This window comes from Cupressus sempervirens, chromosome 9, assembly GCF_028749045.1.
Source record: "Cupressus sempervirens isolate cs-2001-9-10 chromosome 9, ASM2874904v1, whole genome shotgun sequence".
In the NCBI taxonomy this organism is placed as follows: domain Eukaryota; kingdom Viridiplantae; phylum Streptophyta; class Pinopsida; order Cupressales; family Cupressaceae; genus Cupressus; species Cupressus sempervirens.
The window spans coordinates 831256752-831328840 of record NC_143126.1 but is presented as its reverse complement, the minus strand read 5'-3'; the positions used below and the strand labels follow the sequence as shown (position 1 = coordinate 831328840).

Sequence of the window (72089 nt, the reverse complement as noted above, 5' to 3'; positions counted from 1 at the left end):
ATTTCCTTCTGTGGGTAAGGTGAAATGGAATCCAGACAAAACAATTGTTGAACAAATCAATGGATATATTGAATAGATGGGTGATAATTTTGATGCCCAAATGACTAGCTACTTTGAGGACTTCAAACAATCCATGAAACAAAGAATGAGGATTCCAGTCTCATTGACTGAGAAATATGAAAAAGACATTTGCTTTCTTGTAGATATTGAGTATACCTATATACAAGCAATCATACCTAGAGTGAGATGGCTTAGGCCACTAGGTTATGAACTCGATATTGATCAAGCCTCTGTAGCACTAATTGCCCTCCTTCTAGAAGAAGTTGATAAGAATGCAAAAGCCTTTGGAACCTATGATATTGTAAAATCAAGGGTGATAACGGATTTGAAGACTGCCTCAGCAGTAAAGAAGAAAGAAAAATTGGTAAGGCAAATCAAGAGAAAATTTGGTGTTGAAGGAGAAGGAACAACAGAAGAGGAAGAAGAAGACATTGAAGATGAGGAAGATGAACATCAAGGTCTGACTCAAGGGTTAGGAGAAGATAAAGAAGAAACTGTTGAGGAAGAAGAAGCCGAGGAAGCACAAGTTAAAACCAAGGTCACAAAAAGAAAGGCCACAACTCCTCTTGCTCCTCAACCCAAGGCAAAGAAAGTAGTTGCTCCTGCATCAAAGAGACCTACTACATGGGTTGTAGCACAAAAAGCCCAAGAAGAGGCAAAAGAGAAGAATAAAACTTCAAAAAAGATTGCTGCCGACACAAAGAAGAAAAGAAAATTTGTTGCCCAGCCTCAAACAGATGAAGAGAAGACTGAGTCAGAGGACAACAACCAATTTCAAGTGGTAAGGCACAAACCTCATACTACTATTGATAAATTATGCAAAAATATTAAGAATGATGATTTGAAAGGTTTAAAGAACCTAAATTTTTCTAAGCTCACCAAGGAAGAACAAAATAAATTAGAGGAATCAGTGTATGCTATGATGGCTGAGTATAAGCACACACCTCTAGAGTTAGATGAATCAATACCTAAAGAATTGTACAAAATTGTAGAGGATAAATGGCATTTTTGTTTACAAATGGAGAGGGAGATAAGGGAATCAACATTAGCAAGATTGTTGCCTGATTTGACTAAGGATCAAGTAACAAATGCAGTTAAGAGGCATAACAATAGATTCACTCCCAAACATAGAGCTTTCAGCATTTTGCAGAACAAAATTGAGGATGTAGTTACAAAATCCACAAGATTGTGGAAGATAGTTTACAAGAAAATAGAAGATGTATACAATGAATATTATAAGGCTGAGGCAAGTGCCAAGAAAAAGGAGATGAAGGTATCAGGAAACAAGGAAAAAGAAAAAGAACAAGTGGAGAAGAAGGTTGAAGAAGAAAAGGAAGAAAAGGCACATATAGAGGAGAAAGAGGAAGAGAAAGATACAGCTATACCACAAGATCAAAGTGTGCAAGACACACAGGTATCCCCTCCTAGTCCTCCTCATGCCATCATCACACCTGTAGAGACTCTTAAAATCAAGGATATTACAGACACTTCTGATCCAAACATCAATCCATTAACTGCAGAAGATTTAGAAATCCTTGACCAATCAACACTAGTAGCAAAATTATGTTCAAATCCTGTATTGGTCAGTGTTGATGAATTGTAGAATCCAGTAGTTAAGACAAAGGCAGTCAAGCTGAAAACACAAGAACCACCTTCGAACATACAACCTACTAGTATTCTATTCCTTCCTCCACTACCTCCACCAAGTGTAGTCACTGATACACTTCAGATGCCAAGTACAGTAGCAGGGGAAGTTAAAGAAACATATGAACAACCAACAAGTTCAACCCCACCTAGTGATCACCAAAAGGATAAACTAGCTAAAGAAAAAGATGAGACAAGTAAGAAGGAGGAGTCTACAATACAAACATTGGTTGCATTACCCAAATTTGGTACTCCAACACAAACTCTTCAGCAACCGAGCACTGATAGGTTACCATTGTAAATCAGGACACCAAGCTCGAGCTCATCAAAGGCAGTCAGGAAACTTCACTATGGAGTTCCTGAGCTTGATGAAGAAATAAAGATTCCATATTATGAATCCAACACTCACACTGAAGAGAAGATTAATGAAATTCAGAGTGTTTTGGATAGAAGAAGGAGACAAGAAGCATTAAGAAGAGAACACAAGCACAAGCATACCTTAAATGAAATCAAAGACATATTCACAGAAGCTTTCTGCTTATAGTCTCTAGATGAGTCAAGGCCAATTATAGAGCAACTATCTGATATAGTTGACTAGGTGACTAGTGAAGACAAAGAAACAAATGCCAAATTACTGGAATGGTCAGGAAGAAAATTCCAAAGCAAGGTAAATAAGAAAATATCTGGTGATATAGCACTATCACAAATGTAGCTGGCTAAGAAAATTGAAATAGTCAAAACTATACTTGGAAACATATTTTCCCTGTACAACAAGTTGTGTGATTTTTTCACATTCACATAGGACACTAGCCAAAAAATACTGAGCTTGGAGAGAAATCTAAAGATTTCTAGCATGCAACTCCCTACAAATCTAGCTCAGAGTGAGAAGCATTTTGCCCAATCGCTTCACACACAAAGAGATTTAGTTGTCTTAGCAGCAGAGGAGGTAACTACCAAAGCCAAATTGATGCAAATTCAATCCTCTATCACTCCTCATTTGGAAATACTTCACAAGGAGTAGATGAATGCAGAGACAGTTCTCAAGAAAGACCCCAATCTTTCTACATTTGATGGACTTGTACATCTAGCAGCAGAGATTACCATCCAATATAAGTCATTAGATGCACTAGCAAATTGGGATGCAGATCTAAAGGTACTCCTTGAAGTAAATAGTACATTTTTGGCCGAGTATGGCATTTCCCTATATAATCCTTGACATAAGTGTCAAAAATGGGGAGAATAAGTATGGGGGAGTTAAGTAGTTAAGTAGAAATTAAGTATGGGGGAGTTCAGTACAGAATGAAATGGTAAGTATGATGAAAGGGGGAGATAGAGAATTTTGACAAATTTTGATATAACATATTGGTCAGAATGTAGAAACAGGACAGAAGTCACTGAGTGTACAAGGCATAATCAACTCATAGGGAGTCATAAGGTATATTGTTATTTGTTCCTAAAATTTTTGAAGCAAATAAGAAGATGCACGAAATAATGTCAAGATCATAGGATCTTAGTTAAGTTTTTTTGTCACTCATGTCAAAGGGGAAGATTGTTGGTTTAAAGAATAATTTTGATAGCTAAGTGCCAATACACTTAACCATTTTTCACTATACATGCCGAGCAAAGAGTAGGAGCCAAGTCATAGTCATATGCCGAGCAATCCAGTTTCATCAAGTGCCGAGTGATATCAAGTGCCGAGTGATATCAAGTGCCAAGTAATATCAAGTGCCAAGTAACATAAGGTGCCGAGTGATACAGTTTTGTTTAGGTGTCAAGCAATCCAAGAAACAACATGTGCCGAGCATCAGTAATGCTTCATGAGTCGAGTAACTTAGAATATTAGCATAAGAGTTTGTAATTGCACAAACTATGATGTAAATCATATTTGTAGCTGACACAAGGTAAATCTCAAAAGATCTAGAGATAAGAATGAATGTTTTACACTTTCTATGCAATCTGCATGCAGCCAATTATAAAATTGGAAAGGCATGCAACCAATCAGCAAAAAGGGAAGTATTGAGTGAGAAATTGAGATTCAATATGGATCATAGATCCATATCTAACCCTAAGTCTTCAAAGTCTTTTTAAGGAAGATGAAAGTTTCATTTTAATGATGATGAGAGAAGGAGAATAGTGTTAAAAGGAAAAACATAATGGAATTCAGTGAAAGAAGACATAGAGAGTAAGAGTAGCAATTTAGTATTCAGTTGATCAGAACAAAGCAAAGGAGAAGAACATAAATCAGATCTTAGAGGATCAAAATCAGAGAGAGAGCCAGAACAAGTGCTTGCATTTAGCAATCAAGGATTGCAAACAATCAGGTTTATAATACCTGATACTCTTTTACCATTGTATTAGAAAGGAAATCCTATGTAGATAGGTTGTCTTAATAGCTATTTGTAGATCCTTATCAAAAGGTGATTAAATCCTTTAACAGGGTGACACTTCATGTTAAGTGTTTGTAAATCCTTTAACTAGGTCACTATTTACATAGTGTAAAGCCTTTAACAGGGCAGACCATTAGAAGTGGTTGAACAATATTACTGCAGTGATTTTTTTGGGTATCATCCCCACCCTAGTTTTACCTTCTTATTTCTGGAGGGTTTTTGGGTTACCAAATTCCAGTGTATGTGTTGTTGATGCATGTATTAGTTTCATGTTTATTTGATGTGTTTACATGCATGCAATTCACTTTTAGTTAAAAGTTTTTAGTGGGATACTTCTAATTCACCCCCTCCCCCCCCCTCTCATAAGTATTCTTTCCATATTTGAATATTCCAACACATCATCACTATCACCATAATCATCCTTGATCTCAACTGGATGTTGGAAATATTCAGGTCTAACAATGTTACTAAGAGGGGAGGGGTGAATCAGTAAGCTTTAAAATTTAAACCAATTCAGCATAATAACAAATTCACCATTCATTCATCTACTTTATTGAACGCATGAAAATATTAACACACTGATTTGGTGACCCAGAAACCTTTCAAATTGAAAGTAAAACTGGGGTGGGGATGATGCCCACAAAACTTCAATACTACAGTATAAAGTTGGCCGGTTAAGGCTTACAATGATCACTTCTGGTGATCTGCCCTGTTAGGAGCAAGTAGGACTGCTAGATCCACCTTGTTAGAGGATTTACAAACATACAATGAAGTATGCACTCTGTTAGGAGATTTACATAAGACTGTTAAGTCTACCCTGTTAAAGGATTTACAAAATTGATTCACCTGTTAGGATGAAGCAGTAGATCTGCTTGTAACTGATTTGTTGATTAGATCTTATGTACTGATCACTTGATGTGATGGATATATCTTTGCTGCTCCTTGATAACCTTGCTGAATACTTCGCTGCTGATTCTTTTTCAATTCGCTCAATTACATTCTTACTTCGCTCTTGCTTGACTGTTACTCTTCTTCATTATTTATTTTGTAAATGGTACAATACATTACATGTATACCATTCCAATATTTACAACAACAAGGTCAGCCAAATACAAGTGGACAAAATATTACTGAGTCGGCCAGATAGTAGAAAACTCAGGTTCCTCAAACTTACTCGGTGACCTTTTGACACTCGGTATCCACTACATTACACGGCATCATCATGCACTCGGTAGAGGTAGGGGCTCGGTCCGTACTAATCACTCTGAGTAGCTTGGAACTTGGTAACCACTGGTGACTTGGTAAACATTGTGTCACTCGGTAGAAACTAACTCTTTCAATTCACTTGGTAAGCACTGGATACTTCTTTTTCCTTTCTGTCTTGGTAATCACTGAAACCTTCATTTACCTTCCTGACTTGGTAAACACTAAATCCTTCATTTACCTTTCTGACTCGGTAAATACTAAATCCTTCATTTACCTACCTGACTCGGTAAACACTGCTAGACATACTTGGTAACCAACGAATGCTCGGTATGAACTGTAAACTGAGTGATGAACTCGGTAAGCATTCAAAATCAAATAAGTGTTGTAACTAATGAAAAATGTATCATTATTCCAACACTAGATCATCACTAGGCTTAAGTAGATGATAGATATTCTTCCACATGTTTGTTGAATCTCTTATAACATGCTCAATGTCCTTAATTAGAATCAAACATATGTGAAATCTAATCATCATTTTACCTTCATTATTCTTGATGGCTGCCTTTACTTATTCCTCAGTGAGATTTGGCAATAGTTTCTTCAAGGATTGTTCATAGATGTCCTTGGTTGTCTGTGTGGCTGACTCCCACCTTAGTTGAAGACTTACTAATAATTCTTTTGAGATCTGAGGAGCAATCTGGTCTAGGGAATACTTCCACTTTCCCATTTTGGTGAGTACCAGCTCCTTAATCTACATCTTCTCATCATCAATTCTAGTTTCAAACTTTAAAGCCTTGAATTTTGTGATGCCAACTCCTTCTTCCATCTATTTTAGCCTTTCTTCGAAGGTAGGTTGGGCCTATATACACTAATATGTTAGCAAGAAAACACTAATCTATTTAAAGAAACAAAGCATTAACTAACAAGATCAATATAACATATATGAGAGACTAAAGAGGAACCCCTAATTAGGAATGTGAGTCAAATGAATGGACTCTCCCAATAGAAATTAGCTCTTTGCTTGGTAGATGAGTCTAAGTAAAGGATTGGTATGTATGCTTAAAAAGCTTCAAATTTTCTTCAATGGATGTTGGGATTTGGATGTGGATGTATGTAAAAAGTATGGATTTTGGCTTCTCAAAATAACATTATAACTCTAGCTTAAGGATTGTGATAAAATGGCTTGGGAGGGGATCCAATTTATAGGCTAAGGGCTTGAGGTTTTGAGGGCTAAGATGCAAGGATGGGGAAAAGCGCATGGAGGGCTCAGATTGCATGAGAGGAGAGCACATGGATTGTGCTTCCTTACAACCAATCAGGGAGTGACACATGTCACAGGGTGAGTGGATGGAGGAAAGGGCAAGGATGAGTCAACAAAGGAGGCTCAAGGGATAATATCTTCATAAAGACCCTTCATAATGGTTTGTAAGAGAAATGAATGGGTTTGTAAGAGTCTTTATGGCCTTGTAAGAGCATTCATGGCTGATGTAGGGCCCATTTGCCGTTGCACCAAAAGCCATGACTGTTAGTGAACACGAAACACCACATAATTAACCACCTGTGAGCAGGGGAGCGCGTCGCATCACCCAACAATCTCCCCCTCGATGCGCATACCAAGTGCTTACGCAGGTCGGGAAGGCACCGGGGAGATTTGAACCCATGACCAGGCCAAAACCAAGCTCTGATACCAATTGTTGGGCCCATTTACCATTGCACCAAAAGCCATGACTGTTAGTGAACACGGAACACCACATAATTAACCACCTGTGGGCAGGGGAGCGCGTCGCATCACCCAACAGTGATGACACTCCCTAGTATGTAGCACGAGTCTCCTCTGTAGATTTTACATTTTCCTCTAGTGGTGTACTTGTTGGATGTTTTTATTACATATTGGTTGGAGGTATTATATTATTAATGGTTGACTTTTATTGACAAATTTTGAATATTAATTGGTGGTGTACTTGTGGATGTTCCTTTTGGTGGTTAATTTATTGTGAGTTAATCTTATCATTGGAGTTGTTATTGGTGATTTTCTCTCATTTATAATAGTTGTTTACCTATTGGTTATTATACTTTTTCCATTTGGCATTGATTTAGAAGTTAGTATACCTTCAATGATTGTATCTCTTTAGTTTTGATTATTTATGGTATTTGGTACTTGGATGTTGACTTGCTATGTGATGTTGGTATTGGATGTGTTCTATCAACCTGGTTATCTTTTCTTCTTGAGTAGTTGTGTTACCCTTGAGGTAGTTTTGGCTATTAGGATTCTTTTCCTAGGAATGTTTTATGATTGATTAGTTTTTTGTGGATCATTCATTATCTTTCTTGCACGATGGGAGTGGAAACCTGAATAGGTGACCACATGGTCACGAGGCAGTGACTTCTTACCATTTGGGTTCCCCTCAGTTTGACATATGTTAGATGTTCATGGATGCAATCATACCATTATTATTCTTATTCTTATCTTAGAGACTTCTATTTAGTTGATGTATGTATGTTATCATGTATCTTGTATTTTGATGTACTTGTATCTATCCTCGCATACCCAGTGACATGTGCAATGCTTGTAAGATAATGTATATGTTATTTCCCTATGATTTATGAACATGTACTAAAAACTTAAACTACTTATTATAAACTTCTTAAATGCAACTCAACATGAAGGAACCCTTGAAGAATGGAAAACTGTATTTGTAATTGGTTATGTGTACTTGATGTGTATGTGTATATTTCTTCCACATTGTTATCTTATGTTGTTTAAACTTAAGAAAAAATAGTTCAGTAAACATTGAATCATGTTAGGTTATTTCTCTTGGGTTCCTGAGCGGTGTGTTATAGGACGTATCCCAAGATTGGGTGAACCATGTTTAATCTGTGTGTGTTCTATTATACTTTAGTGTGATTTATTCCTTTGCATTATTTATTATATTTAATTACCATATTTCTATCACCTAAACTTGAAATATCCCACGGTAGTAAAGTGAAACTTGATCAAAGCTTGACCTTTTTTAGAACCTCTAAAGTCTTTGAAACTGAGATTAAAGTTTTTGTACCACCTTGACAAAATAGAAATTTCAATATCTTCAAAACTAGATTTGATCTTGCAATAAAACTTTACTAGAAGTCTTATATAACCAAAGTGACATTATAATCAAGAAATTGGAAAAATATGCATTGAAATAAAAAACTTACTAAAAATAGTAAATTCACCAAAAATAATAACTCTAAACAAAGATAGTCATTATTGAAAATTAGACAATATTTTTGCGTGATTCAAGATTGCTCTTAAACCCTAAATACTCTTGCATCTGCCACTCAAAATTTGGAGATAACGGTAATTATACATACACTAGTGCATTGGAAGCATTATATTTTGGGTTATAGGCTTGAGTTACATAGTAATCATCATAACTTGTAGTATATCATTTCTCAACCAAACCTAGATGCATGAAAACATTATTGGATGGATTTTATTTGTGAGTAACATTTTTATGTTTATTATATAAAGGGGGATGATAAAATTTTATGGATATGATGAAGTGTAGTGCCCTCATTAACACAAACACACACGATATAATATAAAAATAACAACAAATTGCTAGAACAAAAAATGAGCTTCTTATTATCTCTAATAAAATGGAATTACAATATTTAGAAATAGAACATGCAAAGACACATAGGCATTTCTTTATAATATTTTGTAGGCTAGACCCACCATATAATCTTTAGAACTATCTTAGATAACCATACAAGACTTATTTATATAGGCAAATTTTCACTGCCTGAGAAGGTTCTAAAAAATTTAGCCCTAAACATTGAGGTTGACCAAACCTAAGATATTATTATTCATATTTTATTATGTGAGAGTAGACCCCAACAACTTTTGGAACTCAAAATACATCTTGAAGGAATTTCTATTTCTTTTTCTTTATGTCAAGTAGCACAACTTCCAGAGATCGTAACTCATTGCCAATTGCTTCGATTAGCTATTATGACCCATTTCAGAGATGCCACAAATTGTTCTACAGTACTCAATTTGAACAAACTCTAGTTATCTAAGTTTTGACCCCTTTTCATAGCCTTTAAAGCCTTCAAAATTGAGCTCAAAGTTTTTATACCCTATTGCTAATATTGATTTTTTTAATAGCTTCACAAATAGTCTTGATCTTGAAATCAAACTTTACTAGTAGGCTAATATATTTGAAATGAACCTTCAGGAAAGAAATGAGAACATTCTAAGCTTGAACGACCAACTTACTAAAAATAGCAAGCTTCTAGAAATAGAAACTCTACACTAAGACAACCCTTATTAGCAAAGACAAAAGAAAAAAGTTTTTGGGCGATGCAAGGTTTCCCTTAGACCTATGACGATACTACATCAAACACTTGAGGTAATTTAATAAGTGACCCTATCACATATTAAGTTTTTACAGGAAATCCAAGATGATTAATCTCCTCCCTTATTAGCTACAATGAATCTTTAACACATCTTCCTTTCTATTTGACCAAATATTCTTCACATGTCTTGTTTCTTGTGCTTCTACCAAAATGACTGTCCAAAATATCTTCAATCTCTTTTGTAGCTAAAGTAGTTGTTGGAACACTCCACTACACTTCCCTGACCTCATCTTCAAAACCTCATTTGTGATACTCTACCAAATTTGAAATGTTAAGTACAAGTGAAATATTTAGTTCACTAGGCAAATCTACTTCATATGCATTTCCCAAATTATACTTCTTTGGTATTTTTCATGGTACAAACTTCTTTAGCTTTAACTTATTATATGTAACCACTACAAATTGCTCCTTTCTCAAATGAACCATGACTTCATCTCCAATTTGAAACTCCTTGTGCCTCATTTTATCATATGCCTTAGCCTCGTATGTGTATTCATTTGAGTATTGTGCTTACTCACTTCCTCATGCAAAGTCTTCAACTTTGGCACTACTTGTCTCCCCTTTGTCCAACTTCCTTAATTCAAAAGCATTTATGAGACTACTATATACTATTTGGAATGGTGATTTACTAGTGCTCATATTGACAAAATTACTATATGCAAACTCTTCCAATGATACAATCTAATCCCTTCGATTTGGTTTATCTCCAATTAAACATCTCAATAGATTCCCCAAACTCCTATTTACCACTTTTGTTTGTCCATTAGTTTGTGAATAATGTGTTGAGCTCAATTTTAAATCTCTCTTTATCTTCTTCCGCATTAATATTCTCTAAAAGTACCCCACAAACTTGGTGTCTCAATCTAAAACTATGTTCTTCAGTAGACCATGTAGTCTCATCACTTGTTTGAAAAATAATTTGGCCATATGAACAACATCATTAGCCTTCTTGTAGTGAATGAAATGTGTTATCTTTAAAAATCGGACAACCACCACAAAAATAGAATTATGCCCTCTTTAAGCCCTTGGTAATCTAAGAACAAAGTCCATATTGATATCCTCCCATAGTTTCTCTGGTACAAGTAATGGTTGATATGACCCTGTATTTTTGTTTGCTCTTTTTGCCAACTAAAATGCATTGTAACTCTACACAAATTTCTTGACATCTTGCTCCAATTATGGCTAGTAGTAATTTTCACTAACTAGAAAAATGGTTTTATCTCAACCAAAATTTCAAGCCAACCCTCCACTATGCTTCTCTTTGATCAGATTCTCCCTGATATAACTCCTTGGGATGCATAATTGATTGCCTTTGAGCAAATTACTATCTTGAATGGTGAAATCCAACCACCTGGTTTTGTTTAGAGTAACAGGTTATGTATGAACTTTCCAAGCTTCACTAAAATCAGGATCCTTTAGATACAAACTATTGAGTTCCCTGAGCCTAAAAACCTCAAATTCTCTATCAACAAAATCTATCTTCTGCTAAGAGCATTTGTGACCCTATTAGACTTCCCACTCTAGTGTTTCAAAACAAATGTGTAACTCTATCAAAACTCGAGCCATTTCAAATGCCTTTGATTCAATTTTCTTGGACTATTCAAATATTGCAAACCTTGATGATCAATATATAAAACAAACACCTTAGGCAAAAGATAATGTCTCCACTGCTTCAATGCTTAAACTATAGCATAAAAATCCTGATCATAATTTTTTTCTTTCTTTTGGCATCATATAACTTCTCACTTAAATAAGAAGTGAGTCTACCTTCTTGACTCAAAATAGCTCCATTTGCATTACCACTAGCATCATAATCTACTTGAAACACCTTATTAAAATCTAAAAGTGCTAAAATAGGTTGTTCTATAACTGTCTATTTTAATATTTCAAAAATCCTATTTGCTCTTGTAGTCCACTTAAACACTTTTCTATCCCCTCTCATCGTTTCTGCCAAGGGTCCACAAACACTGCTAAAACTTTTGACCAATTTTTGTAAAAACTTACCAAACCATGAAAAGATGTTACCTTACTAGCACTCATTGGAGTAGGTCACTCAAGAATAACCTTCACCTTCTCTATGTTCATTTTAAGACCTTATACTAAAACTAAAAATCTCAAATACACTAACTCCTTCATAAAATTTTATTACTTTAGTTTAATCAACAATTTCTCTTCCCTTAACCTCTCAATGATTAGGAACTATGGTACCAAATGACTAACTTCTAATCTCAAATGACCTTCACTCAAGTAAAACCTTCACCTTCTCTATATTCATTTTAAGACCTTATACTAAAACTAAAAATCTCAAATACACTAACTCCTTCAGAAAATTTTACTGCTTCAGTTTAATCAACAATTTCTCTTCCCCTAACCTCTCAATGATTAGGAACTATAGTACCAGATGACTAACTTCTAATCTCAAATGAAAAACTTATTAAAAATAGTAAGATTCCATAAATAACAACTTTGTAGTGAGATAACCATTATTGAAAAAGTCAAAACAAAAATATTTTTGAGTGATGCAAGATTACCTTTACACCCAAGTTTCTCCTGGATCAATTAAAAATTTTGTTGATTGAAGCTTTGCACCCACTATCTACATTTTCTTGACTATTTCAAGAGGTAGTTCTAGGTTTCTTGAAAAATAAATCTCATAACCAAAATTGTTAAAATTCAAACCCACAACTAGAGAGAGTTAAGGTTGAGGTTAGGATAAAGAAGTTAATGTTTTGACCAAAATTGTGCAAAATTTTTGGGTTTTGACCAAGAAGATGCAAAAGTTAGTGTTTGGTAAGATTGTTTATGAAAAGTTGGGGGCTCGGGCAAATGTTTTGCAAAAAGTTAGAGTTTGGACAGTTTTTTGGGCAAAAGTTGGAATTTGGGAAAAATAAATCATGCAACGTTCATGAAGAAAGTTAAGGTTTGGAAGTTAAATGAATCAAAATTATTAATTTTTAACCTTTTAAAAAGTCAAGTGACACACACACACACACACACACACACACACACATATGACAAATACTTATTAATTTTTAACCTTTTAAAAACACACACACACACACACACACACACACACACACACACACACACACACACACACACACACACAGATGACAAATAGTCTAATTTTAACCATTTAAAAAGTCAAGCGACACGCGCGCGCGCACACACACACATATGACAAATAGTCCCTTCTCTATTAATAAAATATTTAAGTTACATATCCACAAAAAAAGGGGCCAAGGGTTACAAGATCACCCCGTGTAAGTTCAAATGGCCTGAGGTAAAAAACTAATCTACTCATAAAAAATAAAATACAAAGCCCGAAGGCTGAAGTCCAAACATCAAAAGATAACACAACAAAATAAAATCCCTCGGGCTATAAGGGTAGTGCCAGCTGAGGGAGGATCTCTATCGTCAAAACCTCATACATCAATGAGGTTATGAGGTGGCTTAGGAGGAGCCCACCCATCATCATTAGTAGCAACAGTATCAAGAGCCTTCCAATCAGGGAGGAGAAATAACTAAATCTAGCTAAGGGAAGGACCATTTAGGGTCTCGACTAGAGGAAGGGCACCCAAAATTAGGAGTAATTGGAGGAGCCACCGAGGACCAACTTGAGTTTGATCTCAAAGGAGGCAAGGCTGAGTGACGATGACCACCGAATCTGCCACTAGTGGAGTAGTATAGAGGCTGCATCCTTAGGGTGTGTGAGCAGTGAGCAAAACTACTATGACCGCGTTGGCTGTGATGAGGTGACATATAATCTCTAGAGAGAGTGTTAGGTGACACCTTGGCCACCGTGCATAGAGCAATACTCGAGTGAGAAAGAAGCTCCTTAAGGTGGGCCACCTCCAAAGCCACTTTATCAATTTGTACTTAAACCTAAAGCATTGCATTATTACAAATACATGCTTTAGTGTACATAGAAATATTTATATCAAGAAAGTTGTGAGAGAATAAAACAACATTTCAATCTTTCTTGATAGTAAACAAAATTTTCATTTGAAAAGCATGCTAGATTTGGGAGTACTTAAAAGGGATCATACACAAATCTCCTAGCACAACCATATACCAAGAAAAAGCCTCTGGGAAAAATGACTTGAAAAAGTCATGAATCCAGTGCCAATAATGTTGGGCACACTTGCAGAACCAAAAAATAAGAAGAAAACTTTTTGGCTGCCCATAGAAAGGACATTTGGGCTTAGAAATACCCAAATGTCAGAGTCAAGGGCCCAAAGGTAGCCCCTGGAAGAGGATGCACCAAGAAAAATGCACAATCTTCGGCTCAACCATAGGCAATTGGGAGGTCAACCATCAATAACCCAAATTGGGTTTGTAGCTAGTCATTAGAGTAGTAGGATACCACTTCTAATCCTTTCACCATAGGTAGGATGATTGAATGCTAAGCTTGTGTAACATATGAGGAGGCACCGCAAAAACTAGAAGATCAAATGTTTGTTAATCTAGATGATTAAGCATGAACTGAAGTTATGTGCCCTCCCATTAGCTAAGGCTCATAATAACTCTAGAAACAAGATCTTTAGGAGTCTTGTTGCCGCGTTTGTAAAAATGTAGAGCACTAGCACCTTGAATTTTGGCCAACCTCACGCCTTGAACGAAAAATAAGGGCAACCACCATATGTTGTGTTGGTTCATGAAGAGACCATCTCTAAACCCATCACCAGCCCATTGAAGCAACTACTTGACAACTTCTCAGGCTTTCCAAATGCTTTTAGCAACAAAAGTCCCTCAAATTTGCATGGGCTCATAGGTGATAAGAAGGGTTTGGAAACCTATCCCCTTCCAGGCAGGCTAGTTAACTAGGAAGCCTGAAGAAATGTAATGTCCCAAAATATTTTTCTAGGCCTCATTGCCAATGAGAGCCCAAATGACCCATTTCACACAAAGGGCAATGCCTTTCTTTTGGGTAGAAAGTAGCCCAAGGCTACCACAATCTTTGGGTAGACTAAAAAAACTCCCACACCACCCTATGGAAGCCATGATGAGAAGCATCTAAGGCCTAAAGAAAATTCCTTAATAACCGCTTGAGCTTGAGGTATGAAGCCTTTGAGGGAGTCCGATAGGAAGAGTAGTAAACATGTGTGGTGACCAACACCTTAGAGAAAATCTAAAAATTTTCAGCTAAGGAAAGGGGCTTAGTGATCTAATACTCCAATTTTTCCTCAATCTTGGCCAACATCGCATTCCAAAGCTCCATGGAAGAGGCTTGAAATGCAAAGAGGATGCTAAGAAATCAGAAGATTTCTCCATGTTGAACCCATTTCCATTGGTAGCGAGCAAGCCATGCCAGGCTAGGTAGAAAGGATTGCCTGTAGCATAGGGTCTTGTGCCATTGAATAGTAGAGTTAGAGGCAAGAAAAAAGGTGTCTAGGCATTGGCAACATTTTCATCATCCTTGATGAGAGTGAGGAAGGAGTCATCCGCAAAGTGGCCATTAACCAGTTGGGTTATTGCATCAGGGAGGGAGATGTTGTGCACTAGACCCCCAAAAATGGCATTGGCAAGCAAGTAACCAAAATCTTCAGTGGCCAGAATATAAAAAGAAGGTGCAAGAGGGCACCCTTGGTGAATAGACCTGAAAATCCTAAAGGCCTCTGATTTTTCACCCATTGATGGTAATACCCAAAAAGCATTTGCACGGACTGAAGGAAAACATGACCAAACCTTAGAGCTTGTGACATGGCCATGATGAAGGGGCACTCAATTCTGTCATAAGCTTTAGTAAAGTCAATTTTGAGAAACAAAGCATGTTGTTTGGATTGACGCACACATTCCATACCTTCCCAAACAACAATGACGTTATCTAGAATATACCTAGACTTTATAAAGCTAGTTTGTTCAAGGTACACAATCTGAGGCATGAGATGTTAGATCCTAAGGGAAAGAGCCTTAGCAATGATCTTGTAAGAGACATTCAAAAGTATTATGGTCCTCTAGTTATAGATATCCTTGGGTTCACCGATTTTAGGTATGAATTTAATGTTACCCTTGTCAATTATGTTCCCTAGGGATTGAGAGTTAAAGGCTTCAAGATAAACTTTGTGTATATTAGGCTCAATGTCAACCTAGAAGGTTTTATAAAATTCACATGGGAAGCCATCACAACCTGGGGCTTTATCATCTGGCATGGAAAAAATAGCCTCTTTGAGATCAACAAGCATAAGCTTCTGTTCACAAAAGGCATATTGCTCAAGAGCAAGTCTAGTGGGGGGTGGCGACGATGCAAGCTTATAGAGTCTGATCTCACACAATTGAAGCACCTTGCATAGTGAAACTTTTCTCATAGAGGCGCACAAAATCCCAAAGAATAACAGGAAGGTCACACAGAGTATGTTGACCTTCCTTGATCTATATGATGCCCACAACAAAATCACGAGCCCTGAGGGCTTGAAAAAACTCTTTAGAAGTTTGATCGCCAACCTCCAACTATTGGAGGCAACCTTTATCTATGCTCTTCAAGTGGCATAATTATCTACAACTTGACTCTGGTGATGAAGGTTGGCAAGTCAAGTTTGCAAATTCGTATCAAACAGATTCATGGTGAGTGCTTCTGAGGCTGTACGTAGATCTTTAGTAGTGGCTTCATAAGATCTTATGAGGTATTTAGCCAACTATCTACCATAAATGTGAAGAAATCTCACAACATGAATGATAGCATCCTTCCACCATTTAATCCACCCAACATGGTGGGGTCGCAGATCAATATTCCAAATGCATAAGATATAAGCAACAATGAGTGTATGAGACAACAATGAAGTATTAAGATAAAACTGCATTTTACACGTACGGGGCTAAGTTGTGTGCTGGAGGATAGAAAAAAGAGCGGGAAAGTGATTTGACAAGGTCAAATCCGCTAAGGGAGTGATAGGTAAGTCCCTCTCTTGAGAGAAGGAAAAGAAGGATTGAGCTATAAGCATAACACAGTCAAGTCTCTTGAGAACCTTGTCAACACCAACTCAAAAATTGGACTAAGTGTGCCAAACCCCACCAAACCGACAATGGTGAGTGTTGGGATAAAAAAGGCCTAGCTTAAACATGTAAAACTAGGATTCTCTTTCCTTAGCTGACCATTGAAAAGGCACGATTCCTTCTTTATCAATAACCAACTCAACCATATTGAAATCTCCACAAAAGGACCTAGGTGGTAGGGGCAAATGATTTGTCATCCAACGCCACAGGTGTGAACCATCCACACCATCATTGAGAGCATAAGCATTAGCAATACCAAAGAATGATTTTGAAAAGACAATGAAGTCCACACAATTCTCCACATGGGATCAGAGTCGTGCAAAATAACTGAAGAAAGTAAATGAGGTGAGAGAAGAGTAACAACGCCACCTCTGCTAGCCTCATCTTGGGAAGAAAACATGGCACTATCCAACCATAAAACATGATAGGCTGAGTTAAAAAGAAACCCAACAACTTTGACCTCTTGAAGGCAAAAAACATCAATATTACCAAGCCTACACTTGGTATCAAGAACAAAATATTTTCTAGGGAGGTCAGTTAGCCTCCACACATTCAGTGAGAGAAAATTCATCACAAACCAGCTTGCATGCCATCCTTGTCCCCAAGAGAGGAGAAACTGTTATGCAAGAACGTAGATGAATCAAATGAGGGATCACCTATGGAGATGAACCTCTCTATTTCTCCCCACTGTCAAAAAGCTCTTCTCGGCCTTTTGGGCTGCAGGAATGATGAAGAGACTAGGTAGAGACCATGGAGACTGCTTGCAACACTTAATCCCATGTGGGTTGAGGTTCTCAATCCGTAGTACCCACCATCCCTTAAGCATTAGGGTTTGAAAGAGCCAAAGGCATTAGCAAGGGAACTAGAGAGACAGGTGATGCCAAACTTGACCTGGGTCATCCAGTGTCTTGGGACGAGGAACATGCTTTAGCAACAACATTGCCCTGCCCTTTTTCACAACAATGGTCCATTCATCTTTTTTAGCAATCGACATCGGTTCAGCTTCCGAAGCTGGCTGACAGTTATGCTCCAACAAGGGACAATCCCTAATCTTGTATTCCATGGACTGACACTGATAACAGGTGTTTAGAAGATTTAGGTAAAGCACCTTCTAGGTGAAGGTAGTTTAAATTATATATTAATATTACATCATCGATCAATTTTTAACGAAAATAATAATAATTTATTTCAAAAATAAAATAAAGAACACTCTAATTGATTTGTGATATTGCTATGAAGATTCAACTGTGTGTAGTTTCTTGAGTCCAGCTAATTCACTCTAATTGATATTTTTATTGTTGCAACGATGAACACTTATGAAACAAATATCACTCGAATCATTTTTAACTTTCCCCAAGGAGAGCTTTATAACATTTCTCACTAGTATATTTAGACCTAAGTTATAGTTTAATTTCTCATTAGTATATTTAGACCTAAGTTATAGTTTATCTTACAATTTTACTTGGGGCGCTATCAAAATTAGGTATGTAGATGCAACCATGATTTAACACGAAACAAAATGAAAACAAACAAATAATCGACGTAGTCTAATTTATTTTCCTCTCTTTTTAAATAAAAGCCTAAAACCGCAACACAATGGGGTTTTAGCAAGGTTTTAGTCCTTGCACTGGTATCTACTTTTGCACTGTGATCTTCTCTTATACAATTGATTCCAACTTTGCAGCGTGTCTCTTCATCGGATAATCTCATCTATTTTCTCCTCTTGTTGTAGATTTCAGGTAAATATGTGCACAAATTTTAATATTATCTTCCCAGTTTGTTTTCATTACTTGTCTTTGTAGGGTATCCGATTCTAAAATGGACTCTGATGTTATCTGGTCAAGCCGTCACAATCGATTTTCAGGTAGCTGAAACATTTCTCGCTCCACGCCATTTTAAAATTCTACTGCTTTCATCCTTAGGGTTTGAGTTCGGTCCCCATTTTTATAATACCTTGCCGGTACACTACATTTTATATCATAGACCAAGCCTAAGTATTGCACTCAAAATATGGATTTATTTCTGGCAAAAATGAGTGAGTACTGCCATGGTTGACAATCCAGGCTCTACCCCCGCCAAAATTTGCACATGAAGCAAGTGAATACATGCCTTTTGTATGTATTCCATAAAACCAAATTCTCGTCAAAGAAAATCTTTAAAAGTCCTTGAAGCATTCTCAAGAATTTCATCTTGTTAAGTTCGTTCAACCTCTAGCCCATAACGGCACAGTTGATGATGCATTTGGTCAAAATGAGTTAGGTGCATTTTGTGTATTTCTCTATTTTGTATGCGTGTTCCTATCACGAGAGAATAATAGAAATTGTGAATTTAACAGGTTGACCACATGTATGCTGCATGCAATGGGACAGTGTTAATACCTCTAGATGAAGCCTCTGTGTGGTATTTGGTGGAATAGTCAACACATTATAAAGAATTGCACGCTGTTACAACTCTCCCTTTTAGATCAATTCAAGATTCAACTTTGAACAATGACTCAAATTTGATTTCAAGTTTGATTAGAAGTATTTCGAGAGGATTGGACTTAAGTATGAAACATTAAGAAAAAATATTATTTTCTTCATACTTTCCTTCTGGGATGCTGGAAATTTTCCTTCAGAGAGCAGTAGGATCATACTGAAGTGATATGTTCATGTTTTCAGAAGAACCTTGAGAGCAGGCATACCTAAATGTTACATACGAAAAATTAGTGACTATTGGTGGCTTTGAAAAGATTTAACTTGTCTTTGCTTCTCCACCCATGGATTAATAGCTGTAAAAATCCTTGCTCTAGACTTGGAATCATGTTTTACTTCAAACTCTGAAATTTTGTTTTTATTTCCTGATGGCTTCTGTGAGAAGCACTTTGTTTCAGAGCATGAGAGGGTGATGAGAGGTAATTTTCTAAATGTTTTGTAGTGGCCAAAGTCTGAGATTGCAGAAAAAAGGCTTTGAACTTTTCTGAATTTGGCATTATGTGTTATCATTTAGAGAAGGGCAGACTAATCTGAAAGTTAAGAAAATTAGGGTCTGAAGCTCCTTTGACACACCTCAGTGCAGGGAGTATTTAATGGATGATTTTGCCCTTTGGCAACTGTATGCTTTTTCCTTCAATGAACACAATCAATTACCTCCAGGACAATAAATGAATGATTTCCTTTAATCTCAAATAGCAGCATATTTGTTGTACTTTATGGCCTACATTTTGGAGATTAAAAGTTTGAAACCAACAATAGAATTTGAGCTACAGTGTAAATCAGTATTTTTCTGTTCCAGTCTGTTTTGTGGATATGTATATTGCATGGTAGAACCAAAGAGAACATATGACAGGAATTGTCAGCAGATTTATCTAATCTGTGGTTATAAAATACAGTGGATATCAGCATATCCACTACTCAGGACAGTAAGATATACGATTTTTTTTTTTCCAAGATTGATACTTATTTTCGTTAGCAATTGGATCAAGCCATATCATTAATATCATTGTGATTCCAATCAGTGTTGACACGAGATAAAGCCACTTGTTTCCCTACATATTAAGAAGATTATTCAATACATTCTTGGCAATGTTTATCATAAATATTAAATACCAATCAACGTGAAGATCATGACTGATGTTAATGAAGGCACCTGCAGTACTAACTGTTTAATCAATTCTATGAACAACTAAAGGATTGACACCATCAACCATAGATGGAAAACCTCACTTGACTTGCCAAGACCAAAAACTCGGGAACTTAAAAAATTACTTAAATTTAATTAAAAGTACTTTCTTTTTAAATAATTCAATAAGAAGATGCATCCAATGAGTTAATTAATGAAAGCACGAAAGAAACACGCAAAGTTTAGATATAGATAAATGCAAAGTGGGTACAGAATTGGTTTTCTCATGTGGAATGTTGATGGCGGGAAGTAAAATAGTAAATAGTTTCTATAAAACTAGAAGTAAATACATCATTGGAGTTAGTTTCTATAAAACTAGAAGTAAATACATTATAGCAAATAGTTTTTATAAAACTAGAAGTAAATACATCATAGCAAAATAGTCCGAGAGTGAGTTTGAGCAATTTTGGCTTGCTCGAAAGCTAAGATATCGATTTGTCCCCAGATTAGGTGGATTCGGAGGTGGATATGTTTGGATTCTTGATGCGTCCGAATTCCTTGTGGATTCTGGCCAAAAGCCAGCCACAGGCCTTTGGATGCATCTGGCTTATCTAGAGGCTTGTCACTAATTTCCGGCCAAAATCCATAGGGAATCCAAACGCATCTAGAGGAATCCATAGACCCAATGCCCAAAAAACTAATAAAAAATGCCCAAACTTAAGTTAATTTTATTTGCATGTGTTCTAATTATCTTTCAGCAGTTGGAGATGATGACGAGAATGTGGATTTGCTTGCCAATCCTTATGATTCAAACTTTGTTGCATATTAGTTGATTGAATCTTCAATCATGAACTAAGTTTTTATTTTGTTGGAATCTTGAACATGACCTATTGGAACTTATTGTCTAAGACTAAACTCTAATGTTGAACAAACACATATTGATATATCATTTGAATTTTGAAATATCTTCAATTTTGATAAAGGGTGAAGTATCATAGTCATACTCTTAAATGATTTGTTTTTGTATATTTTTTGCATTTATTTGCATATATATACACACATACACACACACATATATACATGCTTCCTCCTGCATCCGCGCCAAATATTTTTTTCCCTCGCATCCCATATCTGCATCCAGAATCCACTCTTGAATCAGCATCCGAATTGGTAACTTAGCTAGAAAGTAATGTTTGTGTTGGATGTGAGCAAGTGGTTGAGCTAAGTCTGTCAGGACTCAAGAATATAGAATTGAAACCAAGTGATTCGTGAGAAAATGAGTTAGAATCATTAGAAAATCATTGTTCCAACTTCAATTTGACTTCAAACAGCTAAGACAAGTTGAGGGAGATAACACTACTGAAGGCATGCTGAATCCTGAAATTTGGCTAAGCCTGAATTTTTTTGAAAACCCCCCAAATCTAGAATCTGCATTTTAACTCCTATAAAGCTAAAACCTATCTCAAGCATCTAGATAGTATTTATACAAATATAACTTTTAAGCATAAGTTAAATGTAATTTGTACGTAATGTTATATTTGTTTAAATTTTGCTGCTCCTGAGCTGCAAAAAAGACTAAACAATGCTGCAAATGCAAAATGGTATAAAAGACATTTTTGGGCATTTCATCTCCGATTTCACTGCACGGGTGAGTGTTTTCGCAAAACTCAGCGAGTTTTGCCCTTGCCTAGTTGCGAGTTGCCAAGCAGAAAAACTTGGCTTGTTTTCCATCTATGTCATCAACAAGGGTGGTAAAAACGATACGTTCTATAGACCATATAAAACTAATCATATGGTAATGTGTAGCAGTGATTAGTCAAGACAAACAATAACCAGTGCCAGGTAAAATAATATTAACTTTGATTATGGTGAAGGCAGATATCAATCAGTCAACAATACTTACGGTTAGCCACAGATAAATATACAGATCAATATATAATAATCTAAGTTACTAGATTCTTTCCAGCAACCCTCAAAGTCTAGTTTGATTTTGTACAAAGCTTGGTCCTTGTCAAATTCTCCCCAAATTTGTCTATCAAGCCACAGATTTGCTGCAAATTTTGTTGAGGAACCTAGACAAAATATGGAGTGAATTTTGAAGAGCTTGCTGCCCAATGGCCGAACCCAGACCGAATTTGGTCTCAAAATAATTTTTTGTATTTTTTTGAAGTGTTTTTTTTGGCCTAATTTGTTCTAGTCGATCCTCCCAACCCTAAAAGTGACCACTAAAAAGGCCAAAAATGAAGGTTTATCAATCTTTCGGTACAACCTTATATGTCGTTAATGCTTTTGTGAATGAAAACGAAAACTTGCTTATATGGGAAATCCAAATTGTTGATTATAGAGGAATTTCTATTGAAAAGCAATGATATCTTTGAATCCAACACTTAAAATTTAAATACCAACTTTTGATCTAGCCTGGTTAGAAATCCTCTAACCAATACAAAATAAAATATTTGATAACTGCAATTGTCTTTTGACGATTTCTTTCATTCTCAAATTGTTGCTTTGGTATGGAAATATGTCCCATGCATGGGACCAAGCGAGTGTATCATGTTGTATGCATGGTTAAATGATGCAATTAACATCCTATTGAACTGGAAGATAGATATGGTAGTGTATTTTGCTATGTTGTTTTTGTTACAAGCTAGAGTTGCCGTTGCACCAAAAGATCGACCTGTTAATGCCCAATACAACCACTAGACTTATAGAACACAGGAGGCGGTTAAGCCCTTGTCACAAATCCCGAAGGGGAACATTGGCGGTTAGTCCAACAATCCCCCTCTCAGCATTACCCGAGGAGATTTGAACCTGTGACCAAGCTCTGATACCACTTGTTACAAGCTAGGGTTGCCGTTGCACCAAAAGATCGACCTGTTAATGCTCGATACAACCACTAGACTTATAGAACATAGGAGGCGGTTACGCCCTTGTCACGAATCCCGAAGGGGAACTTTGGCAGTTAGTCCAACACCTTTACTATTAGTAGAGTGGTGTATGGACTTATTTTTTATTGCATATACACACACACACATATTTTTAAATAAACGTATGTTTTTGTATGGACGAACGCATTATGCATCCGAACCTAGCCCCCCCAAAAAAAAGACGAATTTAGAACCCGAATCTCAAACCTGCATTTGTACGGGCAACTTAGATAATAATTAGTTAAGAAATGTCTTGGTAAACAGATTTGTCCTTCTCTTGTTTCTTGTGAAGATATGACTCTTAATGCCTGAATGATAAACAATATCTATTTACAACAGTTGAAAAGCCATTCTTTGATTACTGGCTTCTCTCTGAATTGGTAGGTACAGCTCCTTGTGTGAATGATGTTCAAGGAATTGTGTTTTATTCCTAAAACCAATATAGGGTGTGCTCTTAACCCGAGAGCAGAAGAGGCAAACCAAGTTAAGCCTAACTAGAACTTAATTCAGGCAAGAAAGACTTCCAAACATTGAAACAAATTCACGTATCCACACCTCTTATGAATCCATAAATCTATTCGCATAAGACTAGAATAAGTTGAAATTCAAATCTAAACTAAATCTGATAAATCGGGAGAAACTAACAGGATCCTTTCGTCCAATGAATTATAACAATACTTATTACATTCATTTGTATTCTGGAAAACAAGGGAAATGAAACTCTGTTCTTAATTAGTTCTTTGTAAAACAGAAAGGAAATACTAACTAATCACAACATGTACTGGAGCGGAAAATGATTGAAATAAAATACCATTCAGTTGGCTCTGCAACAAATAGTACTTCACACCAAAATTTTGCCGACCTTTGATTAATCATTGAATTTCATACATATAGGATTTGAGAGATGACCGTTACAATAGGAATATTAATCGGTTCATCTTCTCTAGATGACAAATGGCAAGATGCCAATTTATCATATTAAAACATCAACAAAGATTTCAAAATTTACAACAGAAATTGAAAAGGGGGTAATTTGAATCACTTGGACTTCTTCCCCTTTTCAGTTTTCGTCCTATATGTTTTAGTAGCCACCATGATGGGAATCAATTCTTCATGATTGGGTACTTGTACGTTGGTGAATCTCAAAAGCCACCTTGAATGTTCTAGAGCTAGTTCTTTTATTTTATTCAGCTGCCTTGTCACTTCTTCAGCAGCCATGTGCACGCATCCCCAAGTGTTTGCAGTTTTGTCACTCTGTTTTGACTACTTGAAGCTATCCCAAACAGATTACTCAAATACGTAGAGAAATTATTCTTCATCACTTCTACATTAATAAAGGATTTCCCTTGCCCACTAGTTTGTGACTCAGTGTGCAATCCTCGCATGAGCTCAAATGCTCTGTCCTGGGTCTTCTTTGCTTTGTCCCCTATTTCTCTGAGTCCCTTCTCAGCTTCTTGAATCATTTCCAGCTTGAATTGCATACTCTGGAGCCATTCATTCAGGGGTTCATTTCCTTTCTTCAGAATCTTTGCTTCAACTGCATCCTTTGCTTTCATCTGAATAACCATCTCCAGGAGAGAAATGCAATCTATACAGCTCGTCCTTTCTCCAGCAAAGATATTATTGTTAGATGTAATATTATTCTTTTCAGTTTCTAGTCGAAGGATACTATTTCCAATTTGGTCGATTAGGGAAACTCCATCTACATTGAGTTTCTCGATCCATTCCTTTCCAATTTGACCAAAATGTCTATCTTTCTGGAGGAGCTGCGATATGAAAGCTTGTATGTCTTCTGCTGAAGGATTTTCAGTAGCAGGCACACCGGTGATAGTTGCCAATGGAAAACCTAATTGCCTGATAAACCTTCTTACTCTTCTATTTCAGCTTTCATTCTGATCTTTGACAATTTGAGGTTCTCCAGTTGCTCTTCTATCACCTCATTACCCGATTTCCATAGGCCTACTTTTGTATCATGTCTAGCCTCTCTAAAATCAATTGAATGCAGAGTGAAGTCCTCTGGTGTCATATCTTCAATTCTCCCTGCCTTGTTTGGTTTTGCTACCTCAATAGTTAAGTGCCATTTTTCTGGGTCTTGTCCCAATATTGACAAGGTCTTCTGCTTTTTAGCTTTCACTATGGCAGATCCTAAGTGCACCGCTTGAGATACAACATCCTTTGAGGAAACACTTTCATCTTTTCTTTTCCTCTTCTTCTCCAAAGTATCCTCGAGCCAAGACTCTGTACTAATCACTTTGGAGGCTGTTCCAAGTGATTCAATGCTGAACATTTTCTTCTTTACTGGAGTCGTTGCCTTTGTAGTTGTAGAAAAGAGGTTCTTTGGATCTCGAGAAAGAAGCCGAGATGAACCTGGAGCTTTCTCTTCTTCTTGAGTTTTCTTTGCAACTTCATCAGACTCAGTGGATTCACTACTACTACTTTTATCATCTCCAATCTCTACTATTTGAATAGGAGAACCAGCGGGCTTTAGAATAGGAGCACTTACAGATGGAGTAGGGCTATGATGAGGGGATAAGACAGGGGTACCATGAGGAGATGGGGTTGGAGAAGGCTGAGGAGACGGGGGTAGAGTGGCATGTGGAGATGAGATTGGAGCAGGAGCTCCATCTTTCTGCTCTTCCGTTCCTTTTTCAGCTTCAGCTTGAGCTCCGATGACTGGTAGTGATCCACCTTGACAGGTTGGGGCTATTGGAACATTCTTCTGTGGGGGTTGATCACCTCCTCTTGCGGATTGGGCTGGTCCTTGAGCAGCTGTGGTAGTAGCACTAGGTGTGGCACTTTGAGATGAAGCAGGAGTAGCTGCAGGTGGAGAGGCTTGAGTAGTTTTGCTCTTGCTCCGGCCTTTCTTAGCTGTCCACTCAACCCACTTCCCAGTCCTTTTGATAATTCTTGCCATCATGACATCGAAGTCTTCTTCTATGTCAACATATGGTTTGGAACTAATGGGAGTATTCCTCAACTTAGTCAAATATGTATTACTGTACATATTTTGACCATCATCTTCCAACCCTTCCACATCTAAATTTATACCATATGTCTTTACCTGATCAATTGTAAATTTGGCAAAGGCACAATCTCGACTCTCCAATTCATTCTTACAATCTGCCCAATAATCCTTTATGGTTGTCACATGTTTGATTATGCTTCCAATTTGAAGCACATCTCTGGCATATCCATTTGGATCAAACATGGGCCTTACTACTTCACACTCTTCCAATTTGTATTTGCTCTCGAATGCTTTGAGTATATTCTTTGCATCCAATCTGGTCTCACAACTGTATGCTCCAACTTTTATAGGAAATTCATAACCTTTCTTCTTCAGGTTGGCGCTCAGCACGTTCACTAGGATTGCTTGCCTCACGATCTCCACGAGCACGATCATATCATCTAGATACCTGGGCAACTTCAGTGGAAATCCATCAAATGCTGCAAGACGCAAATAAGAAAATGATGAGAACTGAATGAAATAGCTGCCAAATTGGCTGATGGTTGCCATCGCTTCTGGACTGAACCTCCACTCCGGACACCCTTGGAGCTCTCTGCAAATCCTCATGGTGAATGCATCATTTACCCGGATATATTCTGCATAACTATTCTGTAATTGCAAGCATGGATAAAACTCGTAACTTTTTACATTATCAGGAAAATTCTCAATTCTAGGGAGTCCCGGCCACAATTGAAGAGAAGCCAACATGTATATCAAGAAAGAGGACTTATCACTAGAGTCGCCCAATTAGCATATATCTGATAAGGAGATAGTGCAATGATTATGTAATTGTTTGAGCAGCGATAGTACTTATAAAAGAGTAGGGGTTAATTGAAGAGCATTGATATTTCAAGATAACTAATAGACTAACATTAGTATATTGTTTAGTTTCTTCACCAAAGGTTGCAAACTCCCTAAGACATGAGACATGTCTCATGTAAGATGACTCTTCGATCATCAAGGAGGGTATATATAGTTATTCAAATCAATCACTCAAGGCATCAACGAGATTATTCTTATTTGTTTATCCTCAACAGATTTGCTCTGCTTAGAGCAATCAGCCAATTCAGCATACCTGGTGTACGCATACAGAGTATTGATCAGAGGCAGCATCATCTGTTGCATGAATCAATTGTTAGATCAGACGCAGCATCAATATTATTGCAAGAACATATCTACATAATCAGAGGTGGCAACTCTTGCTGTACACAATACTATTTTCAGCCTTTGCATGTATTAAGTGTTTGTTACAGAAGCAGTAAACTATATTGCTTGAAGCAATATAGAAATGGAAAAATAATAAAATCATTTTTGACTTCTTTGTTACAGCAGAAGTTTGTCGATTCACTTTAGCATATCTTTCACTGTATAGTAGTATACATTTGAGACAGCAAGTGGTATTGATGATTAAAAATCAATATCTATTTGTTCCTGTGTTGTCAATCACACAAGTTATAATTAAATCAGTAGTAGAAGGAAATAAGGTATTTGTCCCATGATTTCCAGTTATGCCAAAAAGGGGACACTAGACATTGGGGATACTCTACTACAGAGCTAGGGTCCAATGTTTGGGGGTTATTCCAAAATGCATTACATGAAGTTTGAATTAACAGAGAGAATAGCCTCATGGTAATACTGGTAGCCTTAGTGTGTTGTTTGCATCTTCATTGTTCTTGCATTAATGAGTTGAAAGGATACTGTGGTCACACCAACTTTATGTACATCGATTATCTTGGTATCTGAGGCCTTGATTTCGAAATTCGCTTTCTTTGTCTTTGTTATTATATACTCCCTTTGAATATTTGTGTTAGTTCTATGTAGAATGAATGTTACCATTGTATTGTTTTACTAGATAGTCTTCTATTTATTGGAGTATTGGTTATTTGAAAGGTTTTTAGAAAGCAGTCATGGATGGAAGTTTTTGAACATTTCATGTCAATGAATTTTTTTGTGATTCTGATAATTGTTGATTTCTTATTTAAAAAAAAAACGTTCAATAAGAGCTTCTGGATGACAGCACTATTCATTTAGCAACAAAATCTGTTGACATTTTGAGAGATGTGCATCTTCTCTCTTTGATAAGTTGAAATTTATGCATTATGCAGGAGAGCACACAATGAATTTTAATAATGTAAGGGTTCCAAAGATGTTAGGAGGGGGTCCTACTGGGTCATTGGCAAAAGCTGCAGTGATAGGCGGTCTTGGTATTTATGCCGCTCTCAATAGTCTTTACAATGTGGATGGTGGTCATCGAGCAATTGTGTTTAATCGAATAGTTGGTGTCAAGGACAAGGTATCCTCTTTCCATATTTATCTAGACATTTATGTTAAAGTGATTTCATCTGATTTAACATATGCTACTGTGCCTGCTTCTAAACATTCTTTATAATTGTTATTGCCATCTTTGTTTGCATTGTCAATTGTAATGTTCATGCTGCAACAAAAAGCATGTTCTGGGGCTCTTGTCAAGCTTACTTGGTTGAAATATTTGTAATAGAATAGTTTTCTAATGTTGTCTAGCTGATTTTTTCTATTTGTTTGTTTGGTTATAAATAGCATAGTTTAAAATAACTGCGAAATATTGCAAAAACCGCGATATATCACGAGCTACACTGCCAAATGAAATTAATGCACCATATATCGATGTCGGTAAATTGGAAAAACTCGCTGCATTTTTTGGGGTTTAAACCGTGCTAAAAACAAAATAACGACAAAACATTTCGTTGACTGTGTGGTCAACATGAAAATGCGTTAGGTTAAAATTTTAGGTATTCTAATATGATACTTTCGTTTAAACTTTTTGCCTTCATTCCAACTGTGACGGCTACGTTTTTTGGTCTTGCCTTCATTCCAACTGCGATGACAACGTTTTTTTTGTCTTGCCTTCATTCCAACTACGGCGGCGACAACTACTGGACAACAACGACTGCATTTTGCAAATTCCCTTCGCATTCTAAGTCCTGATGAGGAGGGTACAAGGAGGGTAAGAGTATTCTTGCAACGCCGAGTCTTTGCATCTGCAGGCCGCATTTGGGTTTCAATTTGAAGATGGAATAGTGGGCTCTCTGCAAGCGACGACTTCCACAAGCGACGAGTTCTAGTAAGTTTTCTTTTATACTTTATAAAAGTTAGCATATTTAAATATGATTCAATTTAATAATTTTAATTAATACATTTTTGCATTTGCTCAAATTAATTTATTTTGTTTTAGGAAAAAATAACAAATAAACTTTAAAATACTATAATACAATATAGTAATACTAATTTTTTTTTTTAAAAATTAAATTTAAAATATATAAATTATTTTAAATGTAAAATTGTTAAGAGTTTTAAGTTTTAAAATTTAGATATAATAAATATAAACTTAAAGTATTTAATGTAAATTTAAAATATAGTAAATTTAAAGTAATTTTTATTTTAATTATACTTATTTTAAATACACAATAATACTGTTTTATTATCATTTTTAATTTTTTACAAACTGTTAGCTTGTAATAAGTTAATAATAGTATTTTTATAGATTTATAATTATTAATTATTAATTAATAGATTTTTAATACATATTAGTAGATTTATTATACGAAATAGATTTTAATAGATTAATAATAGTATTTCAACAAATCTATAAAATATTAGATTGTTACTCATTAGACGCTTTCTAATTTATAAATAGTTTTTTTTTGTTAGGTACTGAAAGTCTACTTGTTTCTTGACAAAATGGTTGGTGGCAGAGGTAAGGAACCTTTATGGAAACATGGGATCCCAGGGTTAATTGATGGACACGTCAAATGTATGCATTGCAATTGATGGACACGTCGAATGTATCCATTGCCATAAGCATATGACTTCAGGCATAAGTTGATTTAAATACCATCTTGCGAAGATTGTAGGCAATGATATTACACTATGTTCGGAAGAGGTTACAAGAGCTTTGACAAGTCTACAAAAATATGCACAAAGATAGAAAAAAAGAGGATATTCGAGGCCATGGCAGCCCTAATGGGGACTTCTAGTTATACAGGATCTGGAACAGGTGGAGAGGATTCTTTTATTGGGCCTCGGATATGAGGATCGGGAAGTACGAGTGGGTCTCTAGCAGACTTTTGGGTTCCATGTAACACTCCTATTGCTCAACCTAGCTTGCTAGGCACTGCATGGAACAAAGAGATGCATGAGAAGACAAAGGTGGCAATTATAAGATTTTGGATCCGCAATGATATGCCCTTCAATGCTTTATGTAGTCTATATTGGGATCAAGTGGTAACTTCCATTTCTTTGTTTGGTAAGGGGTTCAAGCCCCCAACTCCCTATGAGGTGACTGGGCCGTTGTTAAATGATGAGGTAAGAAATATTCATCAGCTTGTGGAAGAGCAAAGAAAAGTTTGGGATAGAAAGGTTGCACTATTATATCTGATGGATGGACAGATGGCAAGAATGGGATGCTCATCAACTTTATAATTGCTTCAGGGGGTAGTTGGTATTTCTAAAATCAGTTGGTGCCTTTGATCAAGTTAAAAATGCAGAAAATTTGTTTAACATGTTGGATGAGGTGGTAATAGAAGTGGGAGTGGCTAATGTCATCCAGATTGTGACTGATAATGCAGTTGCATATGTGGCAGCCAGTAGACTTCTAACAAAGAGACATTCCACATTGTTTTGGACCCCTTGTGCTGCCCATTGTCTTGATTTGCTTCTTGAGGATCTAGGGAAATTGAGTTGGGTGGAGAAGGTGGTTGAAGATGGAAGGAATATTGCGAAGTACATCTACAATCATACATGGGTGTAACAAATAGTTTTCTTGGGTCTTAATTAACAACTAACATACTCAAAGAAATACAGTTATTTCTTCATTTTTCATAGGAAGACAGTTAAATCAGTTCTCTTCATTTGAAAGAGATTGATGGTTAAAATCAGTTAGACAATTTTTTTTTAACTAAGAACTTAAAACACCATCAAGGAATTTACTATAGAAATTTAAAACTACGTACCATGGAATTGGAATCGAGAAATCATTGTAGGGATGTTTCTGCAATCACCCAGATTAGTCCACAAATACTACTATAGTAATATCAAAACTCCACTATAACAATATCAAATAACAACTACCATCCAATACCTGCTATATCAAAATCAAATGACGAATATTATTAAATACCACTATATAAAATTAGGGCATCACATGCCATTGTATCAATTAGGGCATCAATTACCATTAGAGCATTTAGGGTTTTAGATACCACCGTAACACTTAGGGCTTTAGTTACCACTGGATCATTTAGGGCATCAGATACCACTTTATCAATTCGGGCTTCAGATACCACTGGATCAATTAGGGCTTCAGATACCACTGTAACATATAGGGCTTCATATACCACTGTATCACTTAGGGCTTTAGATACCACTGATTCAATCAGGGCTTTAGATACCATTGTATCACTTAGGGCTTCATATACCACGGATTCAATTAGGGCTCCAGATACCACTGTATCATTCCTTTTCTTGTGGCAATAACATAAGATTAGAAGATATGCTTACATTTATTATTCATATAAATGAAAGATTGATATAACATTCCATTAGATAAATCTCTCTCGCAACTAAATATAAAATAATTGTAATGATGAGAAAACTTAATTAATCTTACCTTAGTCTTGCATATACATCATAAAAGTAAAATACCTGTTTTTGGTAACCAATTGAATGTATAACTTATTTTTGTCTGTTGTACGTCTGACAACTTGGGGAGAGGTGAAACATTGTCAGGGGCTTAACCACCCAACCTCGGACCTTAACTTATTCCCCACACAATCTCCAACAAGGAAGGCCCTCCCTACTCGAAATTGGACTTGGAACATCTGTCATCTACTGAGTATCCTGGTATTTAGACACACCATTCGACTTGACAATAGGAGATTACAATAACAAGATTATACATGAGCTATTAAATGATATTATTCTAGATTTAATGTATCATATTTGACTTTTATCTTCTAAGTCATTGCAAACTCCATCTCACCTCTTCACCCTTTTCCATGGCTATACAGCCGGTGATTCCTAGGTGTTCGGATCTCAGAGCAGTCGACTCTGCCTTTTGATTCCCAACAAATTCATGAATAACATATATGTTCTAGCTTATCACAATCTGTGATTTGAAAAAGATATTCTTAAAAATTACAAAATTTATTATTTAATTAATTAATTTAATCATATCTGATTTCTCTTCTGTGTTCTTGCAGATTCATTCCATCTTTTCACCTTACATGGCTATACAGTTGGTGAATCCCAGGTGTTTGGAAATTCTGATCATTCTGCTTTTTGCATAAGTTCTAAAAAGATTCATTGATTAGTATATCTTATCATGATCTGTGACTAAAAGAAATATGTTCTTGAGACTAATTGAAAATGTTATTGAATTTTGATTTCCGAACAGAATAATTCATCCAGGTTTTATTGCACTTAGAAAGCTCTCTCTTAAGAGATACTATTTGACTTTTTCTATGATGATTTTGGATGTTATGATAGTTAAGAAGAAAAGTCAATAACAATGTCATGGAATATTTGGCAAGCTTATAACTTATTCTTGGAAAGGAAAGAAGTCTCTAAGCCTAGCCGGCTGCTAGGGGAAATCGAATTAAAAATATTGGAATATCACAATCTGAAATGATTACACATGACCTGATATAAATTTTGGATTTGTCTGAAGTTAGTAAATTGATTTGAATCAGCCTTCCCCCAATTGCTTGAAACATCGCTTCAATGCATATGATCTTTGATTCTCAACCAGAACACTTTTACGGCAAGGTGCAGAAAACGTATTGCTTGAACAAAGCTTTAAAAATGTTATCTCAGGGAATTCGTCACAAAAGAAATATGAAATCGGAAATAATAAGGGCGGAGGAAGATGCTAGTAAGATGTAAGTCGTTGCATACAGGAGTTTGGGTGTTAATATATGATCCTCTCTCTCCTCACAAATTCCATTTTAAATAATAATTTCTGGTTTCTTGGCTCCCCGCCGGTTAAAAGATTATTTCCGAGACTAATAAGAGGAAGTTGGGTTCTTAAAAATGAATACTCTCAACTCCCTTTCTCGATTTCTTATAATATAATAAGGTGGCTCTTTGGCTATCGTAACATAAGAATTATCTTTGCAATTAAAAATGCTAAGTGTTAAAATCGATTGCAAAAGAAAGGAAAATAAAAAGGTTGGAAGAAAGAGTTGGAAAGATTATAATTTAATTTTGCCAATTTATCATGCCAAGTGTTAATTGGTTAAAAGCAAAGAATATTAAAATGGAAAGAATAGAGTTGGAAGATTACAGTTCGAATATATCATTATATCTTAAATATTATTAGAATTTATATATATATATATATATATATATATATATATATATCTACATGTGAATATATTAATGAGGCGACATCATTTTATTAAATTATTATAATATAATGGTGTCATTTCATTTTTATATCTATATGTACTTATACAGATATATCTATTATAATAATATGGTAAAAGATCATATTAAATCCTTTGAGGTACGTTTTATATTTTAACCCAATTATTTGTGTTTCTCAAATTATTTATTTAAATAGCTCATGCGGGTCCCAGAAATGTATCTTGTTTCAAGTTGCTAGGTCCTCAACCCATCTGCCCAGTGATGGTGATGCTCTTGTGCCTAATTCTTTTTTGACAATGCTTCCACCCCTTCGGTGTGTTTGCTGCAAGGAAATTCTCTGTAATTAAACAAGTTATAAATAATCATAATGGCTAACCGCCTATTCAATTTCATGAATTCATGATAAATAATTATAACGACTAATCATCTTATCATTTCACAGGATAATAACCAATTTAACTGTCAACTGATTTCATGTGAACCTCAACAGCTATATTTTAAATTAGGTCAAAAATTGGGATGTAACATATTATTTCCCTTGTGTTTCATTGTCCTCGATGAAATTGAAATTGTAATGAACATTATAAAGGAGTATTTAAAAATTTGGAATGTAACGTACCATTCCCCTTTGTGTTTCATCGTCCTCGATGATCTTTGCAATTTAGACACTGAAAGAATATTCCAAGTACAAGATGTATATATAGCATCGTGATATCATTTATTTTCAAAATTGGATCAAAATTTAAATCATACTCAAAACTCAAGGTCCATTTTTACTTCAATGTTTCTAGAAAGATACTTGCATGATATCATAAAATTAAACACATACCTAAGTTCACTTTACCGTACTTGTGGTCATCTCAACATCAATTGAGTTGATTCTATTTCATATTCTTGTCATACTCATGTAGACACTCACCATATCATTAGTTCGATTCCATATTGATATCTTTATCTAAGAGAATTTTCAAGGTACAATAATTGAGAGTAAGATAAGTATTCAAAATTGGAATTCTTCAACTAGCAAGTTCTAGATCTTGATCATAATTTAAATCACTAATACATACCATTTGGTATATGGCACTTATTAATGGTAGATCATTCTTGCAAACTTTCAGATCACTTGAAAAAGATTAGTGAATCCATGTTTTTTCATTTATGTAACCTCTGCCTTCTTGCCCATCTTATCACCATAACATTTCATTAGAATATTCATCTCATGATAGAATATACACTTCATCTCCAAAATAGTATACAACAACTCAGTATGTAAAGTCAACATCGCATGTGTATTATACATGTATAACAGTGTGTCAAAGGGTAAAAACATGATATACTATGCAAGATCATCATACATCTATTCAAGATCATAAGCATCTAAACAATTCATAAGATTCTTATCGAGTAGCTCATCATTCATCTGTAAATATTTGGAAGTTTATCTTTTTCCATTTGTATGACCTAGGCTTTCATGCCCATCACAATTCATAAGATTCTTATTGAGTAGCTCATCATTCATCTGTAAATATCTAAAAGTTTATCTTTTTGCATTTGTATGACCTAGGCTTTCATGCCCATCTCGTCAGTGTAATGTTTCAAGGAAAACTCAAGTCAAACAAAAGTTTACATCTGTAAATAAGCATTAATAGTTTCAATTATGCTAGTGTGTTTACTCCATATTGGAGCACAAAATGATCTTGTTGTTTAATCAACATTAGAAAGGATCATGGTTCACGATTTTGTTTTCCTTCAATTCAAGTTCAAAAATAGATAAAATTTTATTACTACCATTTCATATAAACAGGAATATAATTGCATAAAGTAAATGCCGGGAACATTCAATTGAAATGAAATATTTAGCCATCAATAGGGTTTTGATAACATTTTATCAAGATTATAGAAGCTGTTTTGGATTGTGCAAGCTTTGGCCTCAGACCATACTTATTCCACACATTCTAACATATTAGAATGACCCTCCCTACCGTGGAATTGGGCTTGGGATGTTCTTCAGTCCAGCCATCTGAGCTACCGGGTGTTTTGAGTGCCCAATCAGTTCTACCTATATAACTGATGTTTACGGACATTAAGTGATCATAGAATGACACGTATGCCTATAAGCTACTTTGGCCAAGGATTCCTGATGGGTGCATGGACCCGATCACCACCACTCGACTTGCCAATCATTTCATCTTCTTAATTCTGTTTCATCTTTATGATTTTGCAGTTTATACATTTGTCCATTTTATATCATCTCAGCGTTTCCTGGCTGTTTTGGATGATTTTCCGGTGTGATTTTCAATTTTTGATTGCAATATGGTACATTTTATGTCTTTACTCAATTATTTATGTTTCTCAAATTATTTATTTAAATAGCTCATGTGGGTCCCATAGATGTATCCTATTTCAAGTCGCTAGGTCCTCAACCCATCTACCCAGTGATGGTGATGCTCCTGTGCTTAATTCTTTTCTGACAATGCTTCCACCCCTTCGATGTGTTTGCTGCAAGGAAATTCTCCGCAGTTAAATTATGAATTATTTAATCATAAGTAATCATAACGGTTAACCATCTTCTCAATTCCATGAATTCGTAATAAATGATCAACTAGCTTGTTATCCTTACTTGAAATTATAATGACTATCCATCTTACCATTTCGTAAGATTATAACAAATTAAATTGCCAACTGACTTCATGTGAACCTCAACATCGATATTTTAAATTAGGTCAAAAATTGGGATGTAACAATGGGTCTCGAGTCTTATGAGAGAGCACACTAGTGGTAAGGATCTTGTACGAGCAGGGGTCGCACGCTTTGCTACTAATTTTCTAAACTTGCAAAGCATATCTAAGACATTGATAGACCTCAGGTGCATGTTCTTGATAAAAAATGCTTAGAGAGTCCTTATGCCAAGAAGCCTGAAGCAGAGAAGATTGTGAGGATTGTGTTTGATGCTAGCTTTGAAAAACTAAGGGAGGAGACCCTCAAAGTAAGTTTTCGAGTCTTCATTGATGATTTAGTAATTAATTTTGAAATGTTTTCATTGGCCGATTTTTGTATGTTTTATTATGTCTAGGTGTCAGAACCGTTGGTGAAGGTTCTACGAATTGTGGATGGGGATAAAAAACCTCATGGGGTTTTTATATGAGGCCATGGATAGGGCAAAAGAGGCCATTCAACACCTATATAGGTCAAATGAGACCAAATATAGACCTATATGGAACATCATCGATCGTAGGTGGAACTGACAACTCCACCAACAAATTCATGCAATTGGCTACTTCTTGAACCCCAAGTATTATTTCTCCAACACTTCTAAAGCAGATGTAGAGGTGTAAATTGGCATGGACACATGTATTCGAAGATTGGTTGCTGATACGGACCTCCGAGACGTCATATTTGATGAGTTGCAGAGCTACAAGAGGGAAGAGGGGCCGTTGTTTTCTTCTCCTGATTGCAAACGTAGGAGATACATCTTGCAGCCAGGTAAAAAATAACATGTGTTTAGTTCTATCATACCATTTATTTCGCTCATGAAGTTTTGTTGGTGTAAATAATTATTCACTATTTAAACAAACTTAAGTTTACTTAGGTTAATGCATTATTTTAATATTTATTTATTAGTCACCTAGGAGTATGTGCACTCTTGTGAGGAGTTGTTACATCCCAAATTTTTGCCCTAAAAATTTAAGTTGTTTCTAGCCGTTGATATATTATGTTAGTTCTAGAGGTTATTTAGTTTTCATGTTCATGTGAAATTGAATCAATTAATTTTAGCCGTTGTATTAGTTTGATCATGTTCATGTGAAATTGAATTAGTTAATTATAGCCGTTGCATCAATTTGATTATTAAATGAAACTAGTCAGTTAAATCTATACGTTGTGCTCATGTGAAGTGGAATTAGTTAATTTTAATCGTTATGTAATGAGATTTCCTAACGATCATTTGATGATTTTGCTTAACAAATTATGAATCTCGAATTGATATTTTGGTAAGAATATTGTTGAAAATGTTTGCAGGATAAAGACCAGAGAAGGAGGGGAAGCATTACGAAACGACGTCATCCGGAAATGGGATAATCATATGACCTAGTTATCAAGAATATTAGGTCTGATCTAAAAAAGTTGCCATGGCAAGATTGTTAGGGCTTGACAATAAATTTCTAAGTGGAAAATTGCATGAGCTAAAATATATATATATATATATATATATAAAATTATTAAAATAAAATAAAATTCTTACCTCTATTTATTAAATAATAATATCATTTAATATTATATCACTCTCTTGATTAAAATCACAAATAAATATTTGCAAAGTGGCACTATTATATTAGGATTTATAAGGATTTATAATACAATAATGTCACCTTGAAAATACTTAATTATAATCTAACCAAGACAATAGTATAACATTAAATAATATTAATAAAACTTTATCACCTTTGTTCCAACGATTCATTTTTCCAATTGATGGAATTCAAAGCGCATATGAGTCTTGTAACAGCAGAAGCTGAAAAGCCATTTCAATATCTTTTAATATGTTTGCCTCGTCGTTTTCGGACACACACCAAAAGATTTCCGTTTGTTCCTTGCTCTGCCATAGTCTCAGAACTCTTACTATTCTGCAACCCGAGTTCATACATCAGAGGAAGTTTATCTGCCTTGTTTCCTGAGCCATACATCTCTAATTCGCAAGTCATTGTTCCCGTGGAAGCAGCAAGAGGCGTTAGCCAGTACTAATAACCTATCTGCAGGGCAGAAAGTCACGTAAGGAGATACTGTTTTCCTTTTAAAATTTTTGCTTATTTTCTTTCTATTTTGTGAACTTGTAAGTAGAGAGTCGAATTTCCTTAGACTTAACCTTGAAATACTAGTTGTTTGGAAGCAAGTAATCATGTCCACAATTCTGTAAGCATTGAATCATGTAAGTAAACATTTTTACATTTTCCTTATTTTATTGAGCTGAGTCGGCAGATGATCAATATGTACTCCATTCATTAACAAAACGAGTTGAAATGTATATACTCTTGTATCTGTACTTATGTCTATTCCATAAGAAATAGCTGACTTTGAATGATGTACTGGTTTAATATAAACTTATCGGAATTAACTGATTGCCATAATGTAGAATCTTTTGGAAGTAAGATTATTCCATCACCATATATACATTAGAAACTCTGTAGAATTTTTCTTGAAAAGTATTCTTCTGAATTATAGATTAATGATTCCTAAGATTATTCCATCACCATATATACATTAGAAACTCTGTAGAATTTTTCGTGAAAATTATTCTTCTGAATTATAGATTAATGATCCCAATTCTGAGATAAGTCAAATTCCAAATATAGAAGAAAATTATAGGCTGCAAGACTAGAATCTTGTGAGTACATGCATGTTGAAATTAAGGGTTCAGGCACCAAAGATGCACCGGCTTGATGGCCTGTTAATGGTGAGGAGGTGTAGATGAACCTGTTTAAGAAAACAAGTATGATATGAATCAGTAACTAAGTAATTTCAAATAATCTAATAACTTTAGCTCATGCAAAAATCCACTTTCGAAGTTAGTTGTCAAGCTTGAGTGGTGGAGATCGGGTTAAAAACCCACATCATGAAATCTTTGGCCAGGGTGATTAAAAGGCATATTCGCCACAACAAATTGATCGTGTTGTTGTCCTGAAGCTTCAGTTATTCTTCTAAATAGCTGTTGAGACCTCAACCCACTTGAATACTCCGATGGCTGGATCAATGAACGTCCTGTGCCCGACCTCGAGGTAGGGAGGGCTGTTCTATTAACTTAGAACTTGTGGGGATAAGTAAAAAAATCCGCAGTTGGGAGGTTAAGCCTATGATAATGCTTCTCCTCTCACCAAAGTCAGAGCTTGAACAACCAATCAGAAAGATTATCAACTAAAAAGTAAGTTCCTTCTCATCTGAAAGTATAGTAAATTTTTATTTCAAAATTGTAAGTTTATTTTACTTAAAGGAAAAATATTATCTGGAAAATCTAGTTATATGTTTATTTTCAGTTTAATTATATTAGTTTAAATTGACATTGTTAAACTTGTTAGAATTAACTGTTAGATTTTCAAACAAATTTTCTTGTTTTCCATGTCTTGAGAAAGGAAGTTAAATCTAATAGATAACTGATGAATTTAGTTAGTGGAAAAACCAGTTGTTACAGTTGTCATGTTGACAACACAGGAGTTCGCACCTCTTTTATGCACATGGTGTCTACAACACAGGAGTTAGTACATTAATTAAGCACATGGTGTCTACAGCATCTCCACTTGAGATACACCTCATCATTCTTATCCTATCATATAGAATGATGGATAAGACGCGCGCTTAGTTGTCATGTTTATCTTATCTCCTGGCTCTTTCTATAGACATTCTAGGTGCTTCTTGAGAGGCCTTTATATACAAGCACTCCTAGTGTGTTTGTACATACAATACAAAGCAATGTACGAGGACATACTCTGATATATTGATCATACTCTTTTTCGTCTACAGTTGTGCTTGTGTTCGAGTTCTACGATCTTGGGTGAATCTTGCCCTAAGGCAAATTCTTACATGGTATCAGAGCTCTTGGAGAATCTCTTTTCACATAGCCGTTCAAGACCATTGTTGCTTTATCACCTGGCCTCAAATCCTGAGTATCGCAGAAATTGGGAGTGTCTAGAGTCAGATTTGATATCGCCATTGCGTTCGAAATTCTAATTCGGTGAAAATCGGCTATAAAGTTGGCTACCTTAGGCCACAGTTGATCGTGAGGCAATTTTTTTTTTGCAAATCGTCACCTGGAGGCCTCGATTTGCAAGTTCAGGTATGATCTTTTAGATCTGCAATTTAATTTAATTCAGATTAGTATTTTCTTGTAGGTTTTCGGAAATTTTTTTAATCAGTTGCCCTTGCAGAGATTTTTTTTTTTTGTAGAACTGGGCAGTGACACCTCGGCCTGCAGAGAATATTCGAACAAAATATTCTTCATTTCCTAATTGGCGGGCTATTCAGTGAATTCTGGACCGGATTGCACATCCACTCATGGCGAGCCCAACAAACCAGTGGACTGAGTTCACATCGATTGGAGCAAATAAGCCCAGCGGCTCCTTTTATAATACCCCCCAACGGCTTTCCTTTTACATAGCCTCAGAGTCAATCCCACCACAAACGTGGGATTAAACTCACCAAATTTTGGCAGACGATAAAAGGAATTCCGACCTCCTGATTAGTGCTTCTGGCAATAGTGAAAAATACCAGCGACGCTGCTAGTCTCGACAACAGCTTCTTCCAATTCCGACTACCGTGGTTGATTTGTTGGCGACTGTTTAACTTTTTGGCACCTGTGATCCAAATTTCGGCAACGGTGATTCACAGATCCAACATAGCAACTGACGTGGATTGACGACCCGGCCACGTCTGCACACCCATCCAGTCAGCGCATACGTGCACTGCCTTACTGTTAGCACTCAAACACATTATCTGACTCAGACCTGACACATCATCTGCCACCTGGACCTTTCGTACCTTGCCACATGGACTGTCGTACTACCACGTGTACTAACCGTACTGCCACGTCACTAGGAGGGCTGATTTTTTTGCCACGTAAGCATTTCACAGTGGTAAATTTGACGGCCATCTGACCATCATTTCCAGACATTTTATAACTGCTGCAATGACCATTTGACCATCAAATTTAAGCTCGCAGTTTTCTTCCCTGACCCCTCTCCAAATTCAGCTTTGATTTGACAACCCGACTTTGCAAGGCCATAACTCGGTCATCCGGACTCCAAATCAGGTGCAATTTTTTTTGATTTTTAATAGAATTTCTTGAACTTTTTAGTGGTGGTGTTCTTTTCTGGTTTTGGTGCAAGAATTTTTCAGAATTTGCATTTTCGGGCGACTGTACTTGTTCAATCCTGCATTTTGCAACTTCAAACGCTCCATATGGGCTCATTTGGACACATTTTCGTGTTCCATTTTTTTGAAAGTGCGTTATTTTTCATTTACTTTTCAGAGCTGCATTCAGATAATAGGGTTATGTGGACAGAAATATCACTTTCAGCATTAGGGCCTTTTCTGCATTGTATTGCTTTTCAGAATTGTTGTATATTTGAGCTACAGTGCTTAATTCCAAATTTAGGCCTCAAAAGGCAGTTGTAACCAGCAAAATCAGAAGTCCACCTTGTACATTTTGACAAGTGGCCTATTGTACACGCACCACTTATAAAGCACCGAATCTCACATTGGGGGGGGTTCTTTCATTTGTTTTGCATCTTTGGGGGTTACATTGATTAGTCCATCATGGAAGAGGAAGATTTGATTTACTTGACACCAGACAACTATCAGGAATGGAGTCAATTGGCTATCAAATATCTCAATCAGCATAATGCACTACTATATGCGAGAGGATTTACATATGATATTGAGACTTTTTCCATCATTAGTAGTGTTCTCTTTCTACATACGGATATGGAGGTTTTGGATTCACTTATTGACCTTAAGGCAACTGATCCATATGTTCATTGGATGCATCTTTGGGAGACATATGGAGATCCACACGTTCCTCCATTTCCCAAAAATCTAATACCTGTAGTTGCAGCTGCATCCTCTCTAGATGAGATCACACCTCCAAATGCTCTTGTTGCTCCTCTTGATCCTATTCCAGCCACAGATGCTTTGGATTCAGTGCAACAGGACCCTTTATGTCTTCCTACTTTACCTTCATGTAACGACTTCCCGCCATTGCAGGCCTATTTATGGAGTCTCACATTGAAGATGTGGGAGTCACTATTGATGATATTCGACTTCTTTTTGAGGTGAATTCTTCATCCATTGCCGCAGTGACAGATTCATGTACTTCAACACAACAGAGTACACTTTGTCTTCCAGTTCCAGCCTCAGGTGATGACTTCTTGACTGACATTTTAGGTTTGTTCGTGGAGTCACACATAGTAGATTTGGAGAACTTTTTTGATGATATACCGCTTGTCTTTGCTGAGGACAATCCTTCTACAGTTGTTGTGAGGGCTCACTCTGACCCTCATTTCCATTCTCTACATGATCAGTCTTTACAGGTTGATGTGATTGTGGATCCTTATGTACAGCAATTGTCGGAGGTCTCTTTGTCATTTGAGGAGACTGTTCGTTTCACTATTTACACTTACTTAAGTTTACTTAGGTTAATGCATTATTTTAATATTTATTTATTAGTCACCTACGAGTATGTGCACTCTTGTGAGTTGTCATGTTGACAATACAGGAGTTCACACCTCTTTTATGCATATGGTGTCTACAACATAGGAGTTAACACACTAATTAAGCACATGGTGTCTACAACATCTCCACTTGGATACACCTCATCATTCTTATCCTATCATCTAGAATGATGGATAAGAGGTGCGCTTAGTTGTCATGCTTATCTTATCTCCTGGCTCTTTCTAGAGACATTCTAAGTGCTTCCTGAGAGGCCATTATATACAGGCACTCCTAGTGTGTTTGTACATACAATATAGAGCAATGTATTAGGACATACTCTGATATATTGATCATAGTCTTTTTGGTCTACAGTTGTGCTTGTGTTCGAGTTCTACGATCTCGGGTGAATTTTGCCCTAAGGCAAATTCTTACAAGTTTATTTGAAGTTTTACCACATCATAAATGGTTTTTTTAATCCTTGCAGATCTGTGGTGGGAAGATTATGGTGGCACAATTCCTAATCTTCAACGGCTTGCCATCCAAATTTTATCACAGCCTTGTAGTGCTTCTGGTTGAGAGAGAAATTGAAGTACTTTTCAAAACATACACACAAAGAAACGTAATAGGTTGACTCAAAAGCGCCTGAATGACTTGGTTTATGTGAAGTACAACTTTCTCTTGCACGAGAAGAAGGTGAAAGGGCAAGCTTTATATGAAGCACTAGACTTGGATGACATTGATACATATTCAACTGGTTGGATTGCTCCTCTTGATGGTGAGGATGTGGATATTGGTGAACCATTATTGACAGATGAGCAACTAGCTGAGTTTGAGAGGGAAGCAGATGAGTGGAATGCAGATGTGGCAGCACGTGAGGAGGAACATGGGCTTGGTCATCCATCAGAGGCTTATGTTGAGCGTGAGGCACCTATTAGGATACCTGTTGAGGATGTTGCCACAACAACTACTTCAACACCACCCACCCAACAACAACGATCTCTTTTGAGTTTTACTTGTAGACGCAATTTATGATTGCTACTTTTAGTTTTCATTGATACTGAAACTTGAACTTAATATGTTTTCAAAAGTAGTAGTTTCATAGAGTTTGACTTCTATGTATCGGGCTTATTTATATTCAGAATCTCACATGTACTTGTTTTTTGGTATACGATTCTAGTAGTATGTTAATCTACTAAGTTCCTCTTGTTATGAATTACTATTTAACTTAAAACTTTGAATGATAAATGATATATGGTGGATATCTCAAATTATTATATATTCTAGAAATTTGGTGTGTATGTATGTGTTTTTAAGAATATTTTAAGAAATTTTATATTTTAAAATGTTCAATAAAGTGCTGATTTATTGCCGATTTTTTCGCCGAGTTTTTCAAATTTTTTGGGCCGGTCGAGTTATTGCTGATATCGAGTTTTTAAACTATGGTAAATAGTGACATGCTTATCTTATGCGTGTCATAATTTCATCAATATGCATTGTTATAGTTGTTATATTTGAAATGATTTCTATCAATATTCTATTTCTACTTTCTTGGTTTTCATTTATTGCCTTGGATATATGTGGTTGCGGCTATCTAGATGGTTGGAAACCCCTTATTACTCGTGGGAACTATTTTATCATTTACAATAGCAATAATGACATATAGCACAATAATGACAGAGTTATGTAGTGATGATTTTTAATACCTCTGTAGAGATGCTATTTTTCTTTTCCAAGCATTTTGTTGCTGCAGTAAGTGCATCCTTCCTTGTTTTGCACTATCATTTATTTCCATGCTAGATATCCAACAAGATGCTGAGAACCACTTGAGCTGTGTAGAAATGTTTTAGACAACTCCCTAAGGCACACTATATCAATGGCGTTTGTAAGGATATTGGTAATGAGTTGTACGTCCATGTCCTATTTTGCGATCTTTCCAATCATTGTGGATGATGGTTGCCACAATCTTGAACATAATCTTTAATAGGCTACAATGAATTGTTCACACGTCTTTTCTTCTTGGCCAATTATGTGGCCTATCACTTTTTCTAATCAAGCCTTGTGTATGCATTGGGGTCTTCAGTGAATTCTTTCACCATTTCTTACTAGTATGCACATCTTATATGGTTTGAGTGGCAGCAAATTAGTGTAAATAGCCACTAAATGCATTGCCCAAAGAGTTTATTGAAATATTTTACAACCAAGTTTTTTTTTTTTTTTTGTCGGTAAATTCTATATTGTAGCTAATAGGTAGAAGTGTATCCGAAAGGGCACGTGACAGTTGAGTCACCCCTTCGAAAAAGTATATGTACACCGTCTGGAAGGGACTTTGGAAGAACATGGTAGTCAACATTGTAATCATCTGAGTCATTGTAAGCATCGGAGTACATATTGTGTATATGAATAAATGATCTGTTATATCTTGCTATGCTACATGCGATAAGTAACCTTTTACCTTGTACAGTAAACATTTGGCATTGTTGCCAGTTGAACCTGCAACAAAGGAAATGTTATGAAGATTAATGCCGAATCTACTTAACAAGGATAGGAATAAGATAAAAGCTAAGGATGAAATACGCACAACACAAGTAGTTTTAATTTTAGCACAACAGGTGGAGCGCAGATAGAAGCTTCAGCAAATTAACGACAATCACTGAGGGGCAGAAGAAGCATAGACGGAGGGAGTGCATTCACCTAGCAGATCGAGCCGAAGAATTGCTAGAAGGGACTCGACAACATTGAATTTGGTGGAAAAGACAAGGGAGGAGTTCCTTAACTTGTATCTGTCGAGGGTAAAGAATCCGAACGAAAGGGAAGCATCTCGCACAACTTGAAGTGTCAAAGGAGCACGAGCGTGGAGTGAACTCTTTGTTCTCGATACACCCAATGAACTGATGTAGGCAAAGAATCGAACTTTGCTTGAGGAAGATCTTTTCTCACCAGGTAATGCAGTTGTTGGAAGTAGGACGGTTGTCCAAAGCAGTGCGGTTGTGCAGAACAACATGGGTGCTAAGAACAATGCAGGGACTTAGAACAACACGGGTGCTCAGAACAACACGGGTACATAGCAAGTACCACAATCAAAAGAAAGTGACAATGATAGGATCAAAGGAGAAATTGCCGAAGTTTAATGGTGATGGGATGGGAGATCCGATCAGACACTGCAAGACCTGTGAAACAATATGGACGACAAATGGTGTAATAGACGAGGATGATTGGGTTCAGCAATTTCCAATGACACTGCGGGGTGTAGCAATTGATTAGTTTGCAGATGAGGATCCTCAGAAATTAACTACATGGGCAGAAGTTAGGAATGAGTTCATAGCAGAGTTCCAACTACTAAGGGATGATAACGAAATTGTAGTAGAAATATACATCACAAAGCAGGGAAAGAACGAAACAATCCGTGTCTATGGAAGAAGGCTAAAAGAGTGGGTTGGGAAGATGAAGAGTCCACCGGCTGATAGATTAAAGAAACGATGGTTTGTTGAGGGGCTACGGTCGGCTTTGAAAAAGAAAATGAAGATTGTACCTCCAACATCATATGTAGATGCGTATAATCGGGCGATGAATTTGGAGAGCGAGCAAAAAACAAGTAAGAAGAAGCACAAATTGTCAGACTCAGACAATTCATTGTCTGAAAGTAGTAGCAGTGACGAAGAATCAATCAAGAAAGTTCGAGCGTTGCAGAAGGATATGCTATGAATGATGGAAGAATTTAAAAATCTGAAAAAGAATCTTTACTCGGTGAAGGGGGGATTGTGGTGTACGGACTGTAAGGAGGAAGGCCACACAAAGGGCTCCTACTCGAAAAAACAATTTTGCGATATCTGTCAGATTATGGGACATTCCACAAAGGAATGCCTGTTCAATATGAAGACAAAGGGACATCAGCAGGTGCTACTGACACAGGAAGTATCCGCCAGAGCAAGAACGAGCACAAACAATAACGATGCAACCTCAGGAGGGTACTGGAATAATAATCGGTGTGGAAGGGGCTGTAATAATAATAACAATAATAACAATGGAGGTTGGAGTCGCATATAGTACGACTCGAGTGGATGGCCGATGATACAATATCGTGCATGCAACCTCTACGGGCACTTCGCCAGAGATTGTACCACAAAGGAGACACCGCAACTGTTATGTAGATGGTGTGGTCCGGGAGACCATGAAGATTCAAAATGCCCAAAGCAGGGGGTGAATTTGTTAAGCATCAAAACATCCGATGAGGAAGCACTAGCCATTATGTGTGAGCAAGCTAAGAAGGCAAAGTACCTTGATGCAGAGGAAGAAAAGAAGAGGTTGTAGCAAGCACGAATGGAGTTGGAAAAACAGATGGAAACGAGAAAGTTACAAGTAAAAGACATTGCCGACACTTCGAAGAGGAACCTAGCTAAACAAAACATGATAAGGCAGGTAATGCAAATAGAAGTCGCTATAAAATTAAATGACCTTACAATGCCTCAGTTATGGACGATGATTTTGAATATGACACCACGCCTGAAAGTGATGGAGGAGATAGGAAAGGATGGCAGTGGAATGACTACAGCAAACCCAATGCTACTGGCACTCACAATGGGAAGATATCCGATAGTAGTAGATGGGTATCCTAGGAACCGTACTTACATACACAATTTTGGACGGAGGTTTAGGCGTGAATGTCTTACTAGAGGATATATGGAAAACGTTGGGACAACCTACGTTGTGGCCACCTACATTTTAGTTACTCACGACAGATCAGCACGGAATCAAGCCATTGGGAACCCTGATGGCGCAGCCGGTAACTATTGGAACGCAACTATTTCTATTAGATTTTGTGGTCATTCTGCTAAAAAGAAAAGGGTATGACGCTATCCTTTGATGGGGCTGGGTGGTGCAAGCGAAAGTGAAACATGATTGGAAACGAAATACCCTATCCATGGAACGTGGAGGCTGAAGATTCGTAATTGACTTACACATGCAGATGATAGGTGAGGAAGTAGTGTTGTCGAATTTCGAGGGCGAAGGTGAAGGGGACAACGAAAGGAAGAAGAGAATGGAACTTGATGAAGAGGGAGTATTGAGACTGGAAGGAGAGTCTAACAATACCTGGACTCAGTGAACAGCCTACTCCATTGGCAGATGGAGGACTACGAGCTCTTTCCAAGTTGTAATATTTTAAGGGTTGACGAAGGTAATTATGGAGAGGAAAATGAATGTTCGAAGGAATAAAGAGAAGCGAAAGAAGGAAAGTTGGTCACGATTGAAGCTGAAGGAAAGAACATACCATATGAATCCAACAAAAGGAAAGATTCCACCATACGGTACATAGTGAACGGACCGCGCGGAAAGAAAGGTTACACCGCACCACGGAAAGATTTGAGCCCTGTACAGTAGCATAAAGAGGAAAAAATCAGAACCATACGACTATTGAGGGAAGGAACAATCTACCGTACGGTTCGTGAAAGTGCAAAGAGGAAATGTCCACACAAACAGCCATCGTACGACCATATGAAAGAGGGAAAGGTGCCGTATGACTGAGAGAAGGGTGAAACTTAAACACTGTACGACAAATTGGTAGTACAGAAGTGGTGTACGGTCCGTACAGAAGATATAAGAAGGGAAGACATTGCAAAGACACCATACGACACTCAAAAGGCAGCAGGAGATCACGTATGGCCAACTAGAAGAGTAGAAGGAAAACAATTGCCGTACGAACACACAACGGAGGAGAACTTTGACCGTATGAACACATGAAGGAGATAATTTGGCCGTATGACTCAAGAAGGAATCATGAAGGTAGACTGTACGAAAAGCTAGAGAAAAGAACAGAACGTTGTAAGGCCAAGAAAGAACATCGTACGACCCTAAAGTGTCACGAGCCACCGAATGAAACCGTACGGCCGTACGACAAAAGGAAATTGCATAGAGGAGACTAACACAAACATCGTATGGCTATAAGAGGAAGAATGACCCCGTACGAACAGAGAAGACATTGTACAATAGTGGAGTATGGGTATGATGCCAACCGTACGACATAGGCATAGTCAGCTATAAAACACAGATTTTATTGCAGTACACTAGTAAACACAGAAGAAGGGTGATAGGAGGTTCTAAAAAAACAAAAAAAATGATTACAAATCAAAACAGTTCATAATGATTAATGTATGATTCCATAGGGAAGGGAAAGACATAAACAGGTAATAAAACATAAGCGGTTGGCAGAAAGAGTATGGGATTGGAAGAAAATCACAAAAATGATGTGTTCCATGGACTTCTATGTGGGTTTGAGAGTGCTAATTTGGTCTTGGCGGCAGGCCTCGCTGGGGGTGTTGCCCCCTAGACCCCCAGTCAGTTTAGTTATCAGTCGTGGGAAGTGTGACCAATTGATGAGACATGGAGCTGTTGTAGGCATAGAGTGTCTGTGTGCCAGAAGTGGAGAGAGCACTGGAGCAAGCCTTTCGAGAGGGATGCTACGCTTTGAGGCACTCGGAGTAGGTGTTGGTTGGACTTGAGGCTATCTTAGTGGATGCATAGAGAGCTCAGGAGGAGCTGACCATCTAGTTGGAGGCAGTAAGAGCGAAACTTGGCTCAGTTTACCGAGGAGTTGGAAGTAGAGAAGGCGACACAGGTGGCTATCAACGTCAGCTTGGCTAGGGAGACAGTATTGTGTTAGCAGAGGCTACAGATTCGACATGTTTTTGGAGACTAGTTTGGTGTAGGCACAGGAGAAATGTGAAGTGGTGTGACCGAAAAAGATCTATCCTGTTATATTTAGTCATAGTTAGTGTATTTTATTTTGTTAATCTGTCTCAGATATTTAGTAATTGTCGTCCGGAGATGACTTTACTTTTTGGGGGGGATGATGATGTTGGTAAATTCTATATTGTAGCTGACGGGTAGAATTGTATTCAAAAGGGCGCGTGACGGTTGAGTCACCCCTTCGAGAAAGTATATGTACACCGTCCGGAAGGGACTTTGGAAGAATATAGCAATCAACATTGTAATCATTATTGCAATACTCTGAATCATATTGTAAGCGTTGGAGTGCATATTGCGTATATGAATAAAGTATTTGTTATGTGTTATATCTTGCTATACTACATGCAATAAGTAACCTTTTACCTTGTACGATAAACACTTTTTATGTAGAAGGCCTTTTAAAATAGAAATATGCTAGATATCCAACAAGATGTTGAGAACCACTTGAGCTGTGTAGAAATGTTTTAGACAACTCTTTAAGGCACACTATATCAATTGCGTTTGTAAGGATATTGGTGATGAGCTGTGCGTCCATGCCCTATTTTGTGATCTTTCCAATCATCATGGATGATGGTTGCTGCAATCTTGAACAAAATCTTTAATAGGCTACAATTAATTGTTCACGTCTTTTCTTCTTGGCCAATTATGTGGCATATAACTTTTTTTAATCAAGCCTTGTGTTCTGATGGCTTGATTTTTCACTGATCCAAAAAATTTGAAATACCTTTTGAAAATCAAGAAAAGAGTATGTATTGTTGCTTAGGGTTTCTGAAAATGTTGCCATCCTCATGAAAAAACCGTAGAAAATAGTCATGTCCTATGTTTTGATGAATTTTTCATAAATTGGCATGCAAGTATGAAATATGGATACATCAAAACCATGGTTATTTGTTTAATTTTTCATATCCCTAGGTTCCTCAGCTATTTTTCATATTAAAATGGTCGTGCCTCTGTAATGTTTTAAGTTGTGATGTTGCAAAGTTGCCTTGGTTGCAACATTGCCCCATTTTGAATTCTAACTATTTTAGCAGCTGCGAGGATGCGAAACAATCATGATAACAGGTTAGCGCAACTTTATAGATGTTAAGGTTAAATGTCAAGTTTGGGTTGCGAAGAGGTGACAAGCTATTTATCGCAAGGTCGCAGGCATTATCAAGCTTAAGGCAATTTAAGTTGCGAAGAAGCATTTAAGGACCACACAGTCAGAATTTGAATCATCGCAGGATCACAACTTGAAGTGGACATAAAGGTTTTTAAGTTGTGAAGGCGTGAAAAGTAACCAAGATAGTTAAGGCCTACGTAGTCGCAACATCGCATGTAGTTAATGCTAACTTTTGGTTAAAGTGGTGAAGTAGCAAAATGCTCATGATCATGAGGTTAAGATTGACTTGAGATTAGGGTTGCGAAGCAGTGAAAGCCTGTAATTGCGGCTTTGCAGGGTTAAGAGATGAGTTAAAGGTTCAAGTTGCAAAGTTGTGTTGAAGGGAAACAGTTAACTTTAAAAGGTTATTGCAACGTCACGGGTGAAAAAGCATTGAATAGATTTCAGGTTGCAAGGCAGCGATAAAGGGCCAAAACAACATAGGTCAGCAGATCGTAGTTTCGCATAATTAAGCTAGAAGCAAATATTTTAAGTTGCAAAATTGCGAAGAGCATTTGATAGTTAAAAGAAATGGTCGTCGCACCATTGCATAGATTAAGAGTGTTATGTATCTGGCGGTTATGAAGAGGCTAGAAGCTGATCGCAGGGTCGCACTGTTAAAAGTAAAGACAGAATTGAAGCCGCAACCCTATTAAGAGCACAAGGATTTGACACATGGAGTCTGATGGAGTCTTGTTTTCAGTGGGACCTCGATGAATCAACGAGACTTGAGTGATGATTGGTCCATGTTTGCAAGGTGTAAGAAGGGGCCCATAAATAAGAAAACATAGTAACTCATTTTAATTACCGTTAGATGATCGTGAATCGGATGATATAAATCCTTTTTCAGGCCTAAATGTTAAAGGACAAAAAGTTTTCAAGAAAGTCTCCGGAATAATGATGCTTGTCTACTTCCAAATGAATTTCGGGCCAAAGACTAAAAGGGAACCTCCGAACATGCTAAAGTAGAAGGATCGAGAGATCATAAGAATGTAAGCAAGGAAATATGTCATAATGAGTTGTCAAAATGGCCAGTTCTGATTGGTCGAAAGTGCTAACTGTGACAAAAGAACAGTTTTATAGAAACCGTTGATAGGATGTAGAGCGATGATTGTTGCGTTCTCGCTTTTTAGAAATGCACGAAGATTAGCCAAAGAGAGAATACGACATAACGACACGTGGAAGTGGTAGGGCTGACCCATGCTATGAGTTGTCAAAAGTTGTTGTTAGTACGAGGTTCCAAGTGGCGAGTCTTAATTTGGTACGGATGTGAGACGTAAGGAAAAGTATTGCTTGATCATAACTGTTAGATCGTAGGAGGTTAATGTCTGTGGCATTATTGCTTTTCAAAGTTGCACGATGAATAACCAAAGCGAGAATGCGACCATTCGACACGTGTCCTAGTGGGCCCTAATTCAAATGGAAATACAGCTATAACCAAGATTTCTCAAGATCGTTGATAAGATCAAGATCAACGATCGTCGCTTTGCCACATTATGAAGTTGTGTGATGTTTAACCAAATCGGTAAAGCCACGAAGAGACATGTGTCTTAGTGGGCTTGAAGTTTTGAAATGAATGCAACGACAGCCAAGATCTCCTAGGATTGTCGATCAGATGAAGATCGACGATTGTCGCTTCCCTGCATTTTGGAGATGCTCAAACTTTAACGAAAGTGGGAAACTGACATGCTGACACTTGGTAATGGGCCCAGGTGGTGATGACAGAGCAGAGACGAACCAATCCCATGGTGACACTTGTCAAAGCTTGATCAAAATTGGTTTGACCCAGATGCAAATTTGGAAGAAAATTTGAAAGGTTCAGAGATAATAATTTTTTAATTCTTCTTTGGAGTTCAATGTGGAGACATTTTTAAATCAAAAGACGTTATATCATGAAGTTTTGACTTTAGGCCAAGGTTAAAAATTTGCAATCAAAATACAGACCTGAAAACCAGTCATGGACTTGAACTTCTTTTGATCGTCCTAGGCGTTTTTGTTAGGCTAGTATATGACTATCATATACCAATAGAAAGGTCTCAGAATGCACTTTCCATATTTGATGTTTATTTTCGCATAGGAAGCAGTATGTGTGATATATTCAGGTTTTTGTCCGAGGTATTAGTTTTTCAATTGCATTCTGGTATGATGGTTCAAACTTGTCTTATGGTGAAATGATGAATTGGGTGTGCACCAAAGTTGGTAAAGATGCAGTTGGTGTTGTCTTTTTACCTCTAAATCAGTTTAGTAAAGGATTTATCAGCATTTTAGATGCATATCTGATGTTTCCATCAAAAAAGGGGTTTCTCATCATTCCAGGAGATATTTTGAGTTTGTTGAAATTGAATGATGAGAATCAGATTCAAATTTCGGTTGCAGAGAGAAGAGAGAGACTTTGCAACAGCAAGGGATGGAGATTCAAGTGGATATGTGTCACTTCCGGATCAAATCTGGGATTTCTTTCCTCTCCTATATCTTTCTTCTTTCTTTCTTTCTGAGGGGGTTCCAGGTTCTTGGATAGTTTTTTCCATATCTATGATACCACCTGGTCAGTTCCCAAGTTTTCTGAGCAAGTTCTCAGTTGGGTTTCCACCATTCTTCAGCATTTCTCTCTCGTAATGAACAACAATTAATGAAGTTTTATAGATAGTTCTGACCTATTCAGCCATTTTATGAGTTAATTACATGCATTCTCATGTATTTGTTTTCAAGGAAATAAATCCTATCTGTGTTGTTTGTAATGTTGTGGCTTCTGAACAAAGAGCTTAAACCCAGTTGCAACTCCTTAAAGTTGTATGTCTTAATATGTTTTGCTGTTGGAACAAAGAGCCAAGTAAATGCTTGATATATTTGACAGGGTTGCAATAGAAGGATAGGTTGAGTATGAGGTTCAGTCTTGATGCAGATGTTTGATTTACAAAGTGATAGGATAGATCTGGAGTCTTGATATATGAGAGGTATCAATGATATGCAAGGATGCGTGTTAGTAATTTGTGGAATTGCCCAATAGATAACTATAAGGCACTAATCAGCTACAGGATCTATATGTTTGTTGTTCATACCTTGGTTTTGCTGATAATTAACACATTAATCAAAGCCTTTTCCCTTTTATGTTGAAGAGCTGAAAGGATTTACTCGTACTTAGCTTGTCAAGTTCATAGGTCATGTTATTAGCTATTTCATGTCTATGTTGTTTGCATAAGCAATAGAAGAATTGGGGTTTCAATCTGCTTTATCCAAATTTAGATATATGTTTTGGCAACTAGTACCATATGAACAAATATGAGGTTCACTCGCCTAGGTCTTGCAGAGCCTGAAGAAGAAGAAGGAATATAGCCTTATAGTTGGCCCCGATGTTTGAATAGGTATGTTGAACATGGGAATTAGCTGCCCCTAGATGTATTTGTTCCTATCATTGGGTTATTGAAAAACTGTTAATTCAGAAGCCAAAAGGGTCTTCAGTGAATTCTTTCACCATTTCTTACTAGTATGCACATCTTAAATGGTTGAGTGATAGGAAATTAGTGTAAATGGCCACTAAATGCATTGCCCAAAGAGCTTATTGGCAATATTTTACAACCAAGTATTTTTTAATTTATGTAGAAGGCCTTAAAATAAGATGTGTGGCATCCATGATTGGGGTATTGGCTGGCATTGTAGGTGGTTTACTCATTGAGATCCTTTATTTGATGAATGCTGATATTTTGTTTGAGTTCATTCAATTGCTTGTTGGCTGCCTATTGCGTTTTACATATTTAAGAATGTGTGTTGAAAATCCTTGCTTGGTTGGTTCAATGCAAAGCTTGAATTCCTTGGCCTAGAATTGGCACTGATGCATTTTCTATCAGATTTAATGAGATCTTGTGTTAAATATAGCACACATTGCAGTGCTGAATATATGTCCCCAACCCCTAAAATTTGCTTTCTAAAAAGTGTAAATGTACCCTTTGCATTTGGGATTTGGTCTCCAAAGCTATGACAAAGAATTGGTTTCAAAAATTTGTGTTGACCATCGTTTCTTTGAACTAGAGCTTCTTGCCTTGTAGCAAGTACTTGTAATAGGAAAAAAAAAAAAGAGAGGTAAAAATACCAACGGCTACCATTGCTCATTAAAATGAAAAAAATGTTTAAAAAAATAGAGAAAAAACCAGTGTAACACGGGGACTCGCACCCGACTCCCAAACCTCGAAGTACCCGTCCTCCCCGCACTGGTTACTTGCACACCCAAGTACCCCCACCTCCGCAAATCCGCAATTATGCTTCCGCTGGAATGGGTACTTGGATTTCTATTTGAATTTGGTTTTTTTAATGTTACTATTAGGTATGTAATTTGTTACTATGTTGAATGTTCAATTTTTCTAGTTCATGTTGCAAAATTTTGATATGTTCAAGTATTTTAAATTGGTATGTTTTACTGAAACATCATTTGTTTGAAACATCATTTCATAACAAGCATTTCAAGTTCTATATGTTCATAACAAGCATTTCAAGTTCTATATGTATACTATACAACAGCCCTCCCTGCTCTGTCCTCCCCTTGTCGCTGTCCCCTGGCAGTCCCCTTATTGTCCCGAAAATGAGGCCCATTTTCTTGCCATCCCAGAAACTTGTCCCAACGTACCCCCGTCCCGAGATACCCCAGTACTGGAGTTAGATAGGGAAAAACAAGTAATGTGGAGATTTATATGCAAATCTAAAACTTAATCTTATCTTCAATGAAAAAAGAATCCCTGTTGCAAGCTCCTGAATCTCTTTCAAAGCAATTGAATATTTGTAGTAGTCGAGGAACGAGAAAATAATCAAGTATGAGCACTGGTTTGATGGGGTTTCAGTTGAGCATTAGGAAACATGTGTAGAAGGAGAGGTAAAATTTTGTCTTTTGCTTTGACAGCTTAGGGTGTAGGGTAGGTTTATTAGACTTTAAGATTTACTTTTAGTTGATTCTTTTTTATAGTAGTTTTAGAAACCCATTTGTGAACCTAGTTTCACCTTGTGCATGGGTAGTGTTGGAGGAGGATATTAGAAAGGGCCATACTATTGTGCATTTCGAAATGCAAATCTACATAGGATTGGTTCATGGGTCAAACTTGGTTTGGTGTTGTGGAGTCAACTAGAGTAGTGAAAAATAAAAATAAAAAACATTACAAAATATTTTTGTTGTTAGTAGTGGCATGGTAGATTTGAAATGTGAAGATCTGAAAGAATTTGATTCTTCAGAGTGGGCATGTTTGAAAATCCTTTTTGTGTTTAATGTATCTCTGTTCAGTAAATTGATGTGGGCTGAATGGTTTGGTAGTTAGGATATTTGATATTTCTTTGTGACTTGCAGGTTTATCCAGAAGGAACACATCTCATGATCCCTTGGTTTGATCGTCCTGTAATCTATGATGTTAGAGCTCGACCTCATCTTGTAGAAAGTACTTCGGGTAGTCGTGATCTTCAGATGGTGAGTTTCCTTCTATTGAGCAATATATGCTTGCAAATTTTGAAAAGACTGCAGGCATAAGCATTCTGTTTATAGCAGCTAGATCATTTGCAGTAAATCATACGTCTCTTCTTAGGGCTGTGTGCTAATACCAAACATCAGGTGCTTTTTGTGGAGGCAAAATACATTCTTATCTTTTTTTATTTGACTGGCAATCACAAAGATCTAGCTAATGCCTGTTTCCAAATGTATTTGGTAGGGAGATAATATAGAAAGCTAATCCTTCTTTTATTCACTTAAAAAGTTGTTCTTTCAAATGCATATGAATTCCAAATTTTGTATCTCAATTGAATACTCTGCAGCAAATGTCTTTCTGTAACATATTTTTTCAGAGCAAGTTTATTGATGTATTTTTCTGCTTGAAAACATCCTTTTCTTAAGCCTTTAAGAATTGCAAGAGCAAGGTGTTTCTCGAGTGTAGGAATTATTTATTTTCTACACCTCTTGGGTATTGCTATTTTGTCTCACTAAAAGGCATATGGAAACAGAACTTAGTATGATGCTACTTTGTCTTCTATTGCCATTTCTCTAAAATAGTGATGCTTTACATTTTGATATGATTTGTGAAAGTTTTGTTGTTATCTATAAAAAGACCTGGTCTTTGATATTCTTTATTGCCAATTACATTGTGTCTTATCCTCTACCATAGATAATAATCAATAAGCACATTATTTTCTTATTAGTTTGGGATATTATGCAACTGCATGATGTTCATTTTTAGTGGCACTCATCATATCTCTCTTTGTTGTGTGATAGGTTAAAATTGGCCTTCGAGTTCTGACAAGGCCACTGCCTGATCAACTCCCAACTGTTTATAGGACACTTGGAGAGAACTATAATGAGAGAGTATTGCCTTCTATCATTCATGAAACCTTGAAAGCAGTGGTTGCCCAGTACAACGCAAGTCAGCTGATCACTCAACGAGAGGTAGTGTATGTTTAGCCTTACAGTGTTGATGTTTGGCATCTTATCACATATTATTTATTTTATACACAGCCCAGTGAAGAAATTGGTGTTACAACTTGTTAGCTATATGTGCTACTAACTTTTTCTTTAAATATTTTGACAAAATTCAGGCAGTAAGTAGGGAGATAAGGCGTATTTTGACTGAACGAGCTGCACAGTTCAACATAGCTCTGGATGATGTTTCCATAACAAGCCTAACATTTGGAAAAGAATTTACTGCTGCTATTGAAGCAAAACAAGTTGCAGCTCAAGAAGCTGAACGTGCTAAGTTTGTTGTGGAGAAGGCAGAGCAAGACAAGCAGAGTGCTATCATTAGAGCTCAGGTATGTGTGATAAAATGCTAAACTATTGCTTAAGGCCTATTTTGAAAGTTGCAGACTTTGTTAAATTGATTTCTTCTTACAGGGAGAAGCCAAGAGTGCCCAGCTAATTGGTGAGGCCATTTCAAACAACCCAGCATTTATTACATTGAGAAAGATTGAAGCTAGCAGGGAGATAGCACACACTATTTCAAACTCTGCAAACCGAGTATTTTTGAGCTCTGATTCATTGTTGCTCAACTTGCAAGATATGGATGTGGGGGAGATTGTGCCAACACCCAATTCCAAAAAATGATATTGATGGTCTAGGATCATCAATTTTGAAAACCTCTTAATCACCAGCCCCTTCCCACCCAGAAGCTTGAGTTTTTTGTATTGTTTTCTTTGTCAACTTGCCAAAATTTGATCAGCTTCTGGAAACGGTCATTTTTTTTCTTAATGGTAAAATATTCTACTTTCAGAAGAGAGGTTTCTGCAATGAACATGGTTTCCTAAACACTCAGTGTTTTCTTCATATCATTATGATGACAGGCATAACTGCATGCTGTTGTTGGTAAAACATGCCAAATGTTTACCGTACAGGGTAAACGGTATATTAATGCATTCAGACAGTAGACAAGAACATGTAACACAGAAGTATTCCTTTTATTATTCGCATGTATTCAGAAGATATTACAATATTCAATATGATTCATTACAACGATTATCCCAAAATCCATTCCGGATGGTGTACATATAGTAATATACCTTTCCGAAGGGGTGACTCAACTGTCACGCGCCCGTTCAGATACTATTCTACCCGTTGGCTACAATATCGATTTTACCGACAACACATGCAGCATGGGTTTTTTATTATGTCTTTGAAAAGTATGAATAGAGCCTACAATTGATATGACCGTGGGATGATTGGTATGCTTAATACTGGATATTGTATCATATTATCATATATCATATAATAAATATTATACGGTAAAATATCACATATCATATTATATGATATGCTCAATATTGGATACTGTATCCTATGTTTATCATATTATTTAGCTCACCCCCAGGGTAGACTGCAATTTCTTGTTTCCAATCATTCTTGATTATTTCTTTTTTCGGAGATATATTGCCATTTCTGGTTTTCAACAGTTATGGCTTTTTGGACTGATGTAAGAGGAATTATATTCCTTCATGGAAGTGTTGTCTTCCATGATGCAGTTTTCAACTCTGGATTGAAAATCTAGAAGAAATACATTCTATGAGCTAGTTTATGATATAACTTCAAACAATGACCATTGACCAACATAGTTATTCTTTCCCCATCTATCGATGATAACTAAAACAATCCATTATGAATGACTCGATCAATTTCATAAGGCTCTAACTATCTTGTATGAAATATTCTTTAAGTTTGGAATTAAGCAATTATGTCCAATCTCCTTTTTTGAATTGTCTACTCACAGTATGCTTATCATGTCATGCTTTCCTTTTCTTTTGAATCGCCTTTGTAAGATGCAAAGCTTCCATTCTCGTCTTATCCAATTCGTTCAACTGTAGCATTCTAGTTTTCTCCGCTTCTGGAAAATCAAAGCTCACTTCCATTGCTATTCTTAATTTCTTCAATTCAAACTCAATGGGCATGATATGAGGTTTTCTATATATCAGTTGATAAGGAGAAAATCTAGTAGTTGTCTTCCATTTGTATTGTAGGCTCAAACTGCTTCATTCAATCTACATGACCAACATATCTCTAAATGAATATTTTTTGTTAGTATGTTTTCCAATTCCTTGTCTGTGACTTCAACTTGCCCATTTGCCTGTTGCTGACATGGTGTAGTTTTTTGTGTGTCATCTGGTATTTGTGCATGAAAACTTTAATCATAGTAGACTTGAGTTGTGGTCCTTGATAAAAAGCTATTTCTCTTAGTGCACGTTATCTCTGAAGGATATGCTTGTATAAGTAACCACCTACCTTATCTTCTTATGCTATTGGTAAAGTTTAACCTTTGCCCATTTTCTCACATAATCTGTGCAGAGTAAAATATAATGATTTCCTTTTGAAGGTGGATCAACAAGGCCCACAAAAGTGATTCCTTTTTTGAGCGGTTCTAGAGCTATTTGGGGTTGTGGTATCTCCACTGTTGGTGCATATCTTACCATGTGCTGACATTCATCACAGTGAAACATCCTTTCACATGGTCAGCTAATAATATTCTACTCTAAGGATCTTGTGCACAGTTCAAACTGCCATAAGGATTTTTCAGTGCACAAGTGTAATGGATATTATTAAATCTAACTTCAATAGATATTGCTATGTTTACAATAAATTTGGACACAGATTGAGTGATTGCAGAATAAATAACAATGTTGGGAGGAATGGAACAATACGAATGAAAAAGAATGTTCCGATTTGCTTTAACTGCTATATGATTGTACGTAGTATTAAGTTTTATAAGAATTTGGATCAAAAGAATAGTAGTTGGATGGCTGCAATAACTCAATAGGAAAGAACATGACATATTTTATAAAGAGATCAAAAGGTGCTTCTCAAGGTGGTCTGACACCTATTCACCCTATTGTTTCCTCTTTTGATAAATTACTCAAATTACATGGTTTGAGGTTTTTTTTCATGCAAATCTGCTTGCTCCTCTAGCTTGGATGTTGAGTATCTCCTGAGCACGTAAATATTGCTTGAAGGATTTTCTTGAGGTAAGATTCTTGTTTTATGGTCAACAAGATGATTGTTAATTTAGTCATTTATGATCATTTGTGCAATTGCGATTTGGTGATTTCGAGTGAAAGCTGGAGTGCAAAAGAGATTGCGAGTTAGAGATGGGAAAACTGGTAGTGTAAATGATGAACCCAGATTTGTTCATAATAAGAATTTATTTGTTATGTTTGGCAAGGATTCAGATGGTTCTTTCTCTAAGATTGATATAATAGTTATTTACAAGGAGGATGTCTATCAACATGTATATGTCGGTTTGGAAGAGTATGATCATGGAAAACTAAGAGACTTCAAAGAAAATCATTTAGTTGAGGGTTTGCAATTTAGGAATGCTTATGCTAGATTAGGGCACAAGAGTTTGGATGCATGGAGTATTTTTTTATTTATGATCGAAGAATCATGTTGTACAGATTGGGTTGAGTAGACTACATGGATAATACAAGTGGCTAGATAGGTTGTGTCATGTTTTGAAAGATAACCTGAAGGCTGTGACAAAGCTTTGTGCTATAGGAAATGTGTCGGTGCTCAAATTTGTGATGACAAATGACGAGGTAAATGAATTGGCAGGAATTATAGTTGATGGTAGGGCCTTTAGAATATACACAATTAAGGATTTTTGGGTCGAATATGCTACATTGGGAATATCATATAACGCATATTATAGGAAGAGGGTTTGATGTCTAATACCACTGATGAAGGGCTACTCCGATACCATTGATGAAGGGCCAAACAACCCTTACCAACTCATAACAAAATACTTAACAAAATGGAGATGAAGAAAAGATAAAATGACTTACAAAACATCCATTAAATACTTGATATTCCTTACAAATTTCCCTTACAATATAATCCTACCAACTAGCTTGAACACCAATAGCTTCTACACTAAGAACTTCCACCAAGAGAGCTTCCACAAAGAAGAGCTTACAACCAAAGAGCTTTCACTCTAAGAGCTTATCCTTGAAGAGCTTCGTTCCGAAGAGTTTTCATCCCAAGATCCTACACTTGAAGATTTGCTACCACCAAAGTGAGGTTACAAATGCTCATATGCTTTGCTTATATAGGCATTTACCATGCAAGATATTACAAACACAACCAATGTGGGATAAAAGTTAATGCAACTACCTTACAAAAAATATTAAATACCCACCCAATTATAATTAAACACCATTATGTCGGCCAATAAGAAAATTACATTGCCTTTCTGGGATACAAGAAATATTAAATACATGATTCAAGGAACTTTCCAGACTTCTAAAATGCCACCTTCACACCTTGATAAATGAAATAACACTTCATTTTTTATTTTTTATGCCACCTATGCACCTTGGTAAATGAAATGTGTTTTTTTCTTCTTGTCTTCATTTTTTTCATTATTATTATTATCATTTTTCCTTCTATTTTTCGTCACTCTCTCCCTCTACAATCTCTTTGTGTGTGTAATGCCCCTTTTTACTTTGTGATGCAAGATGCTCCTGTATCATACATCTGTGGTAGGAAAAATTTCGTGGATATGGATTCACAAAATGCAGTAGGCACTGTTGATATATATTTTTCTCTTCGCATACCTTGTTGGCACACGTATCTGCTATTGATATATTTCATTTTCCCTTTTTTTCCAAGACATAACTAATGAAGTATCTCTTGCTGACAATACTCCTCTGCAATTAACTTCATCCAAGTATAACTCTCATCCTCCTCCAATCTTGTATTTCTTACATCCAAAGAATTGTCATCATCTTTTTTTTGATTAATCACTCTCCTATTTTGCAACTCCATTTCTAATTCATCCACTTGCTTCTAAAAATCTAAGAATGCAATTCACATTGCTTCTTTATTTCTTGCTCTATTTTTCTCAAGTCTAGGAATCCTAAGAATCCATCCAATCAAAAAAGTCTTCTTGTTTGTATTCTCCATAGTCATGTTTTCATACGACAAATTACACTTAATAGCAAGGTCCTAGTGCAAATTGTCTCACAGTCGGTGATTTGTCTACACAATCAAAAACTCTTTCTTTGACAAACTTCACTCAACCCAAAGTCCTAGTGCAAACTGCCTCACACTCGATGATTTGTCTACATGCCCAGGAACTAGGCTTTGATACCATTGATGAAGGGCTACAACCCTTACCAACTCATAACAAAATACTTAACATGGAGATAAAGTGAAGACAAAATGTTTTACAAAGCATCCATTAAATACTTGAAATTTCTTACAAATTCCCCAAGACAGGAGAACTCCAACTTCTTACAATATGAGATAACTTTCAATATGAGATCCTACAAAGTAAGATCTTCCAACTTGCTTGAACACCAAGAGCTTCTTCACTAAGAACTTCCACTAAGAGAGGTTCCACAAAGAAGAGCTTACAACCAAAGAGCTTTCACTCCAAGAGCTTATCCTTGAAGAGCTTTCATCCCAAGATCTTACACTTGAAGATCTTCTTCCACCAAAGCTTGAGGATAACCAAGAATGAACATAATTCTTTTTGGTACAATTCTTCTATATGGCTAGAAGCTTTTGTTAGATAATGCAAACAAACACAAATTAAAGCACTATACTAACTAATTCTAATCACACCTATGGTTTAGAGGAATGAAGGAACCCAATGAAGGCACCCTACTCAATTGATTTGCTCATATTATGGTTATATGTGGGTAATGTTGTCCAAACACAACTATTTAATCCCAATTGATTCCTAAAAACATGGATGATATGAGAATGCTAAGGTGATATGAGAATGCTGAGATGTGATCTAAATGGGTGATAAGATGTAAGATAACATTTTTAGATACAAAAACTATGCCAAGAGTGTCATGATTTCTAAGCTATGAGAATGAAATGTTGCGAAAATTCAAAGATTATTAACTAAGATTATGCTCAATCACCTAGAATGATTTCAACATAATAACAATGCAAATTAAAGATGGATGAAGTGCATAAAGATAGATTCCTATTTATTGAGTTTGCAGAGAAGCAAATGACTAGGATTCAAAGTTGGAGTGAAGGGACAAGATGCATTTGGATTGATAAGGTGGAAGCCAAGTGCAAGCCATGTAGGTACGGGTAGTTGGCCATGTGAGATGAGGTGCAATCTTGGGTGGATAGACAATAAATGCCAAGTGGGAGACAAGTGTAAGAGTTGAAAGACTCAAGGTGTCTCACATCCATGTGAGAGTGGCTCAAGGAGGTTTTGAAGACAAATGTATTACTAGCACTTGACCTGAATAAGGTGCAAAGGGTAAGCCGCTAGGTCATAGATGTGAAAGCAACATTCCAAAACATGCATCATTACAGAATGAAGGCTTGTATTTAGCCACATCTGCTTTGGATGAATTGAAACTAAGTGTAGGAAAGATATATATTTTGAAGGTATAACTCTAGTATGCAAGAAAGATGAAATGCAGTAAACTTTCGAAAGGAATAACTTTTCCTACATAACACGTACTAAAATCATAGAATAATAAAACAACATAAAAATACTTGAGAGTATAAATCAAAGAAGCTAGCAAATCTTAATAATTAGCTTAATCTACAACTATAACAGTGACAACTTCCATAAATGCAACTTGGTACTTCAAGAAGAGAAAATATAGAATACATCTTACAAATTATCGTAATTGATTTTAGTAACTTTTCTAACTATTAAAAAAAAGATGATCAAAAATGCCGCTTGTGTCCATTTTGCCGCCCATGTCCATGTCTGGGCCTACTCTTGCTCTGGCTTCCATCTCTGCGAAGGCCTTTGTTGTATAGGTTGGAGGCAGTGTTGCTGTTGGATCTGGCTTGGTTTCTCCCTCGGCTGCCCTTGACTCTGACTTCTGCAACTCTGCCATAGCAAGGGTCCATTCCGCCCTCCCTCCCTCATCAACTGGGGTTGGTTTTCAGCCGGTTGGTGGCCTCTCTATGATGTTTTGTGTTGGAGTGGCTTCTCCGCCTCATGGTGTTGTAGGAAGATCCATAATATCTTATGCTGATGTTGCCGCTTATGAGGCCAACCTGTGCGTTTGGGGCTCTGAGATGCTAGGCCAATTGCAGTTAGTAACTCGATAATGATTGATTTAGAGCCTAATATTGTTGATGAGGTCTCTATTTATGTGGATCTCTCTTCCAATGTTGCTATCTTTCATTTTAAGGGTTTTTGGCCCTCTCTACTGGAGCTGCACGCTTGGATCACCCATGTTTGGAAGCCCTTCATTTTAGATACAACTCAGATATACCCTGTGACAAGGGGTTTTTTCATTGTGAAATTTGAAACTTCTGAAGATAGAAATGCCATCCTATGCCATGGTTTCTCATGGGGGGAGAAGTTTTCCTTGATGGCTAAACCTTGGTATAAGGAGTTTGACCCGTCGACAAAATCTTTTAATAAGATTCCTCTGTGGGTCAAATTGCCAAATCTCCCCCTTCACCTTTGGGTGGATTCTGTCTTGGAGGCTATGGGGAAGCCCTAGGGGACTTTTTGATGGTAGATACTACATCTTCCGATGTGTTTAGGACGATGTATGCCTGCATCTTGGTTGAGATCAACATCTCCAAGGGACTCCTTGAAATGATTAAGTTGAAATCTTTGCATGGCCCTTGGATCCAACTTCTTGATTATGAGGGCATCCCCTTCCAATGCAGGATATGCCATAGAGCCAACCATCTTGTTGCTCACTACTCCTCTAAAAAATCTAGAACGAAGAAGTCTCCTTCTTGGTGGAAGGGAATCTCAGATGATCACTCCACGGTTCAAAAAGCTTCCTTTGTTGGGAATGGTGACTCTTCTTTGGAAAATTTGGTGGTAGACTTGATTGCTATTTCTAATGGCATGACTGTCCCTATGGTGGTGACCTCTTCTGATCACCTTCTTCCGAATTCTACCTCTGGCGATTCGATTGTTGCCCCAATACGATTTCATCTCTAGATATTGCTGCCCATCTTTGGATGTTGTTGATCTTTCTTTTGTTGCGGTCCGTTCCCTGACTACAGGTGTTTTAGGGGATGGTTGTGGTGTTGCTGACTTTGCATGGCAAAAGGCAGCTGGTTTGGTGGAGGATGGATGGACCACAATAAAAGGTAAAAAGGTCAAGCCCTCCACTCCTTTTGATATGGCATTACGTTCTCAAAAGTTGGGATCGAAAGGGAAACCCTGAGTTGTGGTTGTCCCTTTATTTGATTTTCCTAGCTCTTTTGGCCTATTGTTCTTTGTTGTTTGACATGGTAAGGGACCTATTGTCTATTCCTCTTTTTTACCATGGGGTTTCAAGTGCCCGTTCAAAACCTGTTTGTGTGGCTGATGAGTATGTGTTATTTGCAATGCCACCCTAGTCACTGTGTCTTGTTGGGTGACCTGTTTCACCTTTGGGCTGTAGTTTTGTTTGGTTTGGGCTTCATTGAAAATTTTATGATTTGTAAAGGGTTTCAGGCTCCCTTCAAAACCTGTTTTTCTTAATAAAAAACTATTAAAAAATAGATACAAATTACTAATTAAAATTTTATAGAATTTTAATAAAAACAAAATTTGGACCTTTTTTGCTTATCTATTTATAAGAAGCAATAAGTAAAAATGAAATAGTGGACAAGACCTTCTGTAGTGCCTACCCCTAAGTTACATTTTTTCTATCATTGCCAAACTCTTTTAGGCTAGCTTTATGTTTAATGATTAGTACTATTATTTTGGAGATTATTAGATATTGTTTTACACTCAGTTTATTATATGATGAGATTACTTGGTACTCTATATTTCATGTATGTATGATGATTATTAAGTGTTTTCAGTTATCGATGATGATTAGTTAGATGGTTTATTATCACATGTATTTTCTTATGGATACTTACCCCATACTGCATGTGTATGGTGCGCGTGTTTGTTTTCTTTATGTATGACGTTTCTGATGTGGTTAAAGAAGGGAGTCGTGGTCACCTGCTAGTCAGGATCTACATGATGCACCACTTTCTGCCATATGCTTGTTTAGCTTAGAATATTGTATCTGTACATGCGTGAATTTTATGTAAGTTGTAGGTACCGGGTATCGACTTCCCTAAATTGCCAAGATGAGCATACCCTATCACATTATCTCAATGGTAAGAGAGGGGAGATAAATTCTTAAGTCCAAATCCTAAACCCTTTAGCCATTTGTCCTAATTGATAAATAGGACAAGTATCCGAGTTGAGTACCCTTCGAATGTGTCGAATGACATTAATTCATGATTGTAACCTTTTAGTTTGATTTTGTATATGTTTTGCTATGTTGAGTTTTCATATGTTGTTTTACAAGTCTTTGGTAATTTTCTTTTAATTAAGTTTAATTAAAAGATAAAATTAATGATTTAATTTAATAGAAAATTAAGATGATATCTTTAATATTTAATTAATTGAGAAATTAATTAAAGAAAAAGAATTAAATTTGGAGATAAAGTTCTGAGTTTAAATTTAGAACGTGATAATATGTATTTAATTTAATAATAATATATTTAGAGTTTATTTTTAAATAAATGCTAAATATTATTGTTATTTAAGTTAATAAATATTTTATCAATTAAGTTTCTAAAATAAATTAAAAAGTGAAAAAGATATTAAATTATTAAACGATTCTAGGTCGCATGATGCGTGTATGAGTTGAAAATAAAAGAAATTAATTAAAAGATACAATAAGTAAAACTAATAATGTTATTTTAATTTCATAGAGTGCACATGGGATTAAAAGTAATAAATTAATTAAAAATAGAAGTCAAGTGAAAAATTAAATAAAGTAATTTAATAATTCACTTAATGTGCATGAAAATATAAAAGAAAGATTAATAAAAGTTAATTTTGAGTTTGAGTCTTGTGAGCAAGGAGTCCTCTCGGGTGAACGCACAATTAATACCCTGATTTGAGGAGAAAACTCCTTATCACAACTTTGGGTTTCATTTTTGAGGGACCGCAAATTTTGGGAGATGAATTTTGGGACGCAAGTTTTGGGAGCGAATTTGGAAGTGAATTTTGGAAGGGGATTTTTTAGGAAATTTGCAGAGAGGAGTTTTTGGCAAGAAGCGAATATTTTCACAATTCTTGGGTGGTTGCGTGTAAGCATAGGTTCAGGTAGGGTCTTGTGTTTTGATCACTAGTTGAATTATACAATTTGATATTCCTGTCTACTTCGTGCTTGTAGAAAATTGTTTCTCAAATTTTGTTGCATGAATCTTACCACCCTTCATTCTGAATCTTTTGCTATTTAATTTCATCAGTAAATTCAGATTGAAGAACTATTTAGAAAACTTCGTTTAACAATGGAAGGAATTTAGATGTTAAACTGAGGAGGGTTTGAGATTTATAAAAGGATTTTTTTTTAAAAATTAAGAATTTGAATGGTTCAACTTATTTTTACTATCAACCTAGTTTTGTAAATGTTAAAAAAAAAAAAAAAAAAATTAAAAAAATAAAAAAAATAAATAAATAAATAAATAAATAAATAAATAAATATATATATATATATATATATATATATATATATATATATATATATATATATATATATATATATATATATATATATAATGTGAGAATCGGAAATTGCTTTAACCAAATTTTAATTAATAAAATTTAATGAAATAAATTTAATTTTTTAATAAAAAGAATGATTTATAAAAAATATTTTAAATATTAAAAAAATTTAATTGGGGGCGGGGGCCACCACCTCCCCACCCCCCTTCCCTTTCTCTCGCGGCTTATTGCTTGTGGCGTAGTCTATATTGCTATCGCAACAACAATATTAAGTACTGCTGCGTGCAGCAGCAACTAGACTGTCGCCGCACGGTAGATTTATTATGGTAATACGCTTTGTTTTAGTTTTTAAAAAAAAATTAAACTTTGTTTTATGTATAATTTAAGTTTATTAAATCTTTTTATAAACTTAAAAATATATATATGTTTAATAATTTTATTAAATTAATTTATTTTTTTAATTGTTAAAAAATATATATATACATATATACACTTATATATATATACATATACATATATACATATGTATATATGTATATGTATGTGAATATATATATATATATATATATATATATATATATATATATATATATATATATATATATCATTATTTAGTAATGATATTCATTAATTTTAATAAGGTATATGTGATAATATAGTTCATTTAATAATTATTGATTAACTTAATTGAATATAGTGTTTAATTAAGTTGAATTAATAATATGTATTTTCTAAATGTACTTAATTATTAATATTGTTATTTGATCTTTAAATAATACGGAAATTATTTTAAATCAACAATTAATATTTTAATAATTTTATAAACAAATACTTTTAAGGTATTTCGAACGTGTAAATTTGATAAGGGTAATTGAGCTTTTATTCTAATTTAAGATTGGAGTAAAATTGTAAGGGTTAAATGATAAATCATAGGTGATCGAAAAACTTACTTTTAATAATTATTTATCCTTTGATTATTTTCACAAAAATTGACTTAATATAGATGGAGTAGTTTTATATTCTATTTGAAGAGACAGATGGGTTAACGTGTAGGGTAAAGTGTGGAACTCATTTACTAGAAAACATACGTTAAACTAGAAGCAGAAAACCTTACTTTTAACTCCACATTATGTTTTCAAATCAAACCAAACTGAGAGACTTTGATGTTTTTCTATGTACTGTTTGTGTTTTGAGGTGTTGGGATTGTTTTTAGCTTGACCAATTTAGGTTGTTACCACAGGCTCGGGGGTTATGTGATTGTGATGTTATGATGATTTGTTCTCGATCTTTCTAAACCCAACCATGATGATGTGTTGATATGCTCCATGATGTGTATGGATTACTGGTTGTTATTGCTTTCCAGTCTTCTTGTGTGAAGCTGAGGTGTATGTTTATGTGACATCTGACTTAACCATTTATGTGTCCTCGATCAGTTATACTCGATCAGTTATACTTGAGTTGCTTTCCAGTCACCTTGATGGGACTAAAGTGTTTTGCTATGTTCTTGATGATGTCATATTGTGACATGTTTTGACTTGACCATTTTGGAGTCTTTGATTAGTATTGTGATTTATTTTGGGATATTTCTTGGTTGCTCGTTGAGAACCATTGGATATTGTGACTTATCATTGATGCCTTCAGTTGTTGATAGAGAACTTTTGTGATCATTATGATTATCATTTGATGCTTTTCAATTTTTTGTGGAGAACTGATGTGATTATTGGGCTTATCTTTTGATGCTTTCCAGTCACTTGTATAGGACTGAGGTGACTTTTTGATTTGTGATTTCATGAGCCTAGGGTAGGTTATCTGTGTAGTGTCAGGAAGTGGCTTGCAATGGGGGACGGGAGACCCGAAGTGGCTCAGGGGATGACTCATTGTAAGTTATTTTTAATAAGTTATAACATTACACTAAATACTAACTTAAATGAACCTAATAAGATTAATTGTATGTTCTCACCCATGCCTCAAGTGCTAGTACAGACTAGGATGGGAGTTGAGAGAACGCTTGGTTACGACCTTGCATTCCATAGTATGCCTCGTTAGTATGAGAGGATACTAGTGGCCGCAGGATCACTAGGGACCCGAAATTCCTAAGGGATTGCTTGGGTAACTTCCAACGTGATTCATCTGATGACACTTTCTTGCTTACATAGTAGGTTTCCTACGTGTCTTTGTGTGCCTCTGGGATTAGATGTCAATTTATGTTGGAAACCTTGAGTTAGTATACTTCTAAGAATCCTGGACTTAGAGTGTATCTGTGTTATGTGATTTGATATCCTGTTTGGGACTTGAGACTATCTCCTCAGCACGGTGGGAGTGGGCCATTTAGGTTCCACGCGATCGGGTGGTAGTGCTTTTTACTCTTACCATTGAGATTCATCCGTGGTCACCATGGCTGGAGCTTTCTTGGTTGGCATTTACCTTCATTTTGTTCATGGATCATTATAATGGATGGTTAGATTTTATGATGGATGTTTTATCATTATTGATGTATGGATGTATCATGTATGGTGGATGATTTAATTTATTTTGTTGCTTGTGTATCATGGATCTGAAGGATGATGTATTTCTATTGTTACATATGTATATTCTTTTAAGCTTTTCATACCCTGTGACATGTACAGTGGATGAATGAGCATTCCGAATTAATTTGCCAAGAGGCATTCGGAACAAATGTATATTAAATGGACTTTGGACTTCCTAATTATTCTTTCATGTGGATATGGTAGTTGATAGACTTAGAATTAATTAAATTTAAATGTGACTCAACGTCTTGAGATCCTTAAGGAATGTAACCTGTTATGTATGCTTTTAGTTGAATGTATGTTATTACTTCCGCTACTATTGTGTTTGATGTGCATGTTATACTTTCTTACTTTAAAAAAAAAAATGTTTAACAAACTTAGTAAAACTTTAGGTTAATTCTTTTAGATCCCTTGGCTAGACGTTACACCTTCACTATCTCACTATCTTATTGTTAATACAATAATTATTATAGATTGATGTAAACTGGTTAATTTATTATGTTAAAGATTTTAGTCTTTGAAATGACTCATTGTTAGGATAAGATTCATTTTAGTGTAGTATCATTTTAGAACTTATAAGTGACTAGTTGGAGATGACAAATAATTCTCACGCCATAATCTGGAATCTATGTTATATCCTATAGAAGCTATAAATTGAATGAGTTGCCACAATAACAATAGTTTGCCTTTCATGAGCTTATTTGCATTGAGATTGAAAGGTCAAAATTGTAAACCATATTGCATGCACGTGAAGCTCTTGCCCTAAATAAATACAACCCGATTAGAAAAAGGTTGGATAAAGTTCTACAGTGTTCAGAAGTCTCAATAGTATCTTAGTTTAAGGTCTACAATGGATTTCTATTCGAAGACAAAATTTTTAGCATACCTGATCTCTTCTAAAACTTAAACAGATTCAGTTTAATTTACTCCACAAAATACTAAATACTTTGGGTCCTCAATGTAATTCTTTCTCTGTTGATATAAGTGGCTGATATATTCTTGTGTTATTTCCAATCGAGCACAATGCATTCATTGCTTTGCTTCAACTTTGATCTATAACATATTTCGCTGGTTTTGGTTTAGACTATATCGATTATCAGTCAACCTCTTCTTACGCTAGCCTGGGACGACAATTTTTTCTTGGTTCTGCCAATGATCGAACCACATAAAACTGTTTGAGACAATAAAAACCAGGTGAGTAATAAAAAACAACGGTTCTGATGTGAGACAATGATACGAGTGTGAGACACAAAACCTCTAGGTGAGACAAGTAATGCATGTACGGTAGGAGGTTCCCTCCAAAGGAAAAGCCTATAGGCTTAAATATGTTGATTAAGCACAAGGCTAACAAAAATCACAACTAAAATGCCAAGTAAATTGACATGTGATGTTAAAGGAGCCAAATAAGAATAGATGATGTGGCATTTTTCTCGCATCTTCTAGATACTAATCCGACTATTCATTAAATTCATAGACTCTATTGTAAAGGTAAGGTAGGCATTAGTCTCGTATACACAGTGACAACTGTGTACGTACAACGGTGCAAAGCATGGTGATAAATTTGAGATCTTTGAATTGTCATATCATATAGATGAATGTTGTGCTGCGAAGCTGGAGATGACAGGCAAGACAGATTAAAGCATGAGCAGGTGGGTTGTGCTCAATGTTGACAAAATGTTATGCCATGAGAGGAATACAAATTGTTGCTGATATAGAAGAGTGAATAATATCTGCAACTGCCTCTTAAAAGAACAGTTATTGCACCATTCCCTCAATTATGAAGGCACCTTCAGAACAAATAATAGACATTCCGTTGTTTGGTAAGGAGATCGTTGTCAACGTCCAAGCTTGTGCCTCTTCCACATTGGGTGTTCACTCTGTTGTGTGCTATGTGGAAGGTGATTTG

At 36.1% G+C, this 72089-nt stretch overlaps 1 protein-coding gene across 2 annotated transcripts; it reads left to right on the top strand.

Annotated features, from left to right (window-relative positions):
* The first annotated feature begins 18222 nt into the window (after positions 1-18222).
* Positions 18223-58182, top strand: LOC149541254 (prohibitin-1, mitochondrial-like). Of its 2 annotated transcripts, XM_089802268.1 has the most exons (7): positions 18223-18430; positions 19027-19463; positions 28328-28515; positions 56027-56143; positions 56939-57109; positions 57259-57471; positions 57554-58182. In XM_089802268.1, exons 3-7 carry the CDS (start codon positions 28339-28341, stop codon positions 57761-57763), a joined length of 888 nt encoding a protein of 295 aa, XP_089658394.1. In that variant the 5' UTR covers positions 18223-18430; positions 19027-19463; positions 28328-28338; the 3' UTR covers positions 57764-58182. The 2 variants fall into 2 exon arrangements, with proteins under 2 accessions (XP_089658394.1, XP_089658393.1); XM_089802267.1 differs by lacking the exon at positions 19027-19463.
* Positions 58183-72089: the final 13907 nt, after the last annotated feature.

What these genes read in the sequence shown, in the direction of transcription:
- LOC149541254 (XM_089802267.1), top strand. Translation starts at nt 28,339, where the DNA reads ATGAATTTTAATAATGTAAGGGTTCCAAAGATGTTAGGAGGGGGTCCT. An exon ending in GTAGTCGTGATCTTCAGATG is followed by an intron (nt 56,144 to 56,938) that starts GTGAGTTTCCTT and finishes GTTGTGTGATAG; the next exon opens with GTTAAAATTGGCCTTCGAGT. An exon ending in GTGCTATCATTAGAGCTCAG is followed by an intron (nt 57,472 to 57,553) that starts GTATGTGTGATA and finishes TTCTTCTTACAG; the next exon opens with GGAGAAGCCAAGAGTGCCCA.